Below are 72,089 nucleotides of genomic sequence, written 5' to 3' on the forward strand. Positions count from 1 at the left end.
GATTGATTGGCTCCTTGCTATATCTAACAGCTAGTAGGCCGGACATCATGTTTGCGGTGTGTCTATGTGCTAGATATCAAGCAAATCCTAAGGAGTCACACTTCAAAGCTGCAAAAAAAATTCTGAAATATCTCAAAGGAACATCATCTGTTGGGTTATGGTATCCTTCTCACTCTCCAATTCATTTAATAAGTTATTCAGATTCTGACTTTGCAGGTTGCAAGCTAGATAGGAAGAGCACAAGTGGGACTTGTCATCTCCTTGGCTCAAGTCTAATCTCATGGCATAGCAAGAAGCAAGCATGTGTTGCTCTCTCTACTGCTGAGGCTGAGTATATAGTTGCTGGTAGCTGCTGTGCACAGATTTTATGGCTCAAACAACAACTTGCAGACTTTGGATTAAAGATCAACAAAGTTCCTTTGATGTGTGATAACACAAGTGCCATCAATCTTACCAAGAATCAAATTCAGCATTCAAGGACCAAACATATTGAGATAAGGCATCATTTTATCAGGGATCATGTAAACAATGGGAACTGTGAAGTAAAGTTTGTGGAGACCAAACTGCAGTTAGCTGACATCTTCACTAGACCACTACCAAAGGAGAGGTTCTTCTTCCTAAGAAATGAGTTTGGTATTCTTGATCTCAATAATCTCTCCTAAATCTGTTTTGTTACTGTTAAAGTCTATTTGTGAAGACAAATAGGGGGAGAATTAATTGGTCTTGTGAATCCTTATCTGAAATTGTTTAAATATGTTAATATCTCTTATATAAAACTGGTTTTTGTTGCTGCTGATAGAAACAACCGATTGTTTCGAATAAACAACCGATTGTTTATCAAGTTTTATGCTTTAAATGTATAAAAATATGACCTGCTACATTAAGAAGCATTGGATAGTATATATGCTATTTTTTGCAGGTACTGCTTTAGATTCAATCAGATCAGACACAAGCACCAGGGATTTGTCTTCATCAAATAGGGGGAGATTGTTGAACCAAGTGGTGTTCAAGCTTTGAAGAATCCAAACCCTTTGAAGGATGTTGAAGGCTTGGTTGTGCTTGTTGTTGCTGAGTTGTCCTAGATAGGATCTGGGGTAGATTGTTTATGTAATCCACACTTGATTGAATCTAAAGCATAGGCATTCTCAATCTTTTTAAAAGAAAAGTGTTTTTCAAACTAAGTGAAAAACAACCGATTGTTTTGTCGAAACAACCGATAGTTTGTGGGTGGCAAGTGGTAGAAAATAAAAGCTTAGTCCCAAGCTTGCCCCCACAAGGTCTTCCAAAAGTGACTCAAGAACTTGGGATCTCTATCGGACACTATAGATCTAGGGATCCCATGCAAGCGAACCACTTCTTGGAAGAAGAGGTTTGCAATGTGGCATGCATCATCCACTTTGTGCCAAGGAATAAAGTGAGCCATCTTAGAAAAACGATCCACTACCACAAAAATGGAATCCTTTCCCTTTGATGTCTTGGGTAATCCTAAGATGAAATCCATAGATATATCTACCCAAGGCATTGAAGGGATAGGAAGAGGAGTATATAGACCATGGGGATGCATCTTAGACTTAGCTTTGCGGCAAGCTATGCATTTATCACACAAACTATGAACATGTTTATGCATATGAGGCCAAAAGAAATGTTCATGCAACACATCCAAAGTTTTAGCAACCCCAAAATGTCCCATTAAACCCCCCTCACGAACTTCTCTAACAAGAGATAATCTAATAGAGCATTGAGGAACACAAAGACGTTTTCCTTTAAAAAGAAAGCCATCTTGTATAAAAAAGTCTTTGTGTCCTCCCTTAAGACACTCTTGATAGATGAGAGAAAAGTCAAGGTCATCATGATAAAGTTCCTTAATGTGATCAAAACCAAGATATTGAGAGCTTAAAAGGTTTACCAAAGTGTATCTTCTAGAAAGAGCATCCGCCACAATGTTTACTTTGCCTTGCTTGTGTTTGATCACATAAGGAAATTGCTCAATGAATTCCACCCACTTAGCATGCCTCTTGTTAAGTTTGTTTTGGCTTTTCAAATATTTAAGAGATTCATGATCACTATGTATCACAAACTCTTTGGGAAAAAGATAGTGTTGCCAAGTAAACAAAGCCCTAACAAGTGCATATAATTCTTTATCATAGGTGGAATAATTGAGATGACTTCCCTTCAATTTCTCACTAAAATAGGCTATGGGGTGGGCCTCTTGAAGGAGAACAACCCCAATACCTATGCTTGAAGCATCACACTCAATCTCAAATGTCTTAGTGAAATTAGGAAGGGCCAAGATGGGAGCATTAGTCAATTTTTCTTTCAAAGTTTCAAAAGCTTTTTGTTGTGCTTCTCCCCATTGAAAGACCACATCCTTTTTCACTATGTCATTGAGTGGTGCGGCAATGGTACCAAAGTTTGGGACAAATCTTCTATAGAAAGAAGCAAGTCCATGAAAACTTCGGACCTCATTCAAAGATTTCAGTGTAGGCCAATTTTGAATGGCCATCACCTTTGTTTTGTCCACATGGACCCCTTTGCAACTCACAACAAACCCTAGGAATTCTATATGATCAAGAGCAAACATACATTTAGCAAGATTAGCATACAAATGTTCCTTCCTAAGGGTTTCTAAAACTTGCCTAACATGCAACCTATGGTCATCCAAAGATAAGCTATAAATGAGAATGTCATCAAAGTAAACAACAACAAACTTACCAATGAATGGTCTAAGAACATGATGCATGAGGCGCATGAAGGTACTTGGTGCATTAGTTAGACCAAAGGGCATAACTAACCACTCATATAAACCAAAGTTGGTCTTAAAAGCCGTCTTCCATTCATCACCCGGTTTGATACAGATTTGATTGTAGCCGCTTTTAAGATCAATCTTTGAAAAGATTTTCGAACCATGTAATTCATCCAACAAATCATCTAGTCTAGGGATGGGATGCCTATACTTAATGGTAATGTTATTGATGGCCCTAAAATTCGAACACATTCGCCATGTGCCATCCTTTTTTGGCACTAAGATGATAGGCATAGCACAAGGACTCATGCTATCTTGCACCCTCCCTTTCCCAATCAAAGCCTTAACTTGTTGGCGAATTTCCTTGGTTTCACTTGGATTGGTCCTATATGTTGGACGGTTTGGTAAAGAAGAGCCCGGTATCAAGTCAATTTGGTGCTCAATCCCTCTCAAAGGTGGAAGTCCATTTGGAGGATCTTGAAACACGTCTTGAAACTCTTCTACCAAATTTTCCAAGCAATGAGGACTATCAACAAGTGATTCTAATTTAAGAGTTCTAGGGATGGCTAAGAAAAGAGGATGATGAGCCACTATTTCCCTTTCAATGTCACGCCTAGACACAAGGAGTGTAGGCTTAGAACTCTTATCTTTTTTATCTTTTTCACTCTCCCTCTTTTTCTTCATGATAACTTGGTCCTCATGGACTTCTCTTGGAGAGAGAGATTTTAAAGTAACCTTGTGACCATGGAATTCAAAAGAGAGTTTGTTGGTAAAGCCATCATGTAAAACTTTTCTATCAAATTGCCAAGGCCTTCCCAAAAGAACATGAGTGGCTTCCATGGGCACAACATCACATAATACCTCATCTTTGTATTTTCGAATGGAGAAATGGATGAGGACTTGTTTATTTACAACTATTTCTCCTACTTCACTAAGCCATTGTAATTTGTAGGGATTTGTATGAGAGATAGTAGGCAATCCAAGCTTATCTACTACTCTTGTACTAGCCACATTTGCACAACTACCCCCATCCACTATCAAAGAGAAAATGTTGTTTTGAATAAGACATCTTATATGGAAAATATTTTCCCTTTGACTTTCATCAAAAGGTTGGGAAACTTGTCCAAGAAGTCTTCTCACAACTAACAAATCCCCTTCAAGTGGACATTCACTCTCTTCCTCACTAGATGCACTAGAATGCAATGAATGCTTAGGAGAATCCGAATCATGCTCACTCACTACAATGCCTTCATGCATGTACATACTTCGTTTGGAAGGACAATTAGCGGCTATATGACCATAACCCATACATTTAAAACATTTAGTATTAGACGTTCTAGTGGGTGATTTAGGCCTAGAGGTAGATGGCTTAGTTTCCTTGGGTTTGAAAGAAGAATCTTTGGAAGGAAATTTAGAAAAAGACTTTTTGTTCCTCCAAGACTTGTAGTAACCATCATTGGGAGCATTTTTGAAAGAATTTTTCTTAGCAAGTTGGGCTTCCACCTTCATTGCAAGATGAACTAAAGAACCCAATGATGAATACTCTTGTAACTCAACAATGTCTTGAATATCCTTCCTAAGACCACTCACAAACCTAGCAATCATAGTTTCCTCACTTTCTTCTAATTCAATTTTAAGCACAAGCGTCTCTAGCTCCTTATAATATTCATCCACATTTAGCATGCCTTGTTGAAACCTTTGGAGTCTCAACATGAGGTCTTTCCTAAAATGTGGGGGCACAAATCTAGCGCGCATGTGATCCTTTAAAGAGTTCCAAGAGTCACAGGAGGACCCTTGTGATAGATAATGTCCTTTACAACACCATGCCACCATTTCATGGCATAATCACTTATGCTCATCTTGGATCTCATGGATCTCAAATATTTGTTCACACTTAGCCTCCCAATCTAAATATACATTAGGATCACTAGAGCCATTAAAACAAGGAAGCTTGACCGAAGGAAGCCTAGACTTTGCATCTTGGTAGAAGCCATTGCCGTAGTGATGTCTCTCCCCTTGGTTATGATGTCTATGTCCATGAAATCGTGGTGGATTCCTCCTTCTCCTATGCTCTTCTTGACGGCCAAAATCATTTGAAGAGGCTCTTGAAGATGGTCTATGAGAATGATGCCCATCATGGATAGAAGGAGAAGGCCTAGCTTGTTGGACCTCCATCTTTTGCATTTTCTCTTCCAAGCGTCTAATAGTTCTTTGTGCTTCATGTAATTCACCAAGGATTGAAGCTTTGGAAGGAGAATTCTGCTTGTAGGATGCATCACTTGAAAAGCCAGCCATTTGTAATTCAAAAACAGCAAACACACAAAAACAGTAAACAAGTCAAGAAACAAAAAATTAGCAAAAACAGTGAGTGTTTCAAGCAAAAATGCCGAAGTGAATATAGGCAGAAAAATTTAGGTCACTCTAAAAGAAATAATATCCTAGCACCAATCTGATCTTGAGGCCTTGGAATCCTCAAATGAAAGATGTCAAAGCAAGCACACCAATCTCAAAGCCAACCACCACAAAACCAATGAAACAAAAAAAGACAAACAAGAAAAAGTATAAGCAAAGAAAGGCTAGAACAAAAGGAATACTAGATGTTTGACAAACTCAAAGATTAAAGAACAAAAAACAAGCAAGAAAATTAAAGAACTCAATGAGAAAGTAGGCACACAAAGGAATACTTAAAGAAAAGCACTAGAGTAGATGAAGAAAACAAACAATTAGCTACTGGAAAATATTTTTTTATGCAAACTGTGCTTGATGTTCACTGATTTAACTGGAATGATATAGAGCGAACTGGATTATTGAATTTAAACCACAGAAACTTCAAGATGTTAACTCAATAATGGCACTGGAATCACTTAAAAACAGTAAGCCAATTAATTGAGATAAATTTTTCAAAATCGCTGCCAGATTACAGTATTTTTTTCGGCAGAATTGTACACTTTTTGTATTTTATTTATCATTTTTTGTGTACTTTGAATTTTTGAGTACTTCTTTTTTCTATGCTTTTATAACACTTTGAGTAACACAAATCCAGAATTTCAGAACTTTCCAGTGAGTAAATCAATTGCAATAAGGAAAAACAGTAAGTACGTTTTCAGAAACAGAGGAATCCTAAAAGGAATGAAAAACAGAATTATGAACTAGCAAAGACATAATGATAATGGAAAATGATGTGTATGAACTTGTATAGGTGTAGAATACAAGCATGAACTCAATCTAAAACAGAAAATGCACAAAGGATCAAAATCAAACTTCAGCAAAATAATATGACACTAAAGCAAGAAACAATAAAATCAACAAAAGTACTACAAGAAGTGATGACAATTATGGAAAAACAAGACTAAGACAAAACTTGTATGGATTCAAAAAGGAAAATACTCAAACATATGATAGGCAAAAGAATTAAAACAGCAAGCAAACTCAAATAAGCCTAAAAACAGAACCATAAATTGCAAGAAATTAAAAGAGTTCTTGAAATAAAGTGCTACACAACTCAACAATTAAACAAGAACACACCTAAACTCTTGATACCACATGATGTGATTCCAATAGCAAGGAAGAGAATGATTCTTGACATTCTTAGGAATCAACTTGAGTTGGACAATAGTTAGGCACTTTTTCTTAGAATTGGATCAATGTTCTAAGTCAAGAACTCACCAAAACTAGTACCAAATCCAAACTCATATGGAAGTTCCACATATTGTCAAATTGAACCACAAAAAAGAGATAAAAAGCAAAAGCACCGAATGGAATTGAATAAGAACAACTTTGAACCAAACAAACTGAATTAAAATGCACCGAACCAAAAACAAAGGAGAAGAAGAACAGCTGCTGGAAAAAGCAAATAACCGAACCAAAACTCAAGAACACAAGCTTAAAACATGAATAACAAAAGAGAAGGAAGGAAGGAGAGAAGAAAGCTCATGAAGATGGATGTATGGTTGGATGATCACGCCACTAGAAGGATGGATGCTCCTAGATGAGTGTGCAAGCCGCCACTTGAGGTAACCATGGAACCATCAAGATAAGACTAGAGAAGAAGGCACAAAGCTCTCCAATGCTCTCTTAAAAATTGAGTATAGTTTCTCTAATTAAAATTCAAATCTGAAAAATACAAGGGCAGCACCTTAATTTATAGCCTAGAGGTGCTGAAATGCAAGCTAAATAAATTCAAAAAACTCCCTCCTAAAACTACTAGAACCGGCGCCTAAAACCATGCATGTGGAAGGTGTGACCTCTTCCTTCACTTTGGCACCTCCTTATTTACTCCTACACCTATCTACTAACGCACCCCCTCCTAAGACTCCTAACTAAAGACTAAAAGATGCTTTAACAAAAGAGGTTTCTAATGTTTCCCTCTAAGCACCTTCAACCAAAGAAATTACAAAAAGAGTAAATAAACGTCCCCTAGCTCCTAAAGCTTTGAACATGCTTCTTGTAAGCCTTTGAGGTGGGCTTTGACCTCCATGGACGTCCTCCATTTAGCCTCTACCTCTTCTTGATCTTGTTGATTGGCCTCCATGTCCTCTTGAGCTTGATCTCCATCACTTAGTCCTTGAGTGATGAATCTGATTTTTGGTAAGATTGATGGAACTTGTGTTATCACACATTAAAGGGACCTTGCTGATTTGCAATCCAAAGTCTGCAAGTTGTTGTTTGAGCCATAGAATCTGTGCACAACAGCGTCCAGCAGCTATGTACTCAGCCTCAGCAGTTGAGAGAGCTACACATGCTTGCTTCTTGTTATGCCATGAGATAAGGCTTAAACCAAGAAGGTGGCAAGTGCCACTTGTGCTCTTCCTATCTAGCTTGCATCCTGCAAAGTCAGAATCTGAATAACCAATTAAATGAATGGGAGAGTGAGAAGGATACCATTACCCAACAGTTGATGTTCCTTTGAGATATTTTCAGAATTCTTTTTGCAGCTTTGAAGTGTGACTTTTTAGGAATTGCTTGATATCTTGCACAAAGACACACCGCAAACATAATGTCCGGTCTACTTGCTGTTAGATATAGCAAAGAGACAATCAACCCTCTGTATTTGGTTTGATCTACTCCTTTTGCAGCAGCATCTGCATCCATGTAGCAGCTTGATGGCATATGAGTGTTTGCTTCTTTGCAACTCTCCATTTCAAATTTTTTGAGAATCTCTTTGCAATACTTTGATTGGCATAAAAAGATCCCATCCTTTGTTGGCTTAACCTGCAATCCAAGAAAGAAAGACAATTCTCCCATCATAGACATTTCAAACTCACCTTTCATAGTAGCCACAAATTCTTCACAAACTATCATGTGTTGCACCAAAGATGATGTCATCAACATAGATTTGCACAAGGATAATTTCAGAATTTGACTTTTTGATGAAGAGAGTCTTGTCAATCATTCCCCTTTCATAGCCATGAGGCAGCAGAAAGTTGCTAAGCCTCTCATACCACTGCCTTGGAGCTTGCTTCAGCCCATACAATACCTTTTTCAACTTGAAGACATGATTGGGATGTTGATGATCTTCAAAGCCTGGTGGTTGGTTCACATATACTTCCTCATTGATGTAGCCATTCAAGAAAGCACTCTTGACATCCATTTGGAAGAGTTTAAAACCACTCATACATGCAAAAGCCAGCAGCAACCTCACAGCCTCCAATCTTGCAACAGGAGCAAAGGTTTCACCATAATCAATGCCATCCTCTTGATTGTAGCCTTTGGCAACTAGCCTTGCTTTGTTCCTTGTGATCACACCATTTTCATCCAACTTGTTTCTGAACACCCACTTCGAACCTATGATGTTCATCTCAACTGTTTTAGGGACAAGAAACCATACCTCATTCCTTGCAAACTGATTCAGCTCTTCATGCATAGCTTCAACCCACTTTTCATCCTTGAGAGTTTCATCAATTGACTTTGGTTCAATTTGAGAGACAAAAGCAATGTGCCTGCAGAAGTTTGAGATGGAACTTCGTGTTGAGACACCTTCCTTTATCTGCCCTATGATGTTTTCCACTGACAGATCTCTAGGAATCCTCCATTCTTTGGGCAACTCACTCTGTTGCAGAATTTCAATTGGTTGTTTCTGCGAATCAACTGGTTGTTTTTCTACACTGATGCCCAGCTTCTCCAAACTGATGTTCTGTTCATCGTCTTCAGCACTGGTCTTCGGGATTTGGATGCTTTTGCGATCTACCTCATCAAAGACAACATGAACAGACTCTTCTACAGTCATTAGCCTCTTGTTGTAAATTCTATATGCATGACTTGTGAGAGAATAACCTATGAAAATGCCAAGATCAGCTTTTTCATCAAATTTCCCTAGGTTTTCCTTTCCATTGTTGAGAACAAAACAGCTGCAACCGAAAACTCTGAGATGATTGATGTTAGGCTTCCTTCCATTGAAGAGTTCATAAGGAGTCTTCTTCAGAATTGGCCTAATTAGCACTTTATTCATCACATAACAAGAAGTGCTAACTGCATCAACCCAAAAATACTTAGGTAGAGAAGATTCACTAAGCATTGTTCTTGCTAGCTCTTCAAGGGACCTGTTCTTCCTCTCCACCACACCATTCTGTTGTGGAGTTCTTGGAGCAGAGAAATTATGCAGAATCCCCATCTTTTCACAGAACTTGCTGAACTTTTCATTTTGGAATTCACTTCCATGATCACTTCTTATTGAGCCTATGTTGTTTTTCTTTCTGTTTTGCAACCTTCTTGCAAGTTTCTTGAATGCAGAAAAGGCATCACTTTTTGATTCCAAGAAGAGAGTCCAAGTGAACTAGAAAAATAATTTTTATTTTAAAAGAATTTTTCACTTGTTTCCCTTTTTGGCAAGCTTCACAAATATGATCCTTCTCAAACTTGAGCTTTGGTAGCCCAATCACAAGATCCCTTGAAATTAGCTTGTTCAAGTGATTCATATGAATATGAGCAATTCTTCTATGCCAAAGCCAAGACTCATTTTGCTTGGATAGAAGACAACCGATTGAACATGGTGAAGAGATATCTAGAAGATAAACATTATTGATTCTCTTACCTACCAACATTACCTCTTTAGTGTTGGGAGATAGATTTCACATGTGTTTGTTTTGAAGATAACTTGAAATCCCTTGTCACACAGTTGACTAATGCTTAGCAGATTGTGTTTTAAACCTTCAACATAGAGCACATCATGGATGACCAAGATATCTTTGTCTCCTATGGATCCTCTCCAAAGAATCCTCCCCTTGTTGTTGTCCCCATATGTAACGTGCCCTTCTTGCTTAAAGGAGATGCTCAGGAACTTTGATTTGTCCCCAGTCATGTGCTTGGAGCATCCACTGTCCAAGTACCATTGTTGCATGCTCTCCTCCAAGTTTTCCTACAAAGAAGATTTTCAAGTACAAAGATTTGGTCCCCTTTATGAATGTGGGTCCATTTAGTTTACATTCATCAATTGAGCCTTTACTGCACTTAGGAATCCACTTCATAAAGCCCATAGGAACAACATATTTTCTGATTTTACATAACCTCACAGAATGGCCTCTTTTCATGCAGTAGAAGCATGTAACAACCAGTTGTTTCGATGGTCCAATCGGTTGTTTTTCTGGCATTTTCAAAAATGACTTTGAAAATCTATCTTGCTTGTTTTGTGGGTTAAAACCCAATCCAGCTTTTCCAAAAACACAGTTTTGAGATGCCAAGACATTCTCAAAGTTGGATTGACCTTTAGAAAGCTTATCCACACTTTTAACAAGATAGTGGACCTTCTTTTCAAGATTTTCGCAGTTTTCACAAACAAGAGTATCACACTTGCAAGAGGAGTTTTTGTAAACAATTTCAAGGTTTTCAAAATCTGTTTTTGAATTTTCCAATTCCTCTTCCAGTGTTTTGACTCTGTTTTCAAGCCAGCTATTCATTCCCTTTAATCGGTTATTCAAGAGGGCCAATCGGTTGACTTCTTCATGTGTTTCTTGAAAGGCTTGAAGCAATTGACTATAATTTTCAGAGTTTGAGGAGTTAGATGAACTTACACTACTTGAGTCATCTTCCTTTCTGGCCATGAAGCAAAGGTTGAGGCTTTTCTTGTTTTTCCTTCTTTTCCTTCTTGCTTGACTTTTTGACCTTACTTCTTTTGATTCATTGATGTTCCCATGAGTAGCTTTGAGTGTGTCCCACGTCACTTTAACAGTTTTGCATTTTGATATCCTAAAAAACTCATTAGTATCTAGTGTAGAAGCTATTATGTTTTGAGCAGTACAATCAAGCTTGGTCATTTTACATTCTTCATTGGTCCATTGGGACCAAGGTTTTGCAATCAAAGAACCATTCTTTTTAAACTTTGGAATGAAAGGACCATTCTCAATTGAATCCCAAATTCCTTGATCAATAGATTCCACAAAGATTTTCATTCTGGCCTCTCAATACTTGTAATTCAATCCACAGAATAAAGGTGGTTTGTAGATTGAAGCACCTTCCTCAAAAGATAGTTTTCCAGGTATAGAAAAAGATTTAGGATCAAAACTTGAATAACTTTCAAGTACCAAGCTCTTGATGCCAATTGTTAGAAAGTATGGCTTTAAACTAGAGGGGGGTGAATGGTTTAAAGAGGGTTTTCGCAAACTTTTAAGCCTGGAATGAAATTACTTCGAGAATAACTTGATTAAGAAATCAGTTTGCCAAAACACAAAGCAAATAAGCACAACATCAGAAAACACAATCGGTTGTTTCGCAGAAACAATCGGTTGCTTATACCAGTTCACAAATATGAAAACTGAATTTAAAGAGATTAAGGATAGAGAGAATGCACACAAAGGTTTATACTGGTTCACTCTTAACCAAGAGCTACATCCAGTCTTCCCAGAAACCACTGGGGAATCCACTAAGCAATCAACCCTGGATTACTTACAACACAACCAAAGAAGTGACCTTGATCCCCTCAAGACACACACTTCCTTTACAGTGTGGCTTTGTTGGGCAGATTGGCTTGCCTCGTGTAGACTGTTAGGTGGTATGTATATTTGGTTACTATGTTGGGTTTTGTAAGGAGGGTAATTATGCGAAGTTTGAGGTAGATCTAACAACTTTTTTGGGAAGCCTCGGCTTATTCTCTATATGTTGTATTGCTATAGGAATGTAAGCTAGGTGGAAGATATTTTGGTAATTGTATAAGGGTTGGGACACCCCTGAAGTGTTCCCTTTTAATTCATTTATTCTTTGCTGAAAAAAAATATTTACCCATAATTTTTTTATGTTATTCTCTTTTACATGCTACTTTACACATTAACTACATTCCCACCCCTTTTGCTTAATATTTTTCCCCTTACGAAAAATTGTATGGAAAATGCTATGATGTTTTTGCTCTTAGAGTTTATGGATGCCTTTGTTACGGTAACACCATTACTGTTAGCAGAAAAAATTAGATAGTAGGGTTGATCCTATAATCTTTCTTGGTTTTGAACCCAACAGTAAATGGTACATTTTTCTAACTCTCAAAACTCGTAAGATAGACGCCTATATGATTATTTCTTTTCATGAAAATAATTTCCCTTATCACCCCGATTTTATATACAATGGATTATGTAACTTGCACATTTGAAATATTAATATTATATACATTGTTCTTAGTTAAATTATAAATGTGATCTAAATGTGCAATTACATTTTAAATGTTGACTTAATTTTATAAATTAAGATGTATTTCATAATTTGTCATGTTAAAAAAGTGTTGTCTAAAAATATATGTAACATGTAAATAAATATTATCTAAAAAGACAGACAACAAGTAAATAAGCGTTGCCTAAACATTATGAAAAAGAAACGTTGTCTATTTTATCAATATGCAACACTTAAAATATGACACCTATTTTACCAATATGCAACACTGATGTTGCCTAAAACACAGACAACATGTAAATAAGTGTTGCTTAAAAAGACAGACAACACGTAAATAAGTGATGTCTTTACCAATGATAACATTTAAAAAAACGTTGCCTAAACAATAGGCAACACTGAAAATGCGTTGTCTAACCTGTTGGAGATGGATGATGCTCATCTCAACCTTGCATTGGTGTGTTTGATGTAGTCTTTAGCTAGGTTGCTTTGGAGGTTGCTATGTGTCTTAGATGATTCTGTATTTTAGGCTTGTGTGTATTCAAGGTTGCCTTTTGCTGCATGAACCATCCTAGATGCCAAATCAAGGTAGTAAGATCAAGCTCATGATGTAGTTAAATGGTTTTGGAAAAGCTTTTTAAAGTTTTCTTAAATGGTTTGATTCAGTACAAAAATAAATCTGTTTTATTGAGAAGCAATCGGTTTATTTCTGCTCTGTTAAAGGCCTTTCAAAATTCTGTTAGGGCACCAAAGGTAAAGCTCAGTCTGTTATTTCAGATAAGCTGAGCTGGCAGTTTTGTTAACATTTAACCTATTGTTTTTAGAATAAATCTGTTGTTTTTTAAACTGCTCTGTAACTGTTTTTTGAAAAGTGGTTAGAAATTGTTCTCTATAAAATAAAATGCCTTTCTCACGTGAAGGAATGCTGAACAATCACAGTTTTGGCAGAGATACAACATTTCGTGTGTGAAAAAGAGAATTGAAAAGGTTTTGCAAAGGTTTTTCAAAAGAGAAATACATGTGAGCTTGTTCTTGAAGAACCTTGTGCTAGTTGAAGGTGTTGGTATTGTCTTGGAGCAAATAGAACAACGGGTTTATGTTCTTGCAACATAGTTTCATATGTAATCTTTCCCTTATTCATTCTTGTAATAGGTATAAGTGTTAGTCACTCTAGATAGGATTTCTTGGAGTGCAAGGTATGTTGGAATAGTGTTTTTCAGCCTTGGTTGTTGAAGTTCTTGAAGGGTTCAAGAACTGCTGTGTGTCCTGTAATTGATTGTATCTGTTTTAGTGGATTCCACCTTCGAGTAAGGGGAACTGGACGTAGCTCTTGATGAGTGAACCAGTATTAAAATTCTCTTGTGTTTCTCTTCTCATCCCTGCACTTAATTCTGAGTTTTCACATAATCTGTCAAGAAAGGAATCTGTTCTTTTGAATCTAAATCTGTTAATTCTGGACCTGATTATATCTGCCATTCTAACTTGTTAATCAATCTTCTAAACATAAATCAAGCTGCTGTTTGAATCTGTAATATGGCAAAACGGTGAACTGTTTTCCTTGACTGAACTGTGACATTTGTCCATTACCCTAGATGCCTTGTGTTTAAGTAAAATTGATTAATTTTGTGCTACAAACTGCAACTTTATAAATTGTGAAAGTTAATCAATTTGTTTCTGGTATTACTGTTGGTTGATCAAAACCGTGTTGATCATGTTCTCGTTGTGCTAAAGTCATCTATAAAAACAATTTGTTTCGTTTAAATTCAATCTATTCTTTTCACCTCTGTTACACTGTAAAACAGCTTCTTTTGCGAAAATTTGATAAGCTCAATTCACCCCTCCCCTTTTGAACTTAGACACTGCTTAACTCTAACAATTGGTATCAAGAGTTAGGGCTTGTATTTTGCTCAAGTGTATGCATGATGTCTAAGTTTAAAATGCCTTTTGTTGAAGGTGCGTCGATTAATAGACCTCCTATGTTTGGTGGTGTTAACTATGCTTTCTGGAAAATTAGGATGAAAATCTTTATGGAGTCTATGGGTATTTGGGATGCAGTGGTCAGTGGACCTTTTATACCTATGCAGGTTGTCAAAGAAGAAAGAATAAAGAAGCCTTGGTCTGAATGGAGTGAAACCGAGAGGAAGAAGGCTCAATATGACTCCTTAGCCAAGAACATCATCACCTCTGCACTGAATATGGATGAGTTCTTTAGAGTTTCTCAATGTAACTTAGCTAAGGAGATGTGGGAGGTACTAGAGGTAACTCATGAAGGGACGGATGATGTGAAACGAGCAAGGAAGCATTCACTCATTCAGGAATACGAACTGTTCAAAATGCAATAAGAAGAGAGTATTGCAGATGTGCAGAAACGATTTACACATATTGTAAATCACCTCACTGGCCTTGGTAAAGTCTTTGACAAGGAAGAGCTCAACATAAAGGTGCTGAAATGCCTTGATAGAAGCTGGCAGCCTAAGGTAACAGCAATCTCAGAATCCAGAGATTTATCCAAGATGTCCACTGCTGCACTCTTTGGAAAGTTGATGGAGCATGAACTAGAGCTGAAAAGATTGAAAGAACAAGAAAATATGGAGAAGAGAGCCAAAGGAATTGCCTTGAAAACTACCATGGAACATGATACAAGTGAGGAAGAAGAGAATCCTAAACATGATGAGACATTGAGTCTGCTCACCAGAAAATTCAGCAGATTTCTTAGAAAGAAAAACCGTGACAGAACTCAACAAAGAAAGAGGTATTCTAAATCCAATGATTCAAATTCTTCCAATTACACTTGTTTTGGATGTGGTAAACGAGGTCATATAAAGGTTGATTGTCCAAACAATCAAAACAAAGAAAAATCAGCAAGCAAGAAGAGTGAAAGAAGCAAAGGCAAAATAGCATACATCTCATGGGAAGAAAATGATGTATCCTCATCTAGTGATTCCTCAACCGAAAGTGAAGAAGCAAATCTGTGCTTTATGGTGAATGATGAAGAATCTAACTCTGATTCAGTAAGTGATTTTTCTACTAATTCTGAAAATTATGATCAGCTATTAATTGCCTTTAAGGAAACACATGATGAAGCAAACATATTAGCTGTCATTTGCAACAAATTGAATAGAGTAAATAGGGTACTTGAAGAAGAACTGCACAAAGCTAAAACTGAATTGGTTAGCCTTGAATTAACATGTTTGCATGCATCAATAAAAACCTGTGATAATTGTAAGAAGCTGGAAAAACAGGTTGAATATTTGTTAAAAACACTTTCAAATTTCACCAAAGGAAGAGAAAATCTTGAAACTTTATTAGGTTCACAGAATGCAGTTTTTAATAAAAATGGTCTAGGATATAATCCTGAAATGAAAAGCAATGTGAAAAAGCTGTCAAGTTTTTTTGTTCCTTCCAAAACAAGTTTTTCCTCTTTTAGCTGTTCAAATACAATGTATTCTGCAACTTGTTTTTATTGTATGATGTCTGGACATGTATCTAGAACATGTAAAGCTAGAAGGTACCTTGTTCCAAAAGGGTTGGCCGAATGGCTTCCTAAGGAAAGGTATTAATCATACTAGACCCTAGACTAAAAGGGGTACCATATGTGCTTTTGCAGAAGAATAGCAGGAAAAATCAGTGGTACCTGGACAGTGGGTGCTCGAAGCACATGACAGGTGACTTGACTCAATTCATAAGCCTAAAACTCAAAGGTGAAGGACACGTCACATATGGAGACAACAATAGAGGAAGAACTCTTGGAAGAGGAGATGTTGGCACTAAAGACTCAACCACTATTGAGAATGTACTGTATGTTGAAGGGCTAAAGCATAGTCTTCTAAGCATTAGCCAGCTTTGTGACAAGGGATACAAGGTTGATTTCGAAGCTAACACTTGTACAATCTCAAATGAAATTTCTGGTAAGGTGCTTTTCACAGGAAAAAGGGTAAACAACATCTATCTCTTAGACATTATGAATAGCTGTTCTAAAAATGAGTGTTTGTTGTCTAAAAGTGATGAGTCTTGGTTGTGGCATAGGAGGCTAGCTCATATCCATACAAATCACTTGAATAAGTTGAAGTCTAAGGAACTTGTTTCTGACTTACCAAACATAAAATTTCAAAATAACAGATTGTGTGATGCTTGTGTAAAGGGAAAACAGATAAGAACTTCATTTAAATCTAAAGATGTCGTTTCTACAAATAAAGGCTTGGATGTTTTACATATGGACTTGTTTGGACCATCTAGGACTGCTAGCTTAGCTGGAAATTACTATGCCTTGGTGATTGTTGATGACTTTTCAAGATATACATGGACTTTCTTTCTTGCTTCTAAAAATTATGCATATAAAGCCTTTAAGAAACTAGCTAAGGTTCTGCATAATGAAAATGAAAATAGAATAAAACAGATTCGTAGTGATCATGAGGGAGAGTTTCAAAATGCAAAATTTGATAGATATTGTGAAAAACATGGTAGCACACATAGCTATTCTGCTCCTAGGACACCCCAACAAAATGGTGTAGTTGAAAGGAAGAATAGGTCATTAGAGGAGTTAGCTAGGACCATGTTAAATGAATCTGGTTTACCTAAATATTTTTGGGCTGATGCAGTATACACTGCTTCTTATGTGCTTAACAGAACCTTGATTAGACCAATTCTTAAGAAAACTCCCTATGAATTGTATAAAGGTAGGAAGCCTAGCATTAGTCATCTTAGGGTTTTTGGCTGCAAATGCTTTGTTCTAAATAATGGTAAAGACAATCTGGGAAACTTGATCCCAAATCAGATGAAGGAATACATATTGGATATGCTATAAATGGACATGCTTATAGAGTGTATAATAAAAGATTGCTTGCAGTAGAAGAATCTATACATGTTGTATTTGATGAAACAGATTGTTTTGTGCCTAAATCTGTTATGGATGAACCTGGTATGGATGATTTAAGAACCATTTTGCAAAAGAATCAATCTAGTGAGCTTGATGCAAGTAATCCAAATGCTATCAAAGAATCTATTGTGAATGCAGGATTGCCTAAAGAATGGAAGACACCCAGGGATCTCACACTAGACCATGTAATTGGTAAAATTGAGAAAGGAGTCTCAACAAGGAATTCACTTAATAATTTCTGCAGAATAGTGGCCTTTCTTCACAGATTGAGCCTAAAAGTCTGGAAGAAGCACTACAAGACAACAATTGGATAACAGCAATGCAGGAAGAACTGAACCAGTTTGAATACAATGAAGTGTGGACTTTGGTTCCAAGAAGGCATGAGATGAATATTATAGGAACCAAGTGGGTGTACAGGAACAAGATGGATGAACATGGGGCTATCACTATAAATAAAGCAAGGATGGTTGCTAAAGGCTATAACCAAGAAGAGGGAATTGATTTTGGTGAAACCTATGCACCAGTAGCACATCTTGAAGTTGTCAGATTACTCCTAGCATTTTCCAGCATACAAGGTTTCAAGCTATTTCAAATGGATGTCAAGAGTGCATTCTTAAATGGTTACATTAATGAAGAGGTGTTTGTATCTCAGCCTCCAGGGTTCGAAGATCATAAAAATCCAGAGCTTGTGTACATACTTAAGAAGGCGTTATATGGATTGAAGCAAGCACCTAGGCAATGGTATGAGAGGCTAAGTGAGTTTCTTCTCTCTCAAGGATATAACCGTGGCAATTATGATAAAACTCTGTTCATAAAGAAGAAAAGAGAAGACATTATACTTGTACAAGTCTATGTGGATGATATTATCTTTGGATCCACAAATGAAGAGATGTGTGAAGACTTTGTGAAAACAATGAAGAGTGAGTTTGAGATGTCAATGTTAGGAGAAATTAATTTCTTCCTTGGACTACAAGTGAAACAACTCAAGGATGGAATTTTCATAAGTCAAGAAAAGTACTGCAAGGAGCTGCTTAAGAGGTTTGATATGGATCAATGCAAAGCAATCAACACTCCTATTTCAACAATTTGTCAGCTGGAACAAGATTGTGCAGGAAAATCAGTGGATCAATATAAGTACAGGGGTTTAATTGGTTCTTTGTTATACTTAACTGCTAGCAGGCCTGACATTATGTTTGTTGTGTGCTTATATGCTAGATATCAATTTGATCCAAAGGAATCACACTACAATGCAGCAAAGAGAATTATGAAATACTTGCAAGGGTCTAAGGATGTTGGATTATGGTATCCTAATAATGTATCTTTAAACTTAATTGGTTTTTCAGATTCTGACTTTCCAGGTTGCAAGGTTGATAGGAAAAGCACAAGTGGGACTTGTCACATGCTTGGATCAAGTCTAATTTCTTGGCATTGTAAGAAACAGGCTTGTGTTGCTCTCTCTACAGCAGAGGCAGAATACATAGCTGCTAGAAGTTGTTGTGCTCAAACCTTATGGCTAAGGCAGCAGCTAAGTGACTTTGGGATTCTATTCAACAAAATACCTATAAATTTTGATAACACTAGTGCTAAATCTGTCTAAGAATCCTGTTATGCATTCAAGAACTAAACATATTGAAATTAGACATCACTTTCTAAGAGAACATATAGCTAATGGAACTTGTGATATCAAATTCATTGGCACTTAATTTCAATTGGCTGATCTTTTTACTAAACCTCTTGCTAAAGATAGGTTTTATTTTCTTCTAAATGAATTGGGTATCATTAGCTTAAATTGTCCTCTGCAGTAAAAATTTCGATCTGTTATTTTACATTTTAACGTGTTTTCTCTCTGTTTCAGAATCACAGCTGTGACTAGGAAAGAGAAATATTTACTTTTCTCTCTCTCTCTCTCTTTATCTTTGACTGCTTTTACGGTTAATAGCAGGTCTGTGACAATTATTATGTGGGTATTCTAACTGAGTGGATATTGTGTAGGTGCAAAAGATTTGATTTGTCAAACTGAAATCTGGTTCCAATATATTCGTGCGTAAATCAACACCTGAACCTGTTGTACCTCAAGAATAAAATCTGAAGCATATCTGATTGAATTGATTTTTTAAAACCCATAATTCTTGCAATCTGATCTAAAGCTCTATATTAATCTGACATTGATTAATTGTTTTGCACACTATCTCATTCCTACTACAAGCTGTCCAGGTTCAAAACATTTACAATATTAATTTCCATTTTCTCTTGAACAAGTGAATTGTTACTGATTCTCTCTCTAGCTGGGACTGTCCTTTGATAAACAGGTGCAGGTAAAAAAAGATAGAGCATGGCATCCTCATCACACAGAAAGAAGAAATCCAAAGAGAAATCCAACAGCAGCCAAGGCATTCTAGAAAACTGGTTTGCTGGAGATTCTGAAGCTATGACAAGGTTCATCCATGAAACAAGCAGAAAGCAAGTCAATGTGCCCAAGGTGCTGGAATTTTCTTGGTTGAGGTCTGAAAATCTATCCAGACTGGAAATGTCTATCCAGACCTGGTGAAAGTGTTCTACAGCAATCTTGTTCAAGATGGCAAAAATTTGGTCTCCTATGTGAAAGGTGTGAAGCTGAAAATTACAAGGGAAATATGGAGCAATGTGGAAGGAATCAAATATTCAGGAATGAAGGTTAGCAAAGGGAATACTGCAGGAATTCAAGGGTTCAACAAAATGCAGTTTTACAGGAGCTGTGTTAGAAATCCTGCTGAACCAGTGGCTAGATTTCATGCTGGTAATCTGACCTTAATTCCAAGACTCCTAGCCTACATAATTGCTTGGCAGCTTACTCCTAGAGGAAGTAATCATGCTACTCTTCAAGAAGAGGATTTGATTCTGCTATACTGTATAATGAATCAACTCAAGGTAAATTGGGTAAGTACAATGGTAGAGCATATGCTCAAATCCACAAGGCTTCCCGATTATCGCTTTCCATATGCAATTTTTGTATCAAAACTAATTGACTATTTTGAAGTTGATACTGCAAATGAGAGAAATGACACCATTAAGGCAGGCAGTGAAATAGACAACTCCACTCTCTTGAAAATGGGGTTCCAAAAGGAGGAAGACAACTGGATCTTTCGAAGGAATGCTGCAAATAGAGCTGAGAATGAAGCAGCTAATCCAGGAGATGAAGAAGAAGAAAATGCTGATGGTGTGCAGCACATGGATAAGTCACCAGTTCACTCTTTTGCAAATGAGGATGTTGTTGCTACAAGTCAAAATGCATTGGTAGCATATCAGGAACCTGTGCATAGAGGTGAACCTCTATCCATGTTCGAAAGGCAAGTTCTAAGCAGGCTAGATACACTCACATACAACCAAAAGGAGTACTATGAAATGACTCAAGACAGGTTTCAACACCTGGATGACCAAATTGAAAGAGTTCAGGAGCAGCTAGCCGAGCTCTACCACTATAACAAGTGATCTTTACAAAGATTTCATCCTTTATGTCTTGTTGAACAATTGGTTTCCTCTATTTTTTTCTTTCTGCATCGGTTTTTATTCTGTTTTGGTTTGTAATAGACCTATAAACTGGCTTTAGTTTGAACTGTTATGCATATCTGTGGTGTGCTTCTTTTATTCAATGTTCTACTCTGTTTGATGAACCCAAAGGGGGAGAAGGACAGATGAAAGAGTGCTCACATAAGTTGATGATTTGGCTCAACCTGTAGGGATGTAGCACACAACTCATATACTGTTATATTCTGGTTTATCTCTAAATGTTGTTGTGCAGTTTGCTTGGAAGCTAGTACAGTGCAGTTTTGATCATCAAGTATACAAAGCAAAGAGGTTTTTGTCTCCATCAAACAGGGGGAGATTGTTGGAGATGGATGAAGCTCATCTCAACCTTGCATTGGTGTGTTTGATGTAGTCTTTAGCTAGGTTGCTTTGGAGGTTGCTATGTGTCTTAGATGATTCTGTATTTTAGGCTTGTGTGTATTCAAGGTTGTCTTTTGCTGCATGACCCATCCTAGATCCAAAATCAAGGTAGTAAGATCAAGCTCATGATGTGGTTAAATGGTTTTGGAAAAGCTTTTTAAAGTTTTCTTAAATGGTTTGATTCAGTACAAAAATACATCTGTTTTATTGAGAAGCAATCGGTTTATTTCTGCTCTGTTAAAGGCCTTCCGAAATTCTGTTAGGGCACCAAAGGTAAAGCTCAGTCTGCTATTTCAGTTAAGCTAAGCTGGCAGTTTTGTTAACATTTAACCTGTTGTTTTTAGAATCAATCTGTTGTTTTTTAAACTGCTATGTAACTGTTTTTTGAAAAGTGGTTAGAAACTGTTCTCTATAAAATAAAATGCCCTTCTCACGTGAAGGAATGCTGAACAATCACAGTTTTGACAGAGATACAACATTTCGTGTGTGAAAAAGAGAATTGAAAAGGTTTTGCAAAGGTTTTTCAAAAGAGAAATACATGTGAGCTTGTTCTTGAAGAACCTTGTCCTAGTTGAAGGTGTTGGTACTGTCTTGGAGCAAATAGAACAACTGGTTTATGTTCTTGCAACACAGTTTCCGGTGTAATCTTTCCCTTATTCATTCTTGTATTAGGTATAAGTGTTAGTCACTCTAGATAGGGTTTCTTGGAGGGCAAGGTATGCTGGAATAGTGTTTTTCAGCCTTGGTTGTTGAAGTTCTTGAAGGGTTCAAGAACTGTTGTGTGTGCTGTAATTGATTGTATCTGTTTTAGTGGATTCCACCTTGGAGTAAGGTGAACTGGACGTAGCTCTTGATGAGTGAACCAGTATAAAAATTCTCTTGTGTTTCTCTTCTCATCCCTGCACTTAATTCTGAGTTTTTACATAATCTGTCAAGAAAGGAATCTGTTCTTTTGAATCTAAATCTGTTAATTCTGAACCTGATTAAATCTGCCATTCTAACTTGTTAATCAATCTTCTAAACATAAATCAAGCTGCTGTGTGAATCTGTAATATGGCAAAAGGGTGAACTGTTTTCCTTGACTGAACTGTGACATTTGTCCATTACCCTAGATGCCTTGTGTTAAGTAAAATTGATTAATTCTGTGCTAAAAACTGCAACTTTATAAACTGTGAAAGTTAATCAATTTGTTTCTGGTATTACTGCTGGTTGATCTAAACCGTGTTGATCATGTTCTGGTTGTGCTAAAGTCATCTGTAAAAACAATCTGTTTCATTTAAAATCAATTTTTTCTTTTCACCTCTATTACACTGTAAAGCAGCTTCTTTTGCGAAAATTTGATAAGCTCAATTCACCCCTCCCCTCTTGAACTTAGACTCTTTTTAACTCTAACATAACCATTATGAGAAACAAAGTTGCTAAATTTTTTTCCGAAAAACGTTGCCTATTCTACAAAGAGAAGGCAACGAATGCAAAAAAGTGTTGCCTAAACCTAAGCCCACGACTGCATATTTCACGCCTGAAAAAGTGTTTTTAAAGCATTGCCTAAAGTTAAGGCAACACTTTTCCTACTTTAGGCACCGCTTTTTAGGTGTTGTCTAAAGGTATATGAGTATTGTTTGAATAAAATTTGCTTGTAATTTAAATAAAAACAGAGTAAATGATTATGAAAAGTTGATTGATAGAATTGAGATTGAAGTTAATCTTTCTCACTAATTTGCATTTTGGTAAATAAAAACATACAACATTCTTACTTAATTGATATTGATGCAACAAAAAAAGTCATTCATATTGATTCCTCACATATGAAATTACTAAAATTATCTCCTAAACATTGATTCCTCAACTATTTAACAAAAGTTCTTATCATTAAAAAAATATGTTATAAAGCATTTGATATATAATAATTTATTTGTAGGATTAAAACATATCAAGTATTTTCATTTAAGTCAGATCATCATAAATACTTCTGAGTCAAATTAAATATCTAAATCAAAAATAAAAATTCAAGCTTTAAGCATAAAATGAAAATAACTATATCAAATAAGAGCATAATGTTATAGATAAATATCACTTCAATACATAAAAGTTTGAAACAATTACATTCAATCCTAAAGGAAATAAGTTAGCCACTCGTGGTGGCCATTACATTCACCAAAACAAAAGAAAGAGATGTAAAACGTTTCTCCTTGACGGTTGCTTCCTAGGGTTTCCTCTCTCTTCTTCACTTCTGCCTTACACCATTATTTAACCTAATTGGGCTTGGGTTAAGTGACATCTCTATTCATAATATATCCCTTTCCTACATCTCTCCTTAAATTCCAGAATATATCTCAAAATTGGGAATAAATAATTTTATTTATCTCATATCCAAAATATATTATTAAATTTTAATTTTTCAAATTAGGGTTGAGTCATAGCTTAATTAACAATTAAAGTTAATAAATATATAACCTTTTGCATGAATTTAATTAAATAATGAAACTTATCAATTCCTTATATTATAAATTGTTTCCACCTTAAACGATGAAAAATTGATGGAAACAGTGAGTTGGAAAGATAATATTTGAAGTTGGGAGTTCTGTTAGAGGAGAAGATGCTTCAACTGAAAAATTCCTCAATTGGATACACTAATAAAAATTCTAAACAAATGTAAATCTAAATCGAAATAATAAAAATAGGTGAGTGTGGAAAGAAGAGGGGTTAGGGGAGTATTAAGTAAAATTTGCGTATCAGATTTTTGAAAAATAACTTAAGGGGAGAACATTTTGATTTCTATAATATGTTTTGGAACATCAAGGTCACCCCATTAGTCCTATGCATTGCATGGATGATTATGTTAAATAGAGCATCCACAAAAGATAATTTGACAAAGAGCGGTATCATGATAGATAGTTTCTTATGTGCCTATGTGGGAAAGAGGAGGAAATAGTAAACCGCTTATTCTTCACTTGAAAGATATAAAAAAAAAATTTGGAATCTTTATCATAGGTGGATAGAGTTGTTACTATGTCCCATAATGACCCCAAACAAAATTTGAATCAGTTCTAGTTGACAAATGTAAGCAACAAAAGAAATCAGATATGGAGGTATATGGATAGCAATTATGTGGAGCAAATGGAATCATAGAAATAATTTTCAAGAATATGATGGTGGATAGAGAGGAAATATTTGGATTGCTACAAGTAAAAGGATGGGAATGGATAACTAATAAATGTAACAATGCTTCCTTCTCTTTCTCAAATTAGTACATATGTCCTAAAACATGTTGAAATTTTATTAAGATGTAAGAGAATGAGAGGGTGTAGGAGGGCACACATATGTTTATGCAAAGTCAAATAACCATAAATACAAAAATAATTAGAATCAGAAAGAAGGTGGAGATTAGAAAATATGCAACTGAGATCAATGCCAGTAAGAAGCATTAAAGGTATCTACAAATTTCTGATAGTGTAAGACTAGAATTGTTAATGTACCGGTATGGCCGAGAGGCCGAGGCCTGAGAAGACTTGGCTGAGAGTCCGAGACCTTAGAAGACTTGGCCGAGAGGCTGAGACCTTAGAAGACTTGGCCGAGAGGCCTAGACCTGAGAAGAATTGGCCGAGAGGCCGAGACCTTAGAAGACTTGGCCGAGAGGCCGAGGGGCCGAGACCTTAGAAGACTTGGCCGAGACGACCGAGACCACTGGAACATGGCCGATGGCCGACCCATGCCATGATGATTTGGCCGATGGCCGACCCCTATTACAGTTAACGCTCAAACCAAGATCAGTGAAGCTAATCTATCATTAAGAATTAGGTAATGCAAACCTAAGAGGTGTCCACCTCGATAAATGGGCCCAACAAGGTAGGCCCACTAGAATAATATAAATAGTACGCATCCCAAGGAGTAAGGTATGTCATTTTATCACTCTGAGAGCTGACCACCCGCTTTACTGACTTGAGCGTCGGAGTGCCTTCGCAGGTACCCCCACCATCCGGTGTTCAGCCGAGGCCGAGGGCCGAAGGAGAAGCAGGAGGGCGAAGAGAACCCCAGTTCACTACCCAGTCACCTGACCGACCGAAGGAAGGAGAAGAAGACTTCAACAGTTCTCTAGGTCCCATCTCCCTAGCAGGAACAATTGGCGCCCACCGTGGGGCCGAGGGAAACTAGCTGAAGGAAAAAAGTAGATGGTTTCAACAAGAAGCATGGAAAGAATGATTGAAGCCGACCAAACAATGTTGCTGCTGTCTCTCCAGAGGGAGATGGCCGAGATGCGAAGAAAGGCCGAGGAGGCCGCTCAGAAAAATGAGCAAGAGCTGCAAGTTCTCCGCAGGGAGAACGAAGATATGAGAAAGAAGCTGGGGGAGGGAGGACCCTCTGTCATACCGACGAACGTGGTCGGCAAGTCCTACACCTCTCCCCCCAACCCGGATGTGGCCGAGGGGACGAGAGGCCGACCCCCTCCCCGCGAGACTGAGATGGGCGACGAGTCGTGCCTAATCAGGTCCACCCGGACGACCCCGACGACCGACCCGAACCGCCGACATCCCTTTACAAACAACATCATCGAAGTCCCACTTCCTGAGAAGTGGAAGTGTTTCAACCGAGACTGATACGACGGGTCGACCGACCCGGACGAGCATATGGACGCCTACACAACCCATATGAGTCTCTACACCTCGGACGACGCCGTCTTGTGCCGAGTGTTCCCCACATCCTTGAAGGGTGCAGCCCTTAGTTGGTTCACCAAGCTCTCACCCAACTCCATCGACAGCTTCGCCATGCTCGTCGCAAAGTTTGAAACGCAGTTCGCGACCAGCCGGCCGCACCATCTAACCTCCATCGCTCTGGTAGGCATTCGCCAGGAGAAGGGAGAGTCGCTGAAAACCTTCGTGGATAGGTTCAGTAAAGTGGCGATGAGCATCCGGAATCTGAGTCCGGACGTCGCCATGCACCACATGCTGACGGCCCTGCGTCCGGGGCCCTTTGCCGACAACCTGTGCATGAAGCCGGCCGACAGCCTGGACGAGCTAAGAAAGAGAGCTGCTAAGTACATGCAGCTGGAAGAGCTGAGAGAATTCCGTAACCAGGTCCGTGCCGAGGCTGGTGGAGAGAAAAACAAGGAAGAGAAGAATCGTAAGGGGCGGCCGGGTCAAAGGAACGACCGATCCGGTTGTCAAGGTATACACCCCTGACGACCAAGCGGGGGAGGATCTTGGACGAGGCCCTCAACGCCGAAGTTGATCCCTCCCCTAAGGAAGGTGGCCAGCCCAAATAATGCCGACCGGAGGAAGCAATGTCGGTACCACCAAAACATCGGACACTCAACCGACGAGTGTCAAGCCCTTAAGGATAAGATCGAGGAACTTATCCAGGCTGGGCATCTCCACCGAGACCCTCCCGGCCGGGCGGATCCACCCAGGCGGACAAAATGATCGACAACCTGCGAGGGCCGACCCCCCTCAAAGAGACGATCCCCCCAGGGAGGCCGATGGGAGAGGTAACCGAGAAGTTATCAACACTGTAGCCGGCGGCTTCGCCGGGGGAGGAAGCACAAACAATGCTCGGAAGAAACACCTTCGGGCGGTACACCAGGTCAACGCAGTAGCATTCCGGCCCGCCACCCATCACCTTCACGGACGAAGACTCCAAGGGCGTAGACTACCGCCTGGAGGACGAGGCCGATTGTCCAGATTACTCCGAGAGGGCAAAAAATTCGTCTGGGACGACCAATGTGGGGAAATCTTCAAACAATTAAAGGAGTTCCTCACATCCCCGGCCGTCATCCAGAAGCCGAGGCCCGACAACCCAATCCTGGTATATCTAGCAGCCTCGGAAGAAGCAGTCAGCGCTGCCCTAGTGCAGGAAGTCGAGGGCAAGGAGCGACCCGTATACTATGTTAGCCGAACCCTCCACTCGGCCGAGACCCGATATCAGATGATTGAGAAGGAGGCTCTCGCACTCGTCCTCACGGCAAGGCGGATGCGCCCCTATTTCCAAAATCACTCAACTGTAAGAACCGACTACCCTATTTTTAAAATTTCATCTAAACCGGACCTTGCAGGGAGGATGATAGGATGGTCGGTCGAACTCTCCGAGTTCGACATACGCTGAGCCGAGGAGCGCCATCAAGTCTCAATGCTTGGCCGACTTCTCGGCCGCCCAACTGCCCACTTGCTCGATTAAACATCGCAAGTGCCGGCCGATCGCCCACCAAACTTGCTCGAAGACATTGCAAGTATTGGCTGAACGCCCGCTTGCTCGATTAAACATCGCAAGTGCCGGCCGCCCCACTGCCCGCTTGCTCGATTAAACATCGCAAGTGCCGGCCGCCCCACTGCCCGCTTGCTCGATTAAACATCGCAAGTGCCGGCCGCCCAACTGCCCGCTTGCTCGATTAAACATCGCAAGTGCCGGCCGCCCCACTGCCCGCTTGCTCGATTAAACATCGCAAGTGCCGGCCGCCCAACTGCCCACTTGCTCTATTAACATCGCAAAGTGCCGGCCGATCGCCCACCAAACTTGCTCGATGACATTGCAAGTATTGGCTGAATGCCCGCTTTCTCAATTAAACATCGCAAGTGCCGGCCGGACGCCCACCAAACTTGCTCGAAGACATTGCAAGTATTGGCTGAACGCCCGCTTGCTCGATTAAACATCGCAAGTGCCGGCCGCCCCACTGCCCGCTTGCTCGATTAAACATCGCAAGTGCCGGCCGCCCAACTGCCCACTTGCTCTATTAACATCGCAAGTGCCGGCCGATCTCCCACCAAACTTGCTCGATGACATTGCAAGTATTGGCTGAACGCCCGCTTGCTCTATTAAACATCGCAAGTGCCGGGCGCCCTACTGCCCGCTTGCTCGATTAACATCGCAAGTGCCGGCCTGCCGAACGCCCACTTGCTCGATTAACATCGCAAGTGCCGGCACGCTGAACGCCCTCTTGCTCGTTTACATCGCAAGTGCCGGCCTGTCGAACGCCCCCTTGCTCGATTAACATCGTAAGTGCCGGCCTGCCGAATCCAACATTCGCAAATAGTGGCCGAACGGCCGTATTATACACCCGAATTTCGACGACCGTAAATATTGCCGATCGCCCTCATATCACTCGCTCGCATTTAATGGCCGATCGCCCACATTTTTACTTGCTCGAATTTTACATTCGCAATTAAATGGCCGATCGCCCACATTTCTACTTACTTGAATTTTACATTCGCAAGTAAATGGCCGATCGACGGTAATTTTATTTGCTCAAGTTATACGTTCGCACTTAAAAGGCCGGCCGCCCGTATTTTTATTTGCTCAACTTACACGTTCACAATTAAAATGACCGATCGCCCACATTTTACTCGCTCGAGTTTAACGCTCGCAAATATCGGCCGATCGCCCATATTTTATTTGCTCGAGTTACACGTCCACAATCAAAATGGCCGACCGCCCACTACACTTGCTCGATTAATATCGCAAGTAATAGCTGGCCACCTATCCTTAGTTGTTCGATTAAAGATCACAATTAAAAGGCCGATCGTCCGTTCTTGTTCGATTAAAATCACAATTAAAAGGCCGACCACCCTAATCCAACTTATTTGATCACACCTAGGGTCACGTCACACCTCGAGAAATAGAATAGCCGCACGATCAAGGGAAACCGACCGACACCCATCATTAAAGACTCATCGGACATATGTAACACATCTGCCCTTGAGCCTGGGGGGCAAGTGTACCGGTATGGCCGAGAGGCTGAGGCCTGAGAAGACTTGGCTGAGAGTCCGAGACCTTAGAAGACTTGGCCGAGAGGCTGAGACCTTAGAAGACTTGGCCGAGAGGCCTAGACCTGAGAAGAATTGGCCGAGAGGCCGAGACCTTAGAAGACTTGGCCGAGAGGCCGAGGGGCCGAGACCTTAGAAGACTTGGCCGAGACGACCGAGACCACTGGAACATGGCCGATGGCCGACCCATGCCATGATGATTTGGCCGATGGCCGACCCCTATTACAGTTAACGCTCAAACCAAGATCAGTGAAGCTAATCTATCATTAAGAATTAGGTAATGCAAACCTAAGAGGTGTCCACCTCGATAAATGGGCCCAACAAGGTAGGCCCACTAGAATAATATAAATAGTACGCATCCCAAGGAGTAAGGTATGTCATTTTATCACTCTGAGAGCTGACCACCCGCTTTACTGACTTGAGCGTCGGAGTGCCTTCGCAGGTACCCCCACCATCCGGTGTTCAGCCGAGGCCGAGGGCCGAAGGAGAAGCAGGAGGGCGAAGAGAACCCCAGTTCACTACCCAGTCACCTGACCGACCGAAGGAAGGAGAAGAAGACTTCAACAGTTCTCTAGGTCCCATCTCCCTAGCAGGAACAATTAAAGATTTGTTGGCTGTTTTCTGGTTATCTATCATTTATCAACATAATATGGTTTTAAATGCAGTTACAATTACATTAGTTGTATCAAAATAGGTAAATAGATGTAGGATTTTATTGGATATGTTGTATATCAGAGTGTAGTATGTTGTAGGATACTTATGGTATTAATACAGAGACTCTAAAAGTCATGGTAGTTAATCGAGCTTGGAAACCTTTGTTAAATACCAAAAGAAGAAAAATTGTAGTCAATGTTAGCTTTTTTAGGGTTAAAAAACCCTAGAGAATGTGTTCCCAAAAAATAAATTGCATGTGGAAATTGTAACCATGAAAAACTGATTTAGCGGTGGTTTTAACATTGATGGTGTAAAAATAAACTTCTATTAAAATAATTTTTTCTCGTAGAATTTTCATTTTGAAAATATTTGTTCAATAAATATCTATTGGCCGAGTACTACTATTGAATGCTATGAGAATGAACTAAGAAAATTGTTTGCTAAAATATTTAATAATGTGGACTAATTTTGAAACTTAAAGATATTATGTAGTTTATATTTTTGGGCAATTATAATTATGATTAAGAATGAAGTTGATAATTGGGGTGTTGCATTGATGACCATGGAAGAAGATGCATAAGACGTTTTATAGAAGATGCATAAAATATGAAGTTTAGTCGATTAGTGTAATGAGTTGACCCAATTTTCAAAGTCTTTTTGTTTCCTTCAGTAAAAAGTGGTATAAGGGACCATCCCACTATGCCAATCATTTACAACTCTTTTTGTTCTTTTGCGTGGAATGTCATATAAGGGGCCAATGCACTTCATAGAAATTTCCACGTATGGAATGGGATTGCTTAAGTCTTTTCCAAGTTTTTTTTATTTACTTACATGAAATCATATGAAAGTGAATCTCACTAGCTTGACTACCTCATAATTAATTATTTCTGATTAAAAAAACCACATAATTGATTATGTTCTAGAGTTTAGTTGAAAGTATATTAAGGTTCATACAATCATACTATATATATTTAGAAATAAAAAAAAATGAATTGATAAATTAAGTGAAATTTGTTAACATATAATATTTATTTTATTTTATTTTAAATATTTTTTATGTTTTATTATTTAACTATAATGATTATTTATTGAGTTGTAAAAAAAAGTTTTTCTTGTTTGTCTTGTTTTAATTTTTTAAACAAATATACATTTATTGTAACCCCTCCGTGAATAAAAACACGGAACAACAATCCCCACCCCATCATTTTCCTTCTTTTTTTTCCTGCTTTTTTTCTCTACCAACTTCTCTTTCTCTCTTCTTTTTTCAATTTTTATTCCATATCTCATCTATTCCAAAATCTAATCACGTCGGGGTGTAATTAAGGAATCAAGGTACATTAATTCTACCTTATCAGATTTTCAAACAGAGTAAGTTCTATTTTACTCTAAAGATCCCTTATTCTCTGTTTTTCTCTATGATTTAGTCATCAATCTTAGTGGGGTCAGTTGAATAAACTAATTCTCTCAACTTATTTTATTATATATAAAATTTCTATTTTGTTTGGATAACTTGCATTAGACCCTTATATTTTAAAGTTTATCTAGAGTGAGAGGCTAAATTTCTAAAGGTTGCTTGGAAAGGAAGTAGTTAAAGTAAAGGAAGCTAACTTTAATTTTCAATAGCACTCTAGGTTAGAAGATCTGGATGTGGAGGGGACCTGATCCCAATATTGAATTTCTCTTGCAGGGATGTTGTTTGATAAAATTGTTTGGTTTTATGTTGTGTGAACATGTATAAATATTATATTTTGATGATGATACCATAGGTGGTTGATAGACTAAATAGCAGATTAAGCAGATGAAAAGGTAGGTTCTTGTCAATGGCTGGAAGGATCAGTCTTATTAAGTCGGTACTTTCTTCTATTGCGTTGTTTTATCTGTCCTTATTCAAAATGCCCTCTGATGAGACCCAAGGAGAGAACGTGCCTACCAATGATGAAGACCAAGCCCAAACCATAACCTCAACACCCATACCTCAGAGGATTACAAGGAGAAGAACATAGAATATGAGAGTTGAACATCAATTGGTACGTAGTCTCTCTATTTGTAATTTCCATAGAGTATGTTTTAATAGCACAATTAGGAGGTGAAGACATAAGAATGGAGCCATAAGAAGTCCATTAGGGTAGAAAGGAAACCCTTGTTTCTAGAATGTGTAGGATGGTGCGGTTTTTACCAAAGTCACACCCTAAAACCGCACCACTTCTCCCTTTTCCATTCTACCCTTTATACTTGCTCTCCAAGGCTCCTAAATCTATAAATAGTGAGACCTACCTCATGTAATCACAAGTTGAAATTATAGTAAAGAAATTCTGCACAATTTTTGTGTGATTTGTGAGTGAGTGAACCTCCTCCTAAATTGGTCTTATCTTGTGAGAAATGAGCTCTCAAGTGGCGACCTCCCATGCACTCATCTTGGTGATTCCATCCCATCAAGTGGCATGTTTCATCATAGCTCCACTTCCATAAGTTCTTCTTTCATATTCTCTTCCATTAATCCATTCCATTTGATTGTGTCAATTCGGTTTTCTAGTCTTGTTAATTGTTTTGCTTCCATGTTTTCAATTCGGTCCATATTCTTGCTCACCTAGTGTTTGTTAAATTTCCACACCATATTTGTCATCATTCTCACCATTGAATTGTGCTTTTCCTTTGCCTTTGTGAAATGAACCTTCACATCTACTTAACCACTTGGTTAAGTTAATGTCCAGTGGGGATTTTCCTTATGTTCTCACCTATAATTGTCTTAAAATCAAAATCTCAGTAAAGTGTCACCATAAAAATGAACAATCCTAAAATCAAATCACATCATGTGGTTATCAAAGCTTAGATTCTTATGTTAGTTGCTTGAGTTGATTTGGCACTTTACAATTTCTTTACATTCTAGCACTTTTAATTCTTGTCTTTAAATTCAAGTACATTTACTTTCTTGTCTTTAAATTCAAGTACCTTTACATTCTTGTCATTATTTTCTTGCTTTTAATTTTCCAGCACCTTTATTTTTTTGCAGATTTTTTTTGCCAACCTTTCTTTTTATTCATAGCATATTTTGTTTTGAATATGTTTCTTGTTATGTCTTCTATTGCTCTTTCCTTTTTCTTTGAGTTTTATGTTCATTAGTGTTCTAGGTGTCCTTGTTTTGATTCTTCTTACTTGCTTTTTATTGAGAAGTTTACAACTTAATTAGAAACTTGTTTTAGTAGAGGTTGATTTAAAGTTCCAAACACATGATTTCTAGTGTTCAATTATAATGAATTCAACCAAATTTTTTGGAAAATTGCAAGTTCTTGAAAATGTGCACGATGCAACTTATGATCATTCTTTGTCATAAGTCACATTAGGATTAAAAAAAAAAAAAAACAGTAACGATTTTTCCAAAACAGTGACGTTAAAAAGATAAACATAAAAAAGCAGCAAAGAATTTTTTTAAAGGCATCTTGGTTATCACTTGGTATAGAAAATCATTTTCACAAACTATGGATTCAACTTGATTGGTGTACCGCCATGGTGGTCGGGTATGATGACGTGGCATCCTGCTACAGTGTAGGCGTGTTGACAAGGCGCCAGGTTGGCGGATAGGAAGGAAGTCGGGGGGCACGCATAGTCGCCAGTTGTTAAGCTGGCGTGTTCCGATTTCCAGTTTACCAGAATAGGCGATCGCCAGGTTGAAGATGAAGTCGCCAGATGTAGACTCAGGCGACCAAGCAGTCGGAGATCGCCAGAACAAGCACATCGCCGAAGATGAAGGAGAAGCAGATTATGAAGGCGGCCGGCGAGACCACAGGGAAGGTGTATGAAGGCCCTAACTCGCCAGTTCCAGTAGAGATCGCACTCCTAAGTTTGCTATGCACTGGGCAGTACCATGCATAAGTAACTTAGCCAAAATAAGAGTAGAAGCAGCGCCAAGTCAGGGAGCCTCCAGATGATGGCACGTGTACGGTTGGATGCGGGCCACGTGTCCAAGTCTGCAACTGCCAGGAGAGAGAAAGCCACCAGGTATATAAGAGCTCTTAACAAACTTTCTGAGGTACGCACGTTCAGTTCATACACTTTACGCTTGCGAGTGATAGAGCTGATTGTGAGAGAGGATTTGCACGGTTCTCGTTCTTAGTATTTGGTGATACCGTCACTGACTTGAGCGTCGGAGTGCGATCGGCCGCAGCGGCGCCGTATCGTTTCTTTGCAGGTTCTTGAGATAGATCCCGAAGAGGAACAGAGGTGAGACGCGGTGCGCACGTCGATCCTTTGACGAGGCATTCTCCAGCGTTCCGGTCAACAGGCAGGATCATCAGGCGCCCACCGTGGGGCCGTGTAAAACTTGCTCCCATCCACAGCGTGGGTTCTTGGAGGTTTACGAAGTTTTCTGCGTGTTTGTGCGCTGGTGCAACCGTCGTTCGCAGTTTCTTTGAATTTCGTTCGGTGAGTTTGCGTTTTGTACCGTTTGTTTGGTTTTCGATCGGTGGAGTGAGGTCTTTTGTTGCTTGCGCGCAATCTGTTTGGTGGAAGTTCGAGTTCTTTCGCTTGTTTGGCTGTCCGCGGGGAAACGGTGGTTTTTTGGTGAAGCTGTGGTTTTCTTCGAAGGTTTGCGGTGTTCTTGAAGTTCTTGCGCAGTTTCTTGAGTTTTCTCCGATTGATCGCTGATTCGATCGTTGTTAAAGTGTTGTTTGCTGTATTCCTGTGGTTCGCTGAAGTTAATGAGAAAAATGAGAAGCAATCGCTCCAGTCCCGTGGCGCCTGTCGCTACTGAAGGCGACGCCGCCATGACCATGGCGCAGATGGCAGAGATGATGCGCTCGTTGCAGGCAACTGTGGAAGCCTCGCGCGTAGAGCAGGCAAGGATACATGAGGACCTGGTCGCCTCTCGCGCCAGAAACGAGGAGCTCAGCAAGGTGACTGAGGAGCTGCGTCGAGCTCTTCAGGAGCAACAAGGACGTTCTGCTGTTGAAGAGGCGGCGCCGTCTACGCCACCTCGTGTTTTCCCAATGCCTTTCGTTCAGGCGATTACCGACACGCCTATTCCCACGAGCGTGGTTCCGGTTAAGGCTGTCTTTACCGGCGTGGAGGATCCAGAGGCTCATCTGACCACGTTCCACACCCAGATGATGCTGTCGGGAGGGTCAGACGCCGTCTACTGCAAGATGTTCGTGAGTACGCTCCAGGGAACGGCGATGGAGTGGTTTGTGAGCCTGCCTAACGGCCACATAACAAATTTTCAACAGTTCTCGAAAATCTTCGTCGAGCAGTACATTGTGAATAAGGCACCGCCCAGGGTGTCCTATGATCTGTTTGATATAAGGCAGTACCATGGGGAGTCCCTCAGAGACTACCTCAATCGCTTTGGAGCGCAGATGGTCAGATCGCCGGCCAAGGATGAAGAAATGCTGGTCTATGCCTTCAAGAAGGGCGTGCAGCCAGGGCCATTCTGCGAGGCCTTGATCAGGGCTCATCCAGCGACGTTTGCTGAAGTCAGGCGACTTGCAGTAGCCCACATCGCCGACGAGAGTGAAGTCGCAGAGAAAAGAGGCAGCGTGGCTCCCGCCAGGCCACGCGCCCAGACCAGGATCCAGCCGCAGAGGGTGCTGGAAACGGCGGCGGCGGCCAGAAAAGACCAGAGGACTCGCCATCCTTACGACAGGAGAAACAAGGGAAGAAGCCAAGCGCGCCAACAACCAGCACGCCAGCAACCAGCACGCCGGGAGTACAATCGCCCGCCTATGCACAAATTCGTCATGGGACTAGCGGACCTGATCGCTATCCCTAACATATCTGCTAGGTTGAAAGCGCCCGAGAAGGTGGGAGACAAGGTGCTGGGGTCAAAGCCGGACGCCTGGTGCGAGTTCCACCAATGTTTTGGCCACACCTTGGACTCGTGTTTGTCTTTGGGATACCAGCTCGACGATCTGGTTAAGAGCGGGTTCTTAAATGACTATCTGCTGGACAGGAGGACGGGGGGAGCGTCGAGTTCCCAGCCAACAGGTGGAGAAGCCCAGCAACACGAGATGCCTATCCATGGGGAGATCCACACCATTGCAGGGGGTTTCTCAGGTGGTGGATGCACCGCATCGCAGAGGAAAAAGTATGCGCGGTCGGTGATGACAGTGGACATGTTTGAAGATCACTCGCCGGAAGTGGACATTACGTTCACAAAGCAGGATCTTCGGGACGTTGTGCCTCATGACAACGATCCCATAGTTATTTCGTTGATAACAGCAGGGAGGAAGGTCCACAGAGTTCTGGTGGACCAAGGAAGCTCGGCAGACGTGATGTTCTGGCCGACTTTCACGCAGCTGGAATTGCCCCTTGACCAGCTAAGGCCCTATGGAGGGTGCTTATATGGGTTCGCTGGTGACCAGGTGGAGGTCAGGGGGTACATTGAGCTGAGAACCACGTTTACAGATGAGGCTGGGTCGAGGACGGAGAAAATCAAGTACCTCATCGTAAACGCCCCTTCAGCATATAACATCCTGTTGGGAAGGCCCACTCTTAACAGGATAGGCGCCATTCCATCGACACGGCACATGAATGTGAAGTTGCCGTCCATGGAAGGAGTGGTGATCACGATCAAGTCTGATCAGAAAGAAGCGAAAAGGTGCTATGAGAATAGCATGAAAAACAAAAGATCAGTGAGTTATGTAACAACCACCCCACCTCCCGGTGTGAAGCCCAGGCCGCCGGAAGGGATGTAGAGATGGTAGACGCTGAGCTGGGGGAGAGGAATGCTGGCCTAGAGGAGGAAGAGGCGCGGAATCGCCCCGAGGAAGCAAGGGAACAGGGAATCGCCAGGGCGGTGATCGCCAGAGAATCCAGGCCCAAACCTGTTGAGCAGTGGCTCGAGAAGGAGATCGGAGGGAAAATCTTCAAGCTCGGAAGATCTCTGGAGGTCGATCTCCAGGACCAGATCGCCAAGGTGATTGAGCGGCATCTGGACGCGTTTGCTTGGTCCGCTTCGGACATGCCCGGGATCGATCCCGACTTCTTGTGCCATCATCTGGCGATGGACAACATGGTGAGACCGGTGCGACAAAGGAGAAGAAAATTCAATGAAGAGAGGAGGCAGGCGATCAGGGACGAAACACAGAAACTCCTCACTGCAGGCCACATCAGGGAAGTCCAGTACCCTGAATGGTTGGCAAATGTCGTACTGGTGAAGAAGAGTAACGGGAAATGGCGCATGTGCGTCGACTTCACCGATCTGAACAAAGCCTGCCCAAAGGATTCGTATCCTTTACCAAGCATTGATGCCCTGGTTGATAGTGCTGCAGGGTGCAAGCTGCTGAGCTTCCTGGATGCCTTCTCGGGCTATAATCAGATCAAGATGCATCCCATGGATGAAGAAAAAACAGCCTTCATGACGGAGAGGTCGTGCTACTGCTATAAGGTGATGCCGTTTGGGCTGAAGAACGCGGGGGCCACGTACCAGAGGTTGATGGATCGGGTACTTGCACCAATGCTGGGAAGGAACGTGCAAGCCTACGTCGATGACATGGTCGTGACCTCGCAGGAGAAAAGCAAGCACGTCGAAGACTTGGAAGAATTGTTCACGACGATCGCCAAGTTCAAGTTAAAGCTCAACCCGGAGAAATGCATTTTCGGCGTGGAGGCTGGAAAGTTTTTGGGTTTTCTCTTGACTGAAAGGGGGATAGAAGCTAACCCAGACAAGTGTGCCGCCATCTTGGCGATGAGAAGCCCGGCTACAGTGAAAGAAGTCCAGCAACTGACAGGTCGGATGGCAGCCCTATCTCGCTTCGTGTCAGCTAGCGGAGAAAAGGGGCACCCCTATTTTCAATGTCTGCGGAGCAATAATAAGTTTGTTTGGACGAAAGAGTGCGAGGAAGCTTTCGTTAAACTAAAGGAGTATCTGGTGAGCCCGCCGGTTCTGTGTAAACCACTGGCGGGAATCCCTCTCAGGTTGTATTTTGCTGTGACTGAGAGGGCGGTGAGTGCGGTGCTCGCCCAGGATCAAGATCAGGCTCAGAAGCCTATTTATTTTGTGAGCAAGGTGTTGCAGGGCCCAGAAACGAGATATCAGGCCCTGGAGAAGGCTGCGCTGGCTGTGGTGTTTTCGGCGAGGAGGTTGCGCCACTACTTCCACAGTTTCACAATACTGGTGATGACTGACCTGCCCATCCAGAAGGTCTTGAAGAAACCCGACGTTGCGGGAAGGATGGTGAAGTGGGCGGTAGAGTTGTCAGAGTTTGATATTAAATATGAGCTTCGAGGCCCGATCAAAGGGCAAATCTTTGCAGATTTTGTGGTCGAGCTCTCATCAGAGGCGACGCGGGTTGAAGGAAACGATTTCCGTTGGGTACTCTCGGTGGATGGATCGTCGAACCAGCAGGGTAGCGGTGCTGGAGTCATATTGGAAGGGCCCAACGGTGTGCTGATTGAACAATCTTTGAGGTTTGCTTTCAAAGCCAGCAACAATCAAGCAGAGTATGAGGCGCTGATCGCCGGGATTTTGCTGGCCAAGGAGATGGGAGCTAGGGTGCTGATGGCTAAGAGTGACTCGCTGCTAGTCACAGGGCAAGTAACCGGCGAGTTCCAGGCTAAAGATCCACAAATGGCGGCCTACTTGGCGTATGTGCAGGAATTGAAGAGTTCCTTTGCCTCTTTTGAAGTAGTACATGTGCCCCGAGAGCAGAATGCCCGAGCTGACTTGCTTGCTAAGCTCGCCAGCTCAGGCAAAGGGGGTAGGCAGAGGACGGTGATTCAAGAAACTCTGAAGACGCCGAGGGCATTTGTAGCAGATCACCTGGTCCTTCAGATAAGCAAGTCGACGGAGAGAGCAGCGAGAAGCCATAAGTCTTTGACGCAAGAAACTCTGAGATCGCCGGTAGTTAGAGCATGCCGAGGAGAGAAGGTGGACGTGATGCAGGTCTGCGCCGACCGTGAGCCAGACACTTGGATAACACAATATAAGCGGTGCCTGGCAGATGGCCTCCTCCCGTTGGATCCGACGGAAGCTAGGAAGGTAAAGAAAAATTCCAGCAAGTACACATTGATTGATGGCGATCTATACAGGTTCGGGTTCACTCACCCACTCTTGGAATGTATACACGGCGAGAAGTGCACGAGAATCATGGCAGAGCTCCACGAAGGTATATGCGGAAGCCACGTCGGGGGTCGAGCTCTGGCCGCGAGGACTCTCCGTGCAGGCTACTACTGGCCATCCATGAGAGAAGATTGCAAGAAATATGCCCAATGCTGTAAACAATGCCAGCAGCACGCCGATTGGCACAAGGCACCTCCCGAGGAGTTGAAGTCGTTCTATAGCCCTTGGCCGTTTCATACTTGGGGAATCGACATCCTGGGACCTTTCCCGCTGGCGATCAGGCAAATGAAGTACTTGGTGGTGGCGATTGAGTATTTCACCAAGTGGATTGAAGCAGAACCAGTGGCCCAGATCACCGCACACAAGATCGAAGGTTTTGTATGGAAGAACATCGTGTGCCGGTTTGGAGTGCCTAAGCGCCTGGTGTCAGATAATGGAACGCAGTTTGCAAGTCACCTGTTGAAGAAGCTTTGCGAAGGGGTAGGAATTCAACAAGTGTTTGCATCCGTCGAGCACCCCCAAACAAATGGCCAGGTGGAATCAGCTAATCGGGTGTTGTTGAGAGGTTTGAAGAGAAGGCTTGAGAAAGCTAAGGGAAGTTGGGCTGAGGAGGTGCCCCGTATAGTCTGGGCGTACCACACCACCGAGCAGTCAGGAACCCATGAGACCCCGTTTAGCTTAGTCTATGGGTGCGACGCCATGATTCCGGTGGAGATCCAGGAGAGCTCGCCGAGATTCCAGAACTTTGTAGAGGAAGACTCGAATGAAGAGAGAAGGCTGAACCTGGATCTGCTGGATGAAGTCAGGGAAGAGGCGAGGCTGAAGGCTGAGGCGGTGAAGAGGAGGATCGAGCGAAGATACAACTCAAAGGTGATGCCAAGGCAGTTTGGAGAAGGCGATCTGGTGATGAGGAAGGCCCACCAGTATGAGATGGAGAATAAACTATCACCCAAGTGGACTGGACCGTTCAGAATAACCGAGGCGCTCGGGAACGGAGCCTACCGCTTAGAAACGCTGGAGGGAGGGGCGATTCCTCGCACCTGGAACGCCACACACTTGAAGTTGTACTATAGTTAAGAGCTTTGTAAGTAAAGACAAACACAATGTTATATTACAATGTCTCTGTTAAAACAGTTTGAAGGGGGCACTCTTTTTTTCCTAAGGAGGGTTTTTAATGAGGCCACCCAATAAAAGAAGAGTTTTCGAAGTATAAGGTGTTTTCAGATTGCATGTGTGCTATTTTCAAAAGTTTTGAAGAAAGACCTTGTCATTTGTACATGATTTAAGGCAAGAAAAGATATATCGCGTGCTTTCTAAAAAGTTTTAAGTCCTCATCGTTTTTCGGCGATTAGAGGCACCAGTTAAGTTTTAAGTCCTCATCGTTTTTCGGCGATTAGAAGCACCAGTTAAGTTTTAAGTCCTCATCGTTTTTCGGCGATTGGAGGCACCAGTTAAGTTTTCAAAGTCCTCATCGTCTTTCGGCGATCGAAGGCACCAGATGAAAGACCTCAACGCTCTCGCGCGTCCTGAGGCAAGTAAAAGACCTCCTCGCCGTCGAGCGAGTGCAGGCGAGAAAGAGTAAAAAGTCCTCCATGTTTCTGGGGGCGAGAAGATGGAACCCCTGGGGCAATGTAGAGGCAAGTTAAAGACCTCCTCGCCGTCGAGCGAGTGCAGGCGAGAGAAAGAAAAGGTCCTCAGTGCATCCAGGGGGGAGGAGATGTACACCCTGGGCAAGTTGAGGCACCAGATAAAGTCCTTATCGTCGTTGTGCGAGCTAAGGCCAGTTAAAGACCTCCTCGCCGTCGAGCGAGTGCAGGCAAGAAGGAGAAAGGTCCTCAGTGCATCCAGGGGGGAGGAGATGTACACCCTGGACAAGTTGAGGCACCAGATAAAGTCCTTCTCGCCGTTGAGCGAGTTAAGGCCATTTAAAGACCTTCTCGCCGATGAGCGAGTTCAGGCGAGTAAAAAGTCCTTCTCGCCGATGAGCGAGTTCAGGCGAGTTAAAGACCTTCTCGCTTACATGCAAGCGTAGGCAAGAGAAAATCCTCCTCGTCTCGGATGAGTTCAGGTATGGCGCAGAGGGTGGAAGAAGTTTGGAAGGTGGCTAAGGTAGGTTCGAAGAGAACGCCTAGTCAACCGGTTTTTTGCTCTGAAGTTCAGGGGGGCAAAGGAAGATCCCAAAGGGCGTTTCTACCCCAGATAAAGAAACGATTGCCAAAGCATGAGGCTAGGAAAAGCTGCTGTTACCAAGAGGTCTTGGCGATCGGGAGAAGTTCAAACACGGCGAGAAGGTTGAAAGACTTGTTTGATAAAGCAGGTCGAGTGGGACGTTGTTCGAGCCAATGATTGAGTTACAGTTCGTTGCTTTGAAGGTATTCTTATGATAAGGTTAGTGCCTCAAGAGTACAAGTTGTTTAAAGCGATTATTGCTTAAGTTTGAATTGGCTCGAGGCAGTTACGTCAAAAGTCGTCTTCGCAAAATTGTTAAGTTAAATCCGACAAAGTTAAACATACAAAGAAGGCTAAAGCGCTTAAAAGGAGTCAGGGGAGAGAATATCCAAGTTTTGTGATTGAGATAAGTATCTGTTCAAAACACATATGCACGAGTTTTTATTACAAGGTATATACAAGGGAAATTATAAAGTAGCAGATGAGGTGGAATTGATTAGTCTTCAGCGGGAACGACCTTTCCATCTACTACTTCGTTGTTCAGCGACACCATGCTGAGGTCGAGATCGGGGAATAGGCATGCGAATTGTTCCCGAGCGGCTTCGAATCCAGCAACCAGAATCTGAGCAGAATTTAGCTTAAGTTCTTCAATTTGCCCTTGAAGTTCTTCAACCTGTTTCTTGAGCTCCTTGTTCTGCTGCTCCAGCTCTTCAACCTGTTTTCGGAGTTGTTCGTTGGTCTCTTGAGCGTGGAGAAGGTCGTCAGTAACCTTCTTGGATTCCGTTTGAGCCTGGGCCAACTCGGCAGCCATCTTTCCTTTCTCCTTGTTTGCCTCGGCGAGATCAGCCATGGCGTCGTCCCTCGCTTTTTCTACTTGCCCAAGTAGCTTCTCGCGGTCGATCGACTTCTGCTCCAGTTTTTGCAACTTGGCGGCGTCAGCTTGAATGTGAGCCTCCAGGTCGCTCGCCTTGGTGCGAAGAGGCACGATTTTGCTTTCTAGCTCGACTTTCTCTTGGGCAAGATCATGAATTTTGCAGCGAAGGTCAGCAGCTTCCTTGCGCGCCAGCCTGAGCTCGGTATTCAGGACATCCTCCACTCGGGAGTGTTCTATTTCTGCGAGCGTCAGGCTGAATGACATTTTCTCCACCTCGACCTTCATAGTGCTATTCTCGGTCTTGAGGTTGAAGAGATCATCTTGAAGCCGCCTGGTGGAGCTCTCCACAGCCCTCGTTATGATCGCGGGGATATCCTCTGCTATGGTTTTCAACTTAGCAGTCAGAGGTTCCCACATCCTTGTGACTTCAAGGGAAAGGTTTGCTGCTTGGAGAGGCGCCAGAGGGGCTTGTTGAGGATTCTCGCCGCCACCTTCCTTAGCAGGATTTTCAGTGTTTGCTTCCTGGCGTGGCGACGCAATCGGGGATTCGGTAATTAGAATTGGAGAGGTATGAGCAACCTCATCCCCGATTGGAACGTTTCCTGCAGCTGAAGTGTTTGAAGGGGGGCCCCCTCCTGCTGACACATGTGGCGTAGAGGCGCTTGGGGGGTCCTCCAAGAAATTTGGCTCTTGGGCCTCAGCTGCAGGCGGCGCAGTGGCCAGTGGAACTGCTTGGACTGGTGATGAAGGGGCTTGTGGTGTTGGCGATGAGGGAGGAGGAGCAGGCGTTGATGGGGGTGTTGAGGTTGGAAGAGGGGGTAGAGCAGGTGGAGAAGATGGTGCCACCCTCTTCCTTTTCGTAACAAGGCCGTCCTCTGTGACCTCATCGTCCTCTTCTTCCTCCTCTTGGACGATTTGAGGGGCTTTTCGCTTGGGTCTCTTAAGGACCAGTTTCTTGCGCTGGGTGGGTTCCTTGGGCGGTGATCGCCCATGAACAATGGCTTTCTCGACCGCCGAGTTGGGCACCGTTTGGGAACCGGTCGCCAACCCGTGGTTTCGGGCGAGCGCCTTTAATTCGGCGAGCATGTTTTTACCCAACATGGTGTCTGCATGAAACGAAAATGCATGAGTTAGCTCAGAGAAGAAAAAGATGAGTGTATGAGGTAATAAAACAGCGAAACAGGTAGTATATGCAGAAAAGGTAAAACCAAAGTCTTGTGCGTATCGCACAAGACGCCCAGAAGCAGTATCAGAAGCAGTATCAGAAGCAGTATCAAAGCGACAGTTTGGATGTCCTAACCTATTTGGAATTCTAGCTGGTCCTCAAAGAATTCGAAGGAGATCAAGGTGGGGGTCAGGAATGTTATATTGGCATCCGCCACCCTCTTCCAAAATAAACAGAGGTCTCGGTCCAATGCTCCCATGCTATCAGGACTTCTGGGCCTCCTGAAGCAGCTCTTGGACTCCTTTTTCCCCTTGTCCACCCAGTACAAGGGGAAGCCATCAAGAAGGGAGGTGTCCTTATCGTTTGCACGTACTTGGATGAACTTCCCCTTCCAGTCTTTGTACGATTGCTGGAAGATGGTAAAAATGGATCTCCCAGCAATTGCATTCAAGCTGACCCACAGGCGATCTCCTGGGTGCTTGGCCTCAAAAAGGAACAAAAACACGTCCACCGACGCGGGCAACCCCAGGTGGTCGCACGTTATTTCAAAGGCTCGAACAAACGCCCAGCTGTTGGGGTGAAGCTGGGCGGCAGCGATGTTGAGCTCGGTCAAAAGTTCCCTCTCGAATCGGGTGAGAGGGAACCTGAACTTGACCTTTTTGAAGAAAGTTGTGTAGACAAAGCAGAAGGGCCCGTCGGCGCTTACTCTGTCATCAGCACACACTGGTAGGGCGGCGGGGCAAGGCAGCACCATCATCTTCTCGTCGTGCTCCTTGTGAAACGATTGATAGGCCTCGTCCCCCTTAGTCAACCGCAGAACTGCTCCCGCAGTGTTCACCGACGAGGTCTCCTTCAAAAGGGTTGGGTTAGCCCAGGGGTATAGAGTTTTGAAGTCTGGCAGAGGGACGGGGGCTCCTCCAGCGTTAGATGGAGTCGCCTGGGCCAGGGCAGATTGGGAAGATGCAGGCCTCTCAGCCTTCGAAGAGGAAGCACCACGAACTTGTGTTGAGTCGTGTGCTTGTGAAGGAAGGTTTCGCGCTGATGGAGGGGGGTTCGGGGTAATCTTGGTGCGAGTCATGATGGCAGCTGCAAAGGAAGAAGAAAGGAAAAATGATCAGGATGGTTACAAAGGCTGACTCGATCATAGAAGGAAGGTGAAAGACGAACGAATGCGGGTTCGTTGCGACGATCGACAAAGCCCTAAGTTACGCAGAAGGAGAAACGGAAAAACAACCCACAGCGTATGCACCAGGCAGTTACAGGATGATGCAAATCGGTGAAAATGCAAGGAAACCCCGCAGATGAAGGAAAGTAGTTACCTTTCGATGATCAGGAAGACGGTGAAGGGAGATGGTGATCTAGAGCGTTGAAGAACGTCGAGAGCTTTCGCGGAAGGAAGTGAGAGCGTTTGCAAGCACGAAGAAAGTGATGGAACAGTGGAGCGTAATGGGTTTAAGGGTTTTCGAAATGATTTTAGGAAGCGCTAACGGCAGATGAAGAGAGCCGTTGATGAAGCCACGTGTCGAACGATGAGTGAAGGGTTTGGTGGAGCGTCAGAGCAGCAGAAAGTACAATCGCTTGGAATTCCGCGTCAGTGCCACGTAGATCGGTGTTAACGAAGGCTCTTTCAGTCTTTTCGCCAGACAAGTCTTCGCTTAAGACTGGGGGGCTTGTGTACCGCCCTGGTGGTCGGGTATGATGACGTGGCATCCTGCTACAGTGTAGGCGTGTTGACAAGGCGCCAGGTTGGCAGATAGGAAGGAAGTCGGGGGGCACGCGTAGTCGCCAGTTGTTAAGCTGGTGTGTTCCGATTTCCAGTTTACCAGAATAGGCGATCGCCAGGTTGAAGATGAAGTCGCCAGATGTAGACTCAGGCGACCAAGCAGTCAGAGATCGCCAGAACAAGCACATCGCCGAAGATGAAGGAGAAGCAGATTATGAAGGCGGCCGGCGAGACCACAGGGAAGGTGTATGAAGGCCCTAACTCGCCAGTTCCAGTAGAGATCGCACTCCTAAGTTTGCTATGCACTGGGCAGTACCATGCATAAGTAACTTAGCCAAAATAAGAGTAGAAGCAGCGCCAAGTCAGGGAGCCTCCAGATGATGGCACGTGTACGGTTGGATGCGGGCCACGTGTCCAAGTCTGCAACTGCCAGGAGAGAGAAAGCCACCAGGTATATAAGAGCTCTTAACAAACTTTCTGAGGTACGCACGTTCAGTTCATACACTTTACGCTTGCGAGTGATAGAGCTGATTGTGAGAGAGGATTTGCACGGTTCTCGTTCTTAGTATTTGGTGATACCGTCACTGACTTGAGCGTCGGAGTGCGATCGGCCGCAGCGGCGCCGTATCGTTTCTTTGCAGGTTCTTGAGATAGATCCCGAAGAGGAACAAAGGTGAGAAGCGGTGCGCACGTCGATCCTTTGACGAGGCATTCTCCAGCATTCCGGTCAACAGGCAGGATCAATTGGCAAATTGTTTTCAACTTTGTGGTATTTTTTATCCTTTTGCTTTAGCATTTTTCTATTTCAAAAAGTTTCATAGTTAAAAGTGTAGTGAGTTTTTTAGAGTCCTCTTTTGTGCTTTTCTTGTTTGTCATCTTTTTCTATGTTTTGTCATATTTCTTACTTCCAATTTGGTTTAGCCTTATCTTGTTTTGAGATTTTCTTGTTTGTATTTTCTTCTTTCCTCAAGTTTTGTGGTGAATTACCTTGAGCAAGTGTTGAGGCTTTGACCTATTTCACTTGAAAGTGTTCATACCACAAGAAAGACTTTGGTTAAGGGAAGAAACTTTTTCTTTGAGTGGTTGAGTGCTTTTACTTCATTTTTGCCGCAAGATTTTCCTTGTTCTAGCTTCTTTTCTTTAATTGTTTGTTACTTTTGTTTCTTGTTTGCTTGTTGTGATGGCTCATATCTCAAGTGGTGAATCATCTAAGTCCCAAACTCCACAAAAAGCTTTTCTTATTGGAGAATTGGCGACGGCCAAAAGGAATATTGAACAAAAAGATGAAGTCATGAGGTAAATGGAGGAAAGACTCCAAAGCTTGGAATTGCAACATGAAAGACCCCAAATAGGAAGATGACATCATCATAGATATGATTCAAGAAGTTATCACACTTATGGTGACCATGAAGAAGAAGACGAATGGAGGAGGCATCCTTTTGAAGATAGGCGCCAAAATGTGGCAAAGCCTTTTCTACCATATGTAAAATTGCCTAGTTTTAGTGGGGATAGTGATCCCAATGTTTATTTAGGATAAAAGGCTAAGGTAGAACAAATTTTTAATGTGCATGAGGTCCAAGATGATCAAAAGGTAAAACTAGTCTCCTTAGAATTTTTGGACTATGTCATGCAATGGTGGCATAAAATTGTAATGGACATTTGCTTAAACAAGAGACCAACCGTGGTCTCTTGGGAGGATTTGAAAGAATGCATGCGTGCTAGATTTGTGCCTCCGCACTATAGGAAAGAGATCTTGTTGAAGCTCAAACGGCTTCAACAAGGAACACAAAGTGTGAATGCTTATTTTAAAGAACTTGAAACAACTTTAACAAAAATAGACATGCATGAAAGTGAGGAGTCAAAAATGGCTAGGTTTGTAAGTGGCCTAGAAAGGGAAATTCAAGATGTGGTAGAATTATATGAGTACTCATCTTTAGTAAAATTGGTTCACATTGCCATCAAGGTTGAAACACAACTTTCAAAGAAAACCTTGTCCAAAAATACTCATAATGATGGATACTACTAATCATCTTGGAAAAATAAAACCAAGTTTTCTTCTAAGATTTTTCCCTCAAATCTTGTTCAAGAGTCCACTTCCAATTCTAGGGATTCTAAACCCTCAACCTCTACTCATAAATCTCCCACCAAAACCTCAAGTAAAAAGTGTTTTAAATGCTTATGTTTTGGGCACATAGCGGCCAATTGTCCAACGAAGCGAACCATGTTGGTTAAGGGGGGTCAAGTAGTAAGTGAACATAGTGATACATCTTCTAAGTCTAACTCCCCCTCCCCTTCCAAATCCCCTAGTGATAATGATTATGAGATACCTTGTGAATGTGACTTATTGGTGATAAGGCGAATGTTGGGAACAATTCCAAAACCTTTGGATGACACCCAAAGAGAAAATATTTTTCATACCCGCTGCCTTATCAACAACAAGTTATGTTCCATGATAATAGATGGGGGGTAGTTGTGCAAATGTAGCAAGCAAAAAAGTGGTAGATAAACTTGGATTGTCTACCATCTCTCATGCGAAGCCCTACAAATTTCAATGGTTAAGTAAAGAAGGTGAAATCATGGTTAATAAACAAGTCCTCGTAACTTTTGCTAAAGGCAAGTATAAAGATGAGGTTTTATGTGTTGTGCCCATGGAAGCAACCCATCTTTTATTGGGAAGGCCTTTGCAATATGATGGACATGTTTTACATGAAGGCCTATCCAACAAAATGACTTTTACCTTCCAAGGGCATAAGGTCACACTAAAATCTCTCTCACGAAAGGAAGTCCATGAGGACCAACTTAAAATGAAAGAAAAGAGAGAGCAAGAAAAAGAAAAAAAAATTCCAAGAGAAGCCTTTTCATTTCCCACCAAGAGGTCAAAAAGGTAATGCTTTCACAAAAGAACATTTTTATAGCTTTCCCTATGGCCCTTGAGAGTAAGATGGTGTTAGATAGTCCTCATTTTTTTACAAATTTGGTAAAGGAATTTGAAGATGTTTTTCAAGACCCCCCAAAAGGATTACCTCCTCTAAGGGGCATTGAGCACCAAATAAATTTTGTACTCGGTGCTTCTTTACCAAATAGGCCTGCATATAGAACCAATCCAACCAAGGCCAAAGAAATTCAACAACAAGTAGAAGGCTTAATAGTTAAGGGGTGGGTGCAAGATAGCATGAGTCCATGCGCTATGCATGTAATTCTTGTCCCTAAGAAGGATGGGAGTTAAAGGATGTGTACGGATTTCCGCACAATAAACAACATAACAATCAAATATAGGCATCCCATTCCTAGGTTAGATGACTTGTTGGATAAATTACATGGGTCTAAAATATTTACCAAAATTGATCTTAAGAGTGGTTATAATAAAATCCGGATTAAACCGGGGGATGAATGGAAAACCGCCTTTAAGACCAAATTTGGTTTATGTGAGTGGTTAGTCATGCCTTTTGGCTTGACTAATGCTCTTAGTACCTTCATGCGACTCATGCATCATGTTCTAAGGCCTTTCATTGGCAAGTTTGTAGTGATTTATTTTGATGACATTCTTATCTATAGCTTGTCTTTAGAGGATCATGAGATGCATATGAGGCAAGTGTTAGAAACCCTTAGGAAGGAGAATTTGTATGCTAATCATGCTAAGTGTATGTTTGGACTAGATCATATAGACTTCCTAGGGTTTGTTGTGAGTTCCAAAGGGGTGCATGTAGATAAAGAAAAGGTTGCAGCAATTCAGCATTGGCCAACACCAACCAATGTTAGTGAGGTACGAAGTTTTCATGAACTTGCTAGTTCTTATAGGCGGTTTGTGCAAAACTTTAGTACCATTGCCGCACCTCTAAATGCCATAGTAAAGAAGGATGTGGTTTATAAGTGGGGACAAGACCAAATTGAAGCTTTTGAAAGTTTGAAAGAAAAATTGACTAAGGCCCTCAGTTTAGCCCTTCCTAACTTTACTAACACATTTGAAATAGAATGTGATGCCTTTAACATAGGCATTGGGGTTGTCCTCCTTCAAGAGTGTCACCCCATAGCTTATTTTAGTGAGAAACTCAAGGGGAGTCATCTCAACTACTCCACCTATGATAAGGAACTTTATGCTCTTGTTAGAGCCTTGCAAAATTGGCAACACTACATTTTTTCAAAGGAGTTTGTGATGCATAGTGATCATGAATCCCTTAAATATTTGAAAGGCCAAAGCAAGCTTAACAAGAGACATGCTAAGTGGGTGGAGTTCCTTGAGCAATTTCCTTATGTGATCAAACATAAGCAAGGTAAAATCAATGTGGTTGTGGATGCTTTTTCAAGAAGATATACCTTGCTAAATGTTTTGAATGTTCAATTCTTAGGATTTGATCACGTAAAGGAAATCTATAAACATGACCTTGATTTCTCTCTCATCTATCAAGAATTCTCAAAAGGAGGACACAAAGACTTTTTCATCCAAGATGGTTTTCTTTTTAAAGGAAAAAGACTATGTGTTCCCTAAGGGTCTTTACGAAAATCTCTTGTTAGAGAGGCACATATGGGACACTTTGGGGTAGCTAAAACTTCAGATACATTGCATGAGAATTTCTTTTGGACACACATGCGCAAATCCGTACATAGATTTTGTGACAAATGCATAGCATGTAGGAAGTCTAAATCTAAAGTGCAACCTCATGGTTTATATACCCCTCTTCCCATCCCTACTACGCCTTGGGTAGACGTTCCATGGATTTCATCTTAGGTCTTCCCAAGACATCCAAGAGTATGGATTCTATCTTTGTGGTAGAGGAATGCTTTTCTAATATGGCTCACTTTATTCCATGCCACAAAGTAGATGATGTTTGTTTTGTTGCAAATCTCTTCTTTAAGGAAGTTGTTTGTTTACATGGGCTTCCTAGAAGTATTGTATCTGATAGAGATTCAAAGTTCTTAAGTCACTTTTGAAGGACTTTGTGGGGAAAACTTGGAACTAAACTCTTGTTTTCTACTAATTGCCATCCCCAAACTGATGGTCAAACAAAAGTGGTTAATAGAACTTTGGGTCAAATGTTAAGGTGCCTTATTTTCGGGAATCCAAGGGTGTGGGAGAGTTTACTACCTCATATTGAGTTTGCTTATAATAGAGTAGTAAATTCTACTACTGCCCACACCCCTTTTGAAGTTTTTATTGGTTCAATCCCCTCACACCTCTTGACCTTCTTCCTATTCCTGTACTTGATGAGGTTTCGTGCAAATATGGTTTTGAGAAAGCTTCTTTTATTAAAGACTTGCACCACCACATCAAGCAGCAAATTGAAAGGAAGGTAGGTAAGTATGTTGAGCATGCCAACAAAGGGCGCAAGGCATTGATCTTTGAAACCGGGGATTGAGTTTGGCTATACTTGAGGAAGGATAGATTCCCTACTCATAGGAAGTCCAAACCTACGCAACGCGGTGATGGTCTTTTTCAGGTTATCAAGAGGATTAATGACAATGCCTATGAGTTGGATCTGCCTAATAAATATTTAGGTAGTCATTCTTTTAATATCAGTGATCTAACTCCCTTCTCTGCAGGTCTTCCAAATTCGTGGACAAATTCCCTTCCACCATGGGAGCATAATGAGACCTAAGGAGAGAGGGCGCCTACCCATGATGAAGACCAAGCCCAAACCATGACCTCAACACCCATACCTCAGAGGATTACAAGGAGTAGAGCACAGAATATGGGAGTTGAGCATCAATTGGTCTCTCTATTTGTAATTTCCATAGAGTAGGTTTTAATAGCATAATTAGGAGGTGAAGACATAAGAATGGACCCATAATAAGTCTATTAGGGTAGAAAGGAAACCTTAGTTTCTAGAAAGTGTAGGATGGTGCGGTTTTTACCAAAGTCAAACCCTAAAACTGCACCACTTCTCCCTTTCTCATTCTACCCTTTAATCTTGCTCTCCAAGGCTCTTAAATCTATAAATATGGAGGCCTACCTCATGTAATCACAAGTTGAAATTAGAGTAAACAAATTCTGTACAATTTTTGTGTCATTTGTGAGTAAGTGAACCTCATCCTAAATTGGTCTTATCTTGTGAGAAATGAGCTCTCAAGTTGCGGCCTCCCATGCACTCATCTTGGCTATTCCATCCCATCAAGTGGCGTGTTTCATCATAGTTCCACTTCCATAAGTTCTTCTTTCATATTCTCTTCCATTAATCCATTCCATTTGATTGTGTTAATTGGGTTTTCTAGTCTTGTTAATTGTTTTTCTTCCTTGTTTTCATTTCGATCCATATTCTTGCTCACCTAGTGTTTGTTAAATTTCCGCACCATATTTGTCATCATTCTCACCATTGAATTTTGTTTTTCCTTTGCCTTTGTGAAATGAACCTTCACATCTACTTAACCACTTGGTTAAGTTAATGTCCAGTGGGGATTTTCCATACGTTATCACCTATAATTGTCTTAAAATCCAAATCTAAGTAAAATGTCACCATAAAAATGAACAATCCTAAAATCAACTCACATCACCCTCTGTGGTGGCAAACGAGCTAGTGAGAATTCAAAGGAATTTCTTATGGGGGTGGGGATATGATGGAAGAAAGGTTGCTTGGGCTTCTTGGAAAAAGGTGTGTGAACCACGTGAGGTCAGTGGTCTCAGTATTATTAACTTAAGGGTTTTAACTCGACGTTACTCAGTAAATGGATTTGGCGTTTAGGGTCGGATAAGGGCGGTTTGTGGAAGGAGATTTTTTACTCTAAGTACGGGGGTGAGATTTTTTAGAGAGGGAGGGAAAAATAGCAAGGACTCTCTTTGGTGGAAAGATTTGAAGGAGGTCTGGAGTCAAAATTTTAAAGATGTTATCAGGTGGAAGTTTGGCACAAGGAAGGAAATGTTGTTATGAGAAGACAATTGTGTGGGCAGTGGAGCTTTGAAGATTGTTTTTCCGAGGTTGTTCTCTGTGAGCTTGTCAAAAACTTCTAAGGTGGCCGAGCTTGGGGTTTGGAATAGCGGGATTTGGGATTGGAAATTCGCTTAGAGAAGGAGTTTTTTTGAATGGGAAAAGCAATTGGAGTGTCATTTTTCCCAGGTAGTTCAAGGTATCTGTTTTGACTAGGATAGAGAGGATAGCTGGGTTTGGAAGGGTGGAGAGGCGTTATCATACACGGTTAAATATGCTTATAATCGTTTAAGGGGGGTCGAGAAGGGGAGAATGCCACTGTGTTTAAACCGTTTTTGGAGGTGTAAAGCTTTGCCTTCTGCACTTGTTACTGTTCCGGCCGGTTGACCAGGGACGTCTTTGCGCGTGGCCTACCCCCGCGAGCTAGGGCACCTTCGTTCTGCACCGCCTGTGTGTACCTGAAAAGGAAGTGAACAAAGGGGCGCCCTCGCGGCCGTTTGCACTCTGACGATCAAGTCAGCTGGCGAGAAACATCAAAGTGACACACCCCCGTATCGGAGCACCGCAAATGAATGCTCTGAAGGTGGTCTAATCACTGGGTAACTAATGCTTTTTCTTCCTAATTGCCTGTGCGTACCGTGGTTGCGCGAGCAAGCAACTAGAGTGTATCTGTGTGTGTTCTCCCAAAAACTCCCCATCCCCCTCTCCCACGTCTAAAGCCCCCTTTAAACGTCTCTAGCATTTAAAGCATCTTAAAGCGCATTTAAGGATAAAACGTTCAGCGCTTTTAAGACGTTTGAAACGCTTAAGGTGTTTAAAGTGCTTTAAAGTGTTCGAAACGTAAACTTAATTACTTTGAAATAATCTTAATTACCTCATACCTGACAAACTACGTGGAAAACATTGATGTTTCTGTTCTTCCCGCCACCCTCCTGACTTGACCGTTATTCTACGTGGAGGGCCTCACAACACTGTAACCCAACTTAGGGATATTTCATCGTGTGAGTCCTCATTCCTTGGAGTGCATCTGGCGCAAGGGGTTACTTTTTGGGTGCCAACTCATGCGCCCTAACCTCTAGTCACTCGCCCTGGAAGTGTATCCACCTTCCTCTCGCACCCTGCACCTGGTTTCCCCTTGGGCATGACCTTTTCTTGAGTCGTATCTATCCCAAGGGTCTCCCTAAGGTGGCATGGATACTTCACGAGTCAGGCTACTCCCTACTGGCGCTAGTACTATGACCTTGAAGCCACCTTACTCTTCTTTTTATAACTGTTCTGAGCTGTCAAGGCCTGAGGCCTTCCCGTGGTGTCACTCCCTCCATGGTCTTTCCTACCCATGGGTATCGGGGAGTAACACCGTCGACGCCTTGCTTGGCGACGCCCTATCTTGGCGACGCCTCATTTTGGCGACGCCTTCTCTAGGCGACGTCTGATGCAATCAATCTGTTGACTTTGGCCTTGACTTTTACTTTTACTTTTACTTTGACTTTGGTCAACGTCCAGGGACGGGACGGTACAGTTACTATTTAGAGGGTGTTGGAAAATAAGCTAGCCACTAGGGTTAACTTAGGAAAGCGTGTGGTCGAAAGCCCTCTGTGTAGTCTCTGTAGGGTGGAGAAGGAGTCTAATAGTCATTTGTTTTTTGAGTGCAGCTTTGTTTGGCTAGTGTCGAGCCGTTGTTTTGCATGGCTTGGAGTGCAGTTTGTGTCCCACAATAATCCACTGCTAAATTTTTCCCAGTTTAGGTTCGTCTGCTTCGGTAAATGAGGTGTGGGGAGTGATTTGGACTGCAGTAGTAAATGAGTTGTGGAAGCATAGAAACAACATAATCTTTGAACGGGGAGTAGTGGATGGTTTAGAAGTGGTTGCCTTGGTTCAAGTAAAGGCTGTTAGAATGTATGGCCTTAAACGAGAGGAGGGGGTGAATTGTTTAAAGAGGGTTTTCAAAAACTTTTTAAGCTAGAATGAAATTCTTTGCAAGAAACCAGATTAGGAATTCAGTTAGCCAAGAAACAAAGCTCAAAACAGCAAGGCACCAGAAAAACAATCGGTTGTTTATACTAGTAAAACAATAACAACTGAATTTAAAAGAGTTTAAGGGAAGAAAGAGATACACAAACAGTTTATACTGGTTCACTCTTAAACCAAGAGCTACATCCAGTCCCTAGAATCCACTAGGCAATCCACTAAGCAATCAATTACAAATTACACACAAAAACCACCGAAGAAGTGACCTTGATCCCCTCAAGAAACACACTTCCTTTGGCTCAGCACACCCACCAAGAATGTTGATCTTGACAACCTCAAGAGCACACAACCCTTCTTGGCTTTACAACACCAGAATGTACAAATTATTCAAAACAATTACACTTGTTATAGAATGAACTGAAATGAATACAGATGTAATCCTATTCCGCTCTCTCTTGAGAAAACCAAAGCTCAAAGGTGAAAACTCAAAACACTAGGATTTGGATTCTTCAAAGCTTTTGATCACACTTGATTCAACAATCTCCCCCTATTTGATGAAGACAAATCCCTGGTTGCTTGTGTTGGACTTGTTTGAATCTGAAGCAGTTCCTGCAAAACAATTTTTAAGCAATATATAGCATCTATGGCAACAGGTTAGAATAGCACATAAATCTTGTGTTTTGCTTAACCAAAACAACAGGAAAACCAGCCAAAAAGGCAACACACCACAAAGCATCAGCACCAGAAACATTAATCACTTAAACAGATAGAGTTTGCAGACCTTAAGACAACACATCATAAAATCTCCCCCTATTTGTCTTCACAAATAGACTATAAGAAGAGTAAAACAAAAATTGTTCCAGATAAAACAGAATTTAAAAGAAATAGCATTTAAACTGTTACAGAGCAAAAACAATCGGTTGTTTCGAGCATTCAACCGGTTGTTTATCTTCAGTCATCCTTGCCATATTGCAGCTCAAAGATCTGGTTCTGAACAGCTTCAATCTGTTCATCCAGGGTGTGAAAGCGAGTGTCCATGCTCTGGAATCTGTTGTCAAAGCTCTGGAAATTTGTCACACAAAGATCATGGAGATTTCTTCGATTTTCAGCAAAGCCATCAAGTCTATCCACCATTTCAAAAGAAGACATAGAAGGAATCTCATCCCCTTGATGTCCTGCACTGGTTCCAACATCAAAGTTAGTTGTAGGTTGTTCTTCATTGTGGATATCCATATCAGCAACTTGATCTTCTTCATCAAAATCAGCAGCTGCAACACTTGATGAACCACCATGATCACCATCTTTGCTCACCCATCTTCCATTATTCTTGGCGAATCCCATCTTGCTTAGTGAACCATTGTTCACTTCTTGTGTTGATTTAACCAACTCAGAGGTTTCATCTTCAAGATTCACTTCAAAATAGAGTAAGAATTTAGAGATTAAAACAGCATAGGGATAGTGGTAGTCACTTAACCTCATGGATTTTTGCATATGTTCTTTGATGATATGAATCCAATTGATCTTGATCTTCTTCATGATGCAGTAGATATAAACAAGATCTTCTTTTGTTAAAACAGAATGGCTGCTCCCCCTTGGAGTTAGGATCCAAGTGACAATGAGAGCTAACACCCTTTCATCTAACTTTAACCCTCCAACATAACAAGTTCTCACTTGTGCTTGTTCATTATTCAAACAACTTTCATAGTATTGGACCTTGTTGAAATTTTCCACAACTCCAAGATTACCTTTATTGATTCTAAGACCATCATATTTCAATCCAGTTACAACAGCCCATACATCATGTGTAATCTCCATGTCTACACCTTTAACATGTGAAACAAGGTTGTTTTCTTCAAACTTTAAGTTTGTGTAGAATACCCAAATCAAATCTGGATAAATGTTTCCCTTCATCTCCAAGAATCTTTTTAGCAACTGATCCTTGAGAAGCTTTCTCACATTGTCCAGCTTTTGTCTTTTCAACCAATCAAAGGAGACAACTTTTGGATTGTTGATCACTTTTGTGCTTGTATTAAAGCATATCTCTCAATAAGCTCATTATCCCCTGAAAACCAGCCCTTAAGCCTCCCTCCTGACCTTACAGCCCTTGTTTTGATTCTCTTTGATGTAGGTGGAGTGGACTCCATGATAGCAGAAAAAAGAGGTAAAGGCTCACACACAAAGAGAGAAAGAGATGTTGCAAGAGATGGCTCAATTGGTTGTTTTTGTGAAAGAAAACAGTTGCAACTGATTTTATAGCAAATCAGATACTTTCTTTGATCCTTTGGTGATTGTGGGTTTCAGTCTTTAAGATGAGAGACTGGTCCAAGCACTGCACAGAAAACGTCAGAAAAGAGAAGAAAAACACATGGTCATCACATGTGATCTTTGACTAGACATAAAGGCTCTTTAATTTCCAAGATATGGAATATATTCCTTTATGACATCTTGAAACTTCCTCCATAACACAATCAAGCTTTCAAGATTGCTTTATTGACTCAAGATCCTTTCATTATTGAGATCTGCAACCGATAGAATGCTTAGAGAAATTAATTCAATTCTTTCACAGTGCTGTCAGAGACAATCGGTTGTTTCGAGGAAACAATCGGTTGTTTTTCTGCAACATGTTGACAGATTGTGATTTTCAAGCATAAAAAGTTCAAAAATAGATGTAAATGCTCATTTGTAAAAGAAAATTAAACATGACTCAGTAATTAAAAAAAAGCAAAGGCAAAGATAAGGAAGGTCTTATCCTTTTATGAAGTCCCTTCAATGAGTCATTGTTTGTGATCAAGAAACTTCTTTTGACTTTTGAAAAGGCTTGGACTGGTACACACCCTCAATTCAGTTCCAGACTTAATCCTTTCCTTCCAAGAACCTGATCAGATGAATCAAAGCTTCATGTTCTTCTAGTATCCCTGCATAAAAATGAATTCAAGCAACAAGGTTTGGTCCCCTTACAAATGTAGGTCCATTTGATTTATTTTTATCATTTGAAACCTCACAACCTTTGGGAATCCATTTCATAAAACCTCGGGGAACAGAATATTTCCTTATTTTGCAGAATCTTACTGAATGGCCTCTTTTCATGCAATAAAAGCATGTAACAACCGGTTGTTTCGACTTAACAATTGGTTGTTTTACTGGCAGTTTTGAAAATTTCTTTGAAAAAATGTCTTGCTTGTTCTGTGGATTAAAACCTAATCCAACTCTTCCAAAAACACAATTTTGAGATGCCAAGACATTCTCAAAGTTTGATTTTTCCTTTGAAAGCTTATCCACAGTTCTAACAAGATAATGAACTTTCTTATCAAGATTTTCACAATTTTCACAAACAAGAGTCATGAGAAGAGTTTTTGCAATGTTTTTCAAGCTTTTGAAAATCAATATTTTATTTTTCCAGCTCTTCTTCAAGTGTCTTAACCCTCTTTTCAAGCTAGTTGTTAAGCTCTTTCAATCGGTTGTTTGAGAGAACCAATTGGTTAGCTTCTTTATGAGTTTCTTGAAAAGCTTGAAGCAATTTACTATAATTTTCAGCACTTAGGGAAGCACATGAACTTACATTGCTTGAGCTACATGACTCATCATCTCCTTCTGCAATCAAGCATATGTTTGCTTTTTCATCTTCACTTGATGAGGAGCTTGATGAGGAGACATCATTTTCATCCCAAGCAATATATGCTCTTCTTGATTTTCACTTTTTCTCCTTGCAGCTTGATTTCTTTTCATTGCTTTCTTTGTTTGGGCAATCAACTTTTATGTGCCCTTGTTCACCACAACCAAAGCAAGTATAATTGTTAGAATTGAAATCACTAGTTTTCTTGTTGCCATACCTTTCTTTGTTGGCTTCTTTGTAGCGATTTCTTTTCAAGAATCTACTAAACTTTTTGGACAACAAACTAAGGTTTTCTTCTTCACTTTCATCACTTAACTCTTGCTTGCTTTTGTGCTTGGCAGCTTTCAAGGCAATGCTTCTCACATGCTTGTCTTAACTTTCTTTAACATTGAGTCTATTCATTTCTAAGCTTACCAAACAATGAAGCCGTTGTCAAGGATATCAAATCCTTTGATTCAAAAATTGTTGTCACCTTAGGTTTCCATGATCTATCAAGACACTTGAGGATCTTGATGCTTAGTTCTTCTTTATCAAAGGTTTTCCCAAGGCTCATAAGGTGGTTGATGATGTGGGTGAACCTCTTTTGTACTTCAGCGATTGACTCACCCTTAAGAATTCTAAACATTTCATATTCCTGAATTAGAGTATGCTTTCTAGCTCTCTTCACATCATTGGTTCCTTCATGAGTCACCTCCAAAGTGTCCCACATCTCCTTGGTCGATGAGCATTGAGAAATCCTGAAAAATTCATAAGAATTCAAGGCAGATGTTATGATGTTCTTAGCAATACAATCAAATTTGGCCTTCTTGTTTTCAAAATCAGTCCATTGAGACCAAGGTTTTTCAATGGGAGATCCATCTTTTTCAAATTTTGGAATAAAAGGGCCATTTTCAATTGCATCCCAAATTCCCTTGTCAAGAGATTCAACAAAGAATTTCATTCTAAGTTTCCAAAATTGATAATTCAAACCACAGAATAGAGGTGGTCTGTTGATTGAAGCATCCTCTCCAAAAGGTAGTTTTTCAGCCATTGAAAAATGATTTTAGGATCAAACTTTAGTATATTTCAAGTACCAAGCTCTGATACCAATTGTTAGAATGTATGGCCTTAAACGAGAGGAGGGGGTGAATTGTTTAAAGAGGGTTTTCGAAAAAAATTTAAGCTAGAATGAAATTCTTTGCAAGAAACCAGATTAGGAATTCAGTTAGCCAAGAAACAAAGCTCAAAACAGCAAGGCACCAGAAAAACAATCGGTTGTTTATACCAATAAAACAATAACAACTGAATTTAAAAGAGTTTAAGGGAAGAAAGAGATACACAAATAGTTTATACTGGTTCACTCTTAAACCAAGAGCTACATCCAGTCCCTAGAATCCACTAGGCAATCCACTAAGCAATCAATTACAAATTACACACAAAAACCACCAAAGAAGTGACCTTGATCCCCTCAAGAAACACACTTCCTTTGGCTTAGCACACCCACCAAGAATGTTGATCTTGACAACCTCAAGAGCACACAACCCTTCTTGGCTTTATAACACCAGAATGTACAAAGTATTCAAAACGAATTACACTTGTTACAGAATGAACTGAAATGAATACAGATGTAATCCTATTCCACTCTCTCTTGAGAAAACCAAAGCTCAAAGGTGAAAACTCAAATCTTGAAAGCAATCTCTGAAAAAATCAAATCTGTTTTTCTCTTTTCTTGTTTGTTATAAAACATTAACAAAATATTTATAGCTTTCAAATATTGGTCAAAGCATTTAAAACAGGAGCGCATTCAATTTGAAAATCATTTAAAGCACACTTAACTAAAAAAATAGATTTTGTTAAGATTTTCAAACAAACAATCGATTAATTTCACGAAACAATCGATTGTTTTGGTTTGATAGCAAGTCAACCAACCAAAACAGTTTTCAACCTTTTCAAAAACACCTAAGAGTAAAACAATCGGTTGTTTCGACAAAACAATAGGTTGTTTTTCACTTAGTTTGAAAAACACTTTAAACTTAAAAGATTTGAAAACACTTAAGCTTTAGATTCAACAAAGAGTGGATTACAAAGATAAACTACCCAGATCCTACTCTAAAACACAGCAGCAACTTCAAGCAACTCCAGTCTTCCATCAAACACTAGGATTTGGATTCTTCAAAGTTTTTTATCACACTTGATTCAACAAAGGCTTGGTCTTGGATTACGTCCAAGTCTCTCTCTGGGTATTTCTCTTTTTCCAATTGGTGTATCGAACCTCTGGTCAGTATGAGGATGGTTTTTTGATATATTATTGAGCTCAGGCGTTCTTGTTTTTTAGAGGGTTTTTTTGGATAAAAGTCAAGGGTGTTTTTAATTATAGGTTTCGGTGGAGCGTGTTTTTTTTAGGTGGGAATGACTCAGGTATTTTATTTTGTATAGGGGTTGAACCACCCCTGAAGTGGTTCACATTTATTCATTTTTTATTGTCGATAAAAAAAATTGATAGTTTGAAAGTTAAATATTATTTTTTTATGTTGGAAAAGTTCTTGAATGTTATGAATTTTTAATGTTATGTGATTAAATGATATGTCTCATATATGAATGATGAAAATTGTATGAAATTGATGTCATACATTTGGGATAATGTATGAGTTGTTGTTTGATGGTACATTAAGTATGAAAAGCCTATGATAACGGAGATCCTCTTGCTTCAATGATGATCTAAGTCATGTAGAGTAAGATATCAGGTGGTGAGAAGCTAAGAGGGAGTTCATACACACCGGGTCCCACTGTAGACACTCGGTATTGGATGTTTGAACTTACCTTGATCATTTCTATTGGATTCGCTGATAATCTTTGGATCAGGTGTTAGTCTCTGGTAATGGCATTCCGGAAAACAAAGTGGGATTGAAATGAAATCCAATGATTGTGATTGAAAATAGATCCATGTGTAGTCTATGTGAATGATGAAATTAGTATTGAAATTTAATACGACAACATTTAAAGAAATGTTTATAAATGATTAGTTTGATTGGTTCTTTTTGCAATGAATTATATATGAAATTTCTTTTCATTAGCTTACCCTTACTTTTCTTGTTGTGTTTGAACTGCGATGACTGTACTACGTTCACGAGCAAATAATCATACAAGTATAGGAGGGTCTGGAGAACTTTAAGGTGTTATTTTGAAACTTATATTGTAAATATTTGTATCTCTATAACCTCTAAGCTTGTATAGAAATATGTAGAACTTGTATTGTAATCGTTAGATGTATTTTTGGGGTGTTACATTTATAATTGTAAATATACTTTTTATATATTTTTTAAAACAAATATACTTGTAATACTAAATAAAATATGAGTTTCATAATTACATTAGAGAACTGTAAACAAAAATTAGAATAATTTATTATTTATTTTTAAAAGTAAAAATAGTTATCACAATTTCAAAACTAAAATCATAAAATAATTATGAATATAAGGTGTATCTCTTTATTAATTGTTATAATTTTTTAAAAAAATATACTTAAATAATACTAACTAAAATAAGAGTTTCATAATTACATTAGAAAACTGTACACCAATAGAATAATTTATTATTTACTTTTAAAAATAAAAATAGTAATCATGATTTCAAAATTAAAATAATAAAAGAATTATAAATACTAGCGAAAACACCAAGGTTGTTGCGCTTGTGTATCCGTATTTTTCTCTTCTACTCAACTTATGATGATACAAAAATAATTTTGGATAAGTCAAAATTGAAAATAAAAAATAACATGTTAAAAAAATGATGAATTGATTAATCAACCTCTTTTTTCTTCTTCTTCTCTAGTTTGAGTTTGTCTTTTTCTTCAATTTTTTTCTTTTCTTCCATTGGTAGTTTTAAAGAGTGTGATGATGTTCACGTTAAATTTATGATTAACTTGATGGTAGATAAAAAATAATAATGACTTTACCAAAGAATAAAGTTAATTTAAAAAATTAATACATAGCAAAATAAAAATTGTCCATTAATATTAATTAGCATATAAAAATGGTTCATTAATATTAATTTAAAAAATTAAAAAATATTTATTTTTAAGTAATTTATATGAAATGACAAAATATTTCGTTGTACTAATAAAATAAGATATATTAAATAAGGATAGAATCAAAAAAAAATTATGTACACAAAAAATGGTTATAAAGAATAATTTTCTTTATATATAGGTATAGATAACGACATATTCTTAAAAAAACCGGTATATTCTCTTTTTACACTGACATAGATAATTTTACTTTTTTATAAGTAATTTATTAAAAATAAAAAATAATGCAATTTAATGTATATATATATATATTACTATATATATATATTATTTTATAAAAATAATATTAAAAACATAAATCGTTATTTTTATAAAGGAAAGGTTTTTTAATTATTTTGAAATAAAAAATTATTTAATTATTTTATATTATTTAAAGGGTAAAGTTGTTAATTGAAAAATGACATCAACGAAAATTATAAAAAATATGTATGTTTTTTAAATAATGGTTAGATTATAAATAAGTAAAAGAAGTTAACAATTTTAAAGAATAATATTTGTACTGGACACAGTGTTCAGATCTCGATTTGGGCTTTTGGGTGGTCAGCTCGATTACTGAGTCCAAAGTGTGGGTCGTGATATTATTCTGAAGATAAAAGATAATGAGATATTTAATTTGTTGTGATATTATTCTGGAGATAAAAGATATAATTGGTACCCTTTAAATAAATAATAGTTGCATAATAAATAATAGTTGTTGAGAATAAAATAGGAGTGTCGTACAGATGTAAAACAAAATGTGTTACACGAATAGTTATTATCTTATTTTGTAAGTTCTCACTGACTTGATCGTCGGAGTGTGATTAATATATGAAGTGCCTTCTGTATCAATAGAGCCACATTTCAGTGCAACAAGAAGATGCATCAACGAAATCACATTCTAGTGCAACAAGAAGACGCAGATCAATATCTAGAAGAGAAGTTAACGACGAGAAACAATATCCTAAGAAAATAGATAAACCTAAAAATTATGTATTTATATTAAATATTAGATATTAACATTAGCCACAAATTCGTAATGTGAGGGGTTGACGAAGACTTGGGACTTTTCCAAGTCTTCCCCCAAACTCTCTTCACTTTCAGTTTCTTCTTTTTCTTTCAAGCTTATAATAAATATGTAACTTTCTTTTAAGAAGAAATAAGTCATACGGTAATTTATTATTTTAACATTTTTATTGTTTAAATTTTAGTTGTTTTTATTTCAGCCAGACTATTAAATTTATTATTACTAATCAAACTATTGGAGGCAAGATACATTTTAAGCATATATTAACATTAATTTTATATCAGTAATTTCATAAGAAATACAGTAAGAAATTTATTAAATTAAAAATTGATATAAAAATGTATATTTAATTATCATATAAACTGATTTAGAAGTTATTTTATAAATTAAAATTGGTAGTATTTAGATTAAGTTGTATTTATGATACTCATTCTAGTTTAGCATAGATGTTTCTTTTAAAATAAAAAATAAGAGTTAAAATTTTAGTGAGTTTTACATGTATGAGTTTTAGTGAGTTTTAGCATAGATATGCATTGATTAGATTAATCTCTGTTGATTTAGATTTATAATGATATGATTTATAATTTGATTTATAAATCAAATAGCCTAGAAGCAAGTTAAAAAATATATTTAGTTTTTCTAAGTTATGAATCACAAAATTAGGAAAAACTATCTTTAAAGTAGAAGTATTAATGTAACTTTGGAACTTTTTGGGAAATGAATAAATAGCAAAATGATATATCGTCAAGTTCATATTAAATTTGAGATTTGTTTCAATTAAAGAATTTCATGTTACATGAGTTTGAATTTAAATGTTATGTTGGAGAAAGAACTTTGGAAATTATTAGAAATTATACAATCATATTGAGTGTGAACTAGTAATTGCATGGGATAATAAAATAAAATAATATTATAAAGTTTAACTTTTATAAGAGAAATAAAATTAATTATTTTTAATCAAGATAAATTGAAATTTGTTCTTAAAACTTAGAGTTGTAGTTGTAATAACCAAAGTAATTTATGTTTAGAGTTGAATTAAACATAAGTGATGGCTATAATTTTCTGTATGCCATTTATAAAATATATGATAATTTTGTATGGGTGATGTTGGAATAAAAAGTCATTTTTAACTGAAATTTCAAAGTTGGAAATAGAATTAGATTTCATTGATTGAATTGTAATGTAAATTTTGTAGGGTTAAATTAAGTTTAGTATTTAAGATTAAATTAATTGGAGGTGGGTTGAACATCAAGTTTGTCCTATACGTGATTGTATTTAGTTTAGTGTAATGAAAAGACACAATTTTCAAAGTCTTTTGTTGGAAATACTGGTATAAGGGACCATCCTACTATTGATGCAGTATACATTTCTTGTTGCTAGTCATGAACCAAAGGCTTGGATGACATAATGAAATGATTGGAACGGAAAGACTACAATAAACTAAACTTAGTTCTCTAAGTTTTGTTAGCTTGGGAATCACTTGCAACGAACGATTAAGATTTGATGCAGAGTCCAAGGAGAGATGGGTTAAAGAAATGAGATTTGACATCTACTGACATCCATCGTCAATTTTGATACCATCTCCTTCAAGATAAAGCTCCTGCAACTGGGAAAGATTTCCAAGCTGAGATGGTACATGTCCTTCAAAAGATGTGCCTCCACTGGAAGAGATTTCCAAGCTGAAATTTTCAAAATAATTGTCTGCAAGATAGAGTTCCTGCAACCGAGAGAGATTTCCAAGCTGACGAGAGATTGAGCCCTCCAAAGAATTATAAGAAAGATTTAAGTATTTCAAATAAGAAAGAGAGGCAGAATAAGTTGGAATTACTCAGCTAAAATCACATGAAGAGAGATCAAGGTATTTCAAGTTTGTGAGAGAAGCAAGAAATTTTGGAATGTGACTGTATTAAAAATAATTGGAACTGAGGTTCAAGTACTCTAATTGTCGCAACTCCATCAACGACTTGTGGATCTCTCCGCTCATATAAGGTTGAGAGATTTCTTCATATTCAACATCATATGCAGCCTTGAATTGGAGGAGTGCTTCCCTCTCCTTTAGAATGCATGTCGTTTGCTGCTCTCCATGAACAACCTGCAACACCACACACACCACAAACATTACCAATCTGAAACGAACTGGAATCAGCATTGAAGTTGTTGTGGGTGTTATGATGAGAGAGAAAGAGTGATGGATAAAATTCAGTGAGTATTTAAACTATATTGTTTTTGCTGACTTAAAGCACTCTCCATAACCACCTATATATAACATTCTATGCATCCACTCATCATAAATGACCAAACTAAAAATGAGTTCTACGATTGCAACTATTCTAAAACAAATCAAAATATAAAATACAAAATTAGAAAATTATTTAAGACCATGTTCTGGTCGGTTGACCGGGATCGTCTTTGCGCGTGGCTTGTCCTTGCGAGCTAAGGCACCTTCGTTTGCTCCATCCAAAACACCTGAAAAGAGAAGTGAACAAAGGGGCGTCCTCGCGGCCGTTTGCACTCCGACGATCAAGTCAGCTAGCAAGAAACATCAAAGGGAGACACACCCCGTATCGGAACACTTGTACGAATGCTACGAGGGTGGTCAAAGAAACTGTGCTGAGTGACTAAAAACTGTGAACTAGAATGGTGTTGCCCCAATTGCCTTGTTCTCACAGTGGGTGCGCCGTCAAGAACAACTAGGGTTTAATGCTCTGTGTAACTATGAGAATTAGGTTAAAGTTTGTAAAAAACTATCCCTTACTAGGGCTCTTAGTGCCCTTTATATAGGTGGAAACTAGGGTTTACCTTTGCGCCGCTGCTCTTATCTAGGGTTCCTTGGAGAAGGTCCTTGCGCCGCTATTCCTAGGATCTAAGCGTATCTGGCACATGGACTTCCCTTATCTGGAGTGCAATGAATAACCTGGCCGCTTGGGTTCTAACTTGAGCGTCGTATCTCTCGCACCATCATACTTCGTGGGTGCCCTAATTAATCACGTGTCATGCATGCAGCCTTCCTTGGAGATCTTTAATGAGCACGTGGGCATTGTCACGTGCCCCTTTGACTTGACCGTTTATTCTGTGCGGAGGGTACCACAGCGCCGCCACCCAACTTAGGGTTATTCCATCGTGTGGGCCCTCTTCTCTGCGAAATGCTTCTGTCACGCGGGTTGACTCTTCGGGCGATGTCTTACTTGGGCGACGTCTCGCTTGGGCGACGTCTTGCTTAGGTGATGTCCTTCTCTCGGGCGATGACTCATCTTGGCGGTGACACATCTCGGCGATAACCGATTATGTATACTACAGAACGCCGCTTCTACATACGGCAACTATGTTGACTTCTTGATCACCTACCTTTCTCTTATCCACGTCATCACACCCGATGACCTGGTCGGTACAAACCATAAAACTTTTCCAGAGCTAAACAATTATTGTTTCTATTTTGTAGGCTATCTGGGAGAAGGTGTGAAGCAGCGTGAATTTTTGGTAGTCTCAAAGTATGAAGGTAGAGAATAAATAAGGTTTGCTGCATAATCAAAACTGTTTGGTAAACAGTGCAGTAAACGTTTTTTGAGGGCAGAGGTTGCAGGTCAATTTTTCTCCTTGTTTTGTTCTTGTTATCTTTTAAACTTCGAGCTGATGGCTAACATAGATGGTATTCCTTTGGAGATCGAAGGTTAGGTGTTGAGACTTTTGACTATAAAGGTTTGGAAACGTTGAAATGTGTTTTTTAATTTAATTTAAATTTTGTTGATAATTTTTTTTTTCACAACTTTAGAGTTTGTTATATTTACTTTTGCTTAAGTGTTATTAAACATAAACGAAACTTTTTACCATATTTATTGTTTTCCTGTTCTTTCATTATTTTTTATATTTGAACCATTTAAATATGAATTTTATAGAAAAGCAAATCTATCTAGATATGAGTATATTTAATATATGAATGAAATATGACCAAGTTGCTATTACTCAATTTGTGTACCCTCCATTAAAAGCACTCAATTAACACAAAAATTACAAACAACAAAAATCTTAATAAGTTTTAAGTAATATTAATATACAATAATAGAATAATATAACTTAATTCTTTTGCAGGTGGAGAGCAAGATGCAATTGAAGGAGGGGCTTGGACGGGGTCAGTAACATCAAGACAGTGGTGGAAAACACTTATCCAGGGTCACCCTCTTCTGCTTATAATTCTTATTACTCTTACTAAAATGGATTTTACAACTTATTAATCATTAAACTTCAAAAACAAATATTTAAAATAAAATTTAAACAATCTATGTTCACAAATCTCATTTAACTTTCATATGATTTTTTTTTTTAAGTTTATACTACTTTATGTGAACATTATTTTATTTAGATGGTTTCACGTAGTTAAATAAAAAAAACTTTTACCCCATTCCATATGTGAAAATTTGTACGAAGTGCATTGGCCCTTCTATCACATTCCACGAACAAAGAAAACAGAAAGACTTGGAAAAAATGGAAGCATCATCACGTAAATCAATAAATGTGGAAATTGTATATACCACTTTTCCCTAACAAAACAAAGACTCAAAAATTCGGTAATCTGTTACACTAAACTAAATACAATCGCATATAGGACAAATTTCATGTTCAACCCACCTCCAATTAATTTAATCTAAAACCCTAAACTTACTTTAAACATACAAAATTTACATTACAATTCAATCACTGAAATTTAATTCTTTTTCCAAATTTAAAATTTCAGTTTAAAATGACTTTTAATTTTATTTCAACATGACCCATACAAATTTCTCATCTATTTTATAAACGAATACAGAAAATTATAGTCATCCACTTATATTTAATTCAACTCTAAATATAAATTAATTTGGTTATTATTGTTGAGTTTATTAGTGTCTAAATTTAAAAAGGGTGAATTGAGCATATAAAATTTTTGCATTTAAAAATCCTGACAGAAAGAACAAATTGATTCAGAGCAAAATAGATTTATTTTTCTAATTATATAGGCACTTTCAGAAAATTAAACATATTAGTTCTAGAATCAATGTGTTAAATTTTCAACTTTACAACGAACAGATTATGAGCAGAAATTTCGGCTACAGTAGCAGAAGTGATTTTCAAAGATTAAAAATAAGAAGTCCAATCTAAAAATCTAAAATCTATAGAAACGGTATTGAAAAGAATCTAAATTTTGGGAATCAATTATTTAGAAGATTTTATTACTTGTATCAACCAGCTAGTATCCACAGGTTTAGAGATTTCTTAAGCACACAATAAGTTTATAAAATCTTTAAGAGCACAATATGAAACAGCCTAGAAACAACATATTCAATTTTAAATGAACATATTCTTTTTATCACAGTATATCAATTATTTCATAATTATTTCAGTTATCAAGAAGAGATAGATGCACACATAAATTTATACTTTTTCTTTTTATCAGCAATAAAATAAAAGACATTTCAAGAATGTCTCAACCCTTATAAATACATATGGATTGAAGCTACCAAATCATCAGAGAAAACAAACCTTACAAACCTTGCAACGGGGCACCACAACAGCTAGCCCCAAAAAAGCCTTCCAGAAACCTTGGCCCAACTACCATTGCCTGAAACCTTTTGTTATCCAAGTCACCCAACTAGAAATTACCTCAGCTTCAGGACCGTTCTTTTTAAAACATCGTGTAAAGGAAGATAAGCACATGCATTGCAATTTTGTTCCAGCTCTTTAGCTAAATTAGAATCTTAGCTAATTCACGTAGATTGGCACGTTGTCACTCCATCTTTATGCATGCATCCTCCCCGCACCTTCTTGTAACCTCTGCAACCTTCTTAGGTGTCCTTACGTAGCCTTCCCACCACTTTCTTGAAATCACCTTTCTCACCCCTGCTTCTTTCTTAGGTGGCTTTGAAAAAATCAAGTAGGCTATTTTCTAAGTTGACCATAGCCTTTCAAAACCCACCTTAGCAAGTATAACCCACCGAACCACCGAACCCCACCTACCAACCCCAACAATTAACCTCCTTTAACCAAATAAAACCGAAAACATCCCCACCCTTCCTTGGTTCCTCTTTGCCTCCTAAAAACAGAGAACTGACTTGATAGAGCCTACACTATAAGAAAATGATAAAAAATGATAAGAAGAAGAGATGTTTATTATTCTTATGTGTATATTACATCACTCATGTATAGGAGATATATAGGGAGTTTCTCTCTCCCAAATTACAATCTAATTAGGTAGGATACTAATCATGAGATTCTATAATTATTAAATTAATTGCATATAATTGGGTACAATATCGTCAAATATTGCATACAATAATTGCATATAATTTGATAATTATTATTTCCTTAATACTCCCCTCAAGTTGGTAGGTGAAGATCAAGAACCCCCAACTTGTGTCGTAGCGTCAAAAATCGTTCTTTGCCCAATGCCTTCGTAAAAATATCTGCGAGCTGATACTGTGTCGGTACATATGAAGGACTGATTATCCCAGCTTGTAATTTTTCTCGCACAATGTGGCAATCTATCTCAATGTGTTTTGTGCGTTCATGAAATACTGGGTTTGCTGCTATATGTAATGCCGCTTGATTGTCACAGAAAAGATGAACTGGCAAGTTACATGGCACCTTTAAATCCTGCAACAGATATCGCAACCAAACTATCTCCAAATAAGTATTGGCCATTGCGCTGTATTCTGCTTCCGCTGATGATCTTGATACGTTGTCTGTTTTTTTGACTTCCATGAGATAATAGAGGAACCAAGAAAAATGCAATATCCAGATACTGATCTCCGAGTTGTCTGACAACCTCCCCAGTCTGAGTCACAATAAGCTGTCAATGTCAGATTGTTTTCGAATGGCAATAGTAATCCTTGTCCTGGTGATCCTTTGATGTACTTTAGGACTCGAATTGCGGCATCCTAATGAGGTTTCCGTGGATTCTGTATATATTGACTTAGGGTCCGAACCGAAAATGCTATGTCAGGTCGAGTAACCGTGAGGTATATCAGTCGTCCCACGAGTCGCCTGTATTTTACTGGATCCTTTAATAACTCTCCATCGTCTGGTGTGAGTTTTAGGTATTGTTCCATTGGAAATTTGTCTGGACGAGCACCTGTGAGTTCCGTATCCTGCAAAATATCAAGCGCATATTTTCTTTGGGACATGTAAATACCAGCTTTGGAACGGGAAAATTCAATCCCTAGAAAATATTTTAGGTCTCCAAGATCTTTAATGCGAAATTGTTGTAATAAACAATCTTTAACACGCTGAATTTCTGTCAAATCATTTCCTGTCAGAAGAATATCATCCACATAAATCAAAAGGGCAGTAAATGATGAGTTATTCTGTCTTGTGAATAGAGAGTAATCTGTCTTGGACTGTTGAAATCCTACAGATTTAATCACATGAGAAAATGTTGAAAACCATGTTCGAGATGCTTGTTTGAGACCATAAAGGGATTTGTTGAGTCGACATACAATGTTCTCCCCCTGTCGATGATGTTCGGGTGGCAAGTCCATGTAAATAATTTCATGCAATGTGCCATGTAAGAAGGCATTTTGCACATCTAGCTGGTGAGTAAACCAATTTCTGGCTGCTGCAATGGTGAGGAGACACCTCAAAGTTGTTAATTTTGCTGTTGGTGAAAAAGTTTCAGAATAGTCGACACCTTCAATCTGAGTGTACCCCTTTGCGACAAGGCGCGCCTTATATCTGTCGACGCTACCATCTGAGTTGTACTTTATTTTATAGACCCATTTGCATCCGATGGGTTTCTGCCCAGCGGGTAACGGTGTTAAGGTCCACGTTTGATTTAGCTGCAAGGCGGAAAGCTCTTCGTCCATTGCTTTTTGCCAATTTGGATCAAGGATAGCTTGAGCATAAGTGTGAGGTTCTTTGGTGGCTGTGATGTTAGCAAGATATGCACTATGTGTAGAAGAAAATCGTGAATTAGAAAGAAAATGATGCATAGGATACCTGGTTCCATTCGGTCGGTCTTGGGCAGTGGTCGAATGATTGGCTTGGGATCCCGTTACGTAGTCTTGAAGCCAGGAAGGTTGGGTTGATGTGCGACTGGATCGTCGAACAGGAAGGTCGGTTGGAGAAGGTTTGGTAATGGGTGGTAAACTTCTTGGCATGGGAGAAGAAGGTTGGTCTACTGGAGGTTCAGGTGTATTATCACGAGTAGGAGAAGAAGGTTGGTTTGATGGAGGTTCAGGTGCATTGTGACGAGTAGGAGAAGAGAGTTGGTTTGATGGAGGTTCAGGTGTATTGTGACGAGTAGGACAAAAAGGTTGGTTTGATGGAGGTTCAGGTGCATTGTGATGAGTAAGATAAGAAGGTTGATCGAGTGAATGTTGGACAGGAGTAGGTAAGTCAATGTCAATAGTGGGCAAAATACCTTGTAATGGAGGTGAGGATTGTGTCTGTGACTGTTGGCAGAATGGGAAAACAGTTTCATGGAAGATGACATCCCGACTTGTAAAAAAAGTGCCTGCATCTATATCAAATAATTTGTATGCTTTTTTACTGTGAGGATAACCAATGAAAATGCATTGTCGGGCACGCGGATCAAATTTTTGCTTAGGTGAAACAACAGTTGCGTAATAGAGGCAACCAAAAGTTTTTAGGTGAGAAAGTGAAGGTGGTTGATTATATAGTAGCTCAAAAGGTGATTTATTTTTTAGTAAAGGTGATGGCAAGCGATTAATGATATATGTGGCGGTTAAGACGCATTCTCCCCAAAATTCTAATGGTAAATTGGACTGAAATAGGAGGGCTCGTGCTGTGTTTAAAACATGTCTATGTTTGCGTTCTACTACTCCATTTTGTTGAGGAGTGTAAACGCAAGTGCGTTGACATTCAATACCTTTTTTGAGAAAAAAATCATACATTGAAATAAATTCCAGTCCGTTGTCAACGCGGATGGTTTTAATAGATGCCTGAAATTGATTTTGTGCAAATGTAATGAATGACTCTAAGAGATGTTGGGTTTCAGATTTGTGATTCATAAGAAATAGCCAAGTACATCTAGTATAGTCATCGACTATAGTGAGAAAAAAACGTTTTCCAAAATGAGTTGGGGTTTTGTGAGGACCCCAAATGTCACAATGCAATAGATTAAATGGAGAATGAGATTTTATTGTGCTTAAAGGAAAGGGTAGCCTTGTCTGTTTAGCTTTGGGACAAATACTACAATGATTATGAATGGGAATGAGATTTTTACTGATAGGGATAGGTAGTAGGGAAGATAGTAGACACGCCGAAGAAGGATGTCCAAGGCGCTTGTGCCATAAATCAGGATCGGTCGATATTTGAGATGCGTGGGCTTGATTTGGAAGAGGGGACATGTAGTATAAGCCTGCGTGTTGTTTACCCGAGCCAATCATCCTCCCCGTAGCCAAGTCCTGTAAAACGCAACCATGTGGAGTAAAAACGACACAACAATTTAGTGAACTGGTTATCTTACTAATGGACATGAGATTTAAATTAAAAGAAGGAACACAAAGAACATCTTTGAGAGTGATTTTGTCATTGAATTTAATTGTGCCTGTAGATGAGATGGGTGCAGTTGAGCCTGTGGGCAGATTAACATTTGAAATAAATGATGATGAAGTGTGTGTGAAAAATTGTGAATCAGATGCAATGTGATCGGTTGCTCCGCTATCCAAAATCCATGGTTTCGTAAAAGCAGAATTAGAAGAGGAGTTATGGGCAAGCAGACCTGCAGAGCTAACAAACGTGTCACTTTTACCGTTATTGTTGAGCGAGTAAATAGCCCTTGCCAATTGCTGAATTTGCTCGGCACTGAAGCGTTGTACGAGGTTTCTATCAGACTCGTTATTGGTGTCTTCTTTACAAGACATGATTTTTTTATTTAGGGGATAGAAATGGAGAGGCTGTCAGGGCACCAAGATCGGTGCTCTGATACCATATAAGAAAATGATAAAAAATGGTAAGAAGAAGAGATGTTTATTATTCTTATGTGTATATTACATCACTCATGTATAGGAGATATATAGGGAGTTTCTCTCTCCCAAATTACAATCTAATTAGGTAGGATACTAATCATGAGATT

General features: G+C 39.7%; 1 protein-coding gene and 1 pseudogene across 1 annotated transcript; both read left to right on the forward strand.

Moving 5' to 3' along the window:
• The first annotated feature begins 14,265 nt into the window (after window positions 1-14,265).
• On the forward strand, window positions 14,266-20,672 carry LOC150028046 (uncharacterized; annotated as a pseudogene).
• A 5,102-nt stretch (window positions 20,673-25,774) lies between these two features.
• On the forward strand, window positions 25,775-26,305 carry LOC137838624 (uncharacterized). The gene has a single exon (XM_068647865.1). The coding sequence runs from the start codon at window positions 25,775-25,777 to the stop codon at window positions 26,303-26,305; it is 531 nt and encodes a 176-aa protein (XP_068503966.1).
• Window positions 26,306-72,089: the final 45,784 nt, after the last annotated feature.

Source organism: Phaseolus vulgaris, chromosome 4 (assembly GCF_051622355.1).
Source record: "Phaseolus vulgaris cultivar YP4 chromosome 4, ASM5162235v1, whole genome shotgun sequence".
Classification (NCBI taxonomy): Eukaryota; Viridiplantae; Streptophyta; class Magnoliopsida; order Fabales; family Fabaceae; genus Phaseolus; species Phaseolus vulgaris.

What these genes read in the sequence shown, in the direction of transcription:
- LOC137838624 (XM_068647865.1), top strand. Translation starts at nt 25,775, where the DNA reads ATGAGTCTCTACACCTCGGACGACGCCGTCTTGTGCCGAGTGTTCCCC.